The 72089-nt window shown below is 42.1% G+C and overlaps 2 protein-coding genes across 2 annotated transcripts in view; both read right to left on the minus strand.

Moving 5' to 3' along the window:
• Nucleotides 1-7913: 7913 nt before the first annotated feature.
• Nucleotides 7914-31527, minus strand: LOC137503115 (hemolymph lipopolysaccharide-binding protein-like). Its single transcript, XM_068230573.1, has 6 exons — nt 31513-31527; nt 27267-27392; nt 25107-25242; nt 22473-22712; nt 18316-18540; nt 7914-8093 (listed from the first exon to the last, which is right to left on the minus strand). The coding sequence occupies exons 1-6, from the start codon at nt 31525-31527 to the stop codon at nt 7948-7950; spliced, it is 888 nt and encodes a 295-aa protein (XP_068086674.1). The 3' UTR covers nt 7914-7947.
• Nucleotides 31528-57227: 25700 nt separating this feature from the next.
• The window catches only part of LOC137503086 (mannose-binding protein-like), a 15401-nt gene continuing 539 nt past the window's right edge, over nt 57228-72089 (minus strand). Inside the window, exons 2-3 of the mRNA XM_068230536.1 lie at nt 68106-68330; nt 57228-57373 (exon numbers count right to left, since the gene is read on the minus strand). Of these exons, the coding sequence (XP_068086637.1) occupies nt 57228-57373; nt 68106-68229 (270 nt within the window). The 5' untranslated portion in view covers nt 68230-68330. The remainder of the gene's footprint in view (nt 57374-68105; nt 68331-72089) is intronic.

Genomic DNA, 72089 nt, shown 5'->3' on the forward strand with positions numbered 1-72089 from the left:
TGGTCGCGTGAATCACAATGGTGATCCAGCCGTTTAGTTTCTTCGCTACTGTTTGTTGCTATCACTGTTGACCTTGAGCATCTGTGTACCTTCCTCACACCTCGACCCCTCTCTGACACGCAGGAGTCTGCTAACCCTTGACTGATGGCCGTTGCGTTATAAAACAATTTATTCTTGTGGATCACAACTGTGATCATTGCGACCACTAGAGTGACTTCTTTTGACTTTGTTCGTTTCTTATTACGGTGTCTAATCTCAGTTCCTGTGCTTATATAAGCACCGTGTCATGAGTTTATTGGTATATAGGAGCAAATTGGATGACTGTGAGAAAATAAATCTATGAACCAGACATTGAGGGAGATAATGGAGGGAGTGAGTGAGACAAATCACAATGCCAGTAATTTTTCAGGTGTCTCTTATAAATGCACACATAATAATATTACACTGTACAGAAAATAGAGTTCTTTTCACAATGCACAATCATATCCATTGAATAAGTAGCACAGAACAGCCTCATATCACACAGAAAGTATTGATCGCAATTGTGATCCGCGCGACCACCGGAGAATTAATTCCAAGTATTAATAATAAAGATGATAATAATAAACATATGTATCGTGTTAGCTCAAGATGGAGTTGTTTAACTTTAAAAATTATATTCGTACTTCCTTTGGACATAAAAGTCTTATGGCCGGAGATCGTCAGAAATAATTCGACAAATGCGTAACTCTAGCAACTGTACAGGCTGTGATGTGAAGTATTGATGGATGACCGGGAAATGTTTCCAGGAAGCAGTACAGGCTGTAATGTGAAGTACGGATGGATTATAAGAAAATGTTACCTAGCAAACTTGCAGGCTGTGATGTGGGGTATGGATTGATGGCATAAAGTGTTACCTAGTAACCGTGCAGACTGTGATGTAAGGTATGGATGGAGGGCCGCAAAATGTCACCTGGCAAATAATAAGGATGTGATTTTAACTATGGGTTGATGGCCAGACATAGTTATCAGTAACTGCGCAGGCTGTGATATGAAGTATATTTCGATGGCCAGATGATTTTACCCAGTAACAATTCTGGCTGTGATGTAAGGTATGGATGCATGGCCAGGAAGTATTACCTACAAAATTGAAGGTTGTGATGTGAAGTATGCGTTGATGGCCCGAGAATGTAACGTGGTAACCGTGGAAGCTATGGTATGAAGGATGGACGAATGGCCAGAAATTGTTACCTACAAGACATGAAAGCTGTGATATGAAGTATGGATGGATACTCAGAATATTTTACCAAGGAACAGCGCAGACTGTAATGTGAAGTGTGGATGGATGGCCATCCAATATTACATGGTAAACTTGCAGGCTGTGATGCAAGGTATGGATGGATGGCCAGACAATATGCAGTAGTAACTGTGCAGGCTGTGTTGTGAAGTATGAATGCATGACCAGACAATGTTACCCAGAAACCGTACAGGCTGTGTTGTGAAGTATGAATGAATGGACAGACAATGTTACCCAGAAATTGTACGGGCTTTGTTGTGAACTATGGTGGATGGCCGGACAATGTTTCCAAACAACCGTGCACGCTGTGGTATTACGATGAATGGATGGCCAGAAAATGTTACGTAGCAAATATTAAGGACGTGATGTGAAGGGGATGGCCAGACAATAATATCTAGCCACCCTGCTGGATGTGATGTGAAGTATGGGTGGTTGGCCAGAAAAGGTTACCAAGAATCTCTACAGGCAGTGATGTGAAGTATGGATGAATGGATGGCCAGACAATGTTGTCTACTAACGGTGCAGGCTGTGATGTTAGTTATGGAAGTGTGGCCAGAAAATATTACCTACCAAACGTGAAGGCTGTGATGTGGAGTATCGATGGATGGCCAGAAAATATTACCTACCAAACTCGAAGGCTATAATGTGAATTATGGTTGGTTTGCCAGACAATGTTACATAGTACCTTTGCAGGCTGCGATGTGAACTATGGATAGATGGTCAGGAAATGTTACATAGTAACAGTACAGGGTGTGAGGTAAACTACGGATAGACGGCCAGGAAATGTTACCTAGTGTAATACAGGCTGTGTTATGAAATATGGATGGATGGCTGGACAACGTTGCCTAACAAACGTGCAGGCTGAGAATTGATGAGCAGAAGATGTTACCTACCAAGCATTAAATCTGTGATGTGAAGTATGGGTTGATCGCCCGTAACTGTGCAGGCTCTGATCTGAAGTATGTGTGGATGACCGGACAAGGTTGCCCAGTAACCGTTTAGTCTGTGATGTAAATTGTGGATGGCCTGAAAATGTTATCAAGAAAATGTAAAGTCCGTGTTGTGAAGTATGGGTGGATGGCCAGACAATGTTGCCAAGATACTGTACAGGCTGTGATGTGAAGTATGGGTGGATGGCCAGACAATGTCACATAGCAACCACGCAGGATTTGATGTGAAGTATGGATGCATGGCCAGATAATGTTACCAAGAAATTGTACAGCCTGTGGTATGGAGTATGGATGGATGGCCTGAAAATGTCATCTGGCAACAGTGCAGTCTGTGATATAAGGTATGGATGGATGGTCACAAAATGTTACCTAGCCACCGTACAGGCTGTGATGTGAAGTATGGTTTGATGGCAGGAATATGCTACCAAGGAAATGTACAAGCTCTGATATGAAGTTTGAATGGACGGCCACATATTGTTACCTCGCAATCGCGCAGGCTCTGATGTAAGATGTGGATGGACGGCCAGACAATATTACCTAGAAACTGTGCGGACTCATAAATGTGAAGTATGTTTGGATGGCCAGAAAGTTTTCCAGAGGAACTGTACAAGCTCTGATATGGAGTATGGTGGATGGTCAGTCAATGTTACCTACTAAGTGTACAGGCTTTGATACGAAGTATGGATTGATGGCCGGAAAATGTAACGTAGTAACCATGCAGGCTCTTATGTTCAGTATGGATAGATGGCCAGAAAATTTTACCCAGTAAACATGAGGCTGTGACGAGTAGAACTGGTGGATGGCTATAAATAGTTATCTGGTTACTTTAAACGCTCTGTTGTAATGTGCGGATGGATGCCACAAAGTTCCATCTATTAATCTTTCAGGATGTGATGTGAAGTATGAATGGATGGCCAGAGAGTGTTACAAAGAAACTGTACCGCCTGTAATGTAGAGTATGGTGGATGACCAAAAATTCTCACCTAGCAATTGTGCCGGCAGTGACATGAAGTTCGGATGGATGGCCAGAAGATGTCACGTAGTAACCGTGCAGGTTGTGATGTGAAGTATGGGTGGATGCCAGCCAGCTTTACATAGTAATTGTACAGGCTATGATGTAAGATGTGGATGGACGGCCAGGCGATGTTACCTGGCCAACATGAAGGCTGTGATGTGAATAATTGGTGGATAGTCAGACAATGTTACAAAGAAAATGTACAGGCTGTGATGTGGAGATAAGATGGATCGCCAGACAATGTTTACATACAACCGTGCAGTCTGCGATGTAAGATTAGAATGGATGGTCAGACAATGTTACCTATCCACAGTGCAGGTTTCAATGTCAATACTGGTAAGTATGGGTTTTAAGGACCACTCTATCGCCCACACGTCGCACAATACACAGACACCTTACACACCACACCTCAATACGGTAGCATAACAGCCTTCCTCTCAGGCCTGCGAGCAAGTGTTCAACGCCTCACCGCTAGAACATTGATCTCAGTCAGTCACGAGACCGATGATGGGCGGCCGTGACTGAGAGACGTACAGAGCGAAACTTTGATTCTCCTACATAGAAACGTGACACTAGTTTTAAACAATTTGTAGGCGGAAAGCTCAAGACATGTGTACTTCATTACAAACTGAGCTGTTATTAGTTCGGAGGAGATGTGTTGCTTGCAGAGGAATCTCGCAGAAAGTACCGTTTGCTATTTAGCGAAAAAGCAACTTTGAATGTATTTAGGACATGTCTGCTGTTTATACATTCTCTGTTACTGCGGCGGATAAGGTTGGATTCATAAAAATTACTTGTTTCCCTTTAAATAGAAATATGTAACAATTCATCACAGCGACACAAAGACCCCAGATGTCAGAGATTATCTTGTGAAAAACGAAAATGAATTCTAAAGATCGAGACCGCAGCCCTGAGGAGCTGCTCTGTTATCCGGCTCACCAGACCGCCACCAAGAGTCGCACAGTAGATCCATGCAATTTTCCTCTCTTCAGAATATCGGAGTTGTTTCTGGTGTCGCTGTTTGCTCTTGGCCGGAAGTTGATCCTGTTGCTCCGCAAACCAAGATCATCTGCTTGTCTTCAACCAGGAGGTGTGTCTAGACCTACAATATTATAGACGATCACGCTAGAAAACAGCTGTGTTCCACTGAGAGTAATAAAATCCTCGGTTTCCAAGAGACTAATGGTTCAGGGCGTAGTGCTAATATCACCACCTGTGTCATGTGATGTGTCGTCTTTGCTGGGAATGCTGAAAACTGTACACTCGGACAAAATCGGACATTCCAGAAACTGAAAAGCCACGACGTGACTGTAAATACATTAGAAACTGCTTCCGAAAACAATGATGCTTCAGATAGAAGTCACTGCCTTCGGACTCGTTAAGCAGAAGTTAAAGTGAAATATCCGTCAGAACCGAGTTTTCGGGCTGGTTAAACCTCTGTCCGAAATGTGTCTCTGATCACAGTTCCCCAAAAACCACCGTAAAGGTCTACTTCGGCATCTGCTCAAGATGAACCATTTTAAGAAGAGCAAAGTAACATTTGGCTGTACGTTCAGGTTCACTAATTCTTCAGTGACAATCCGACAGAAAGTCAGTGCTGAAGTAGAAGACGTTGGTTTTACTTTTGTTACAATAACGACACACAACAATCCTCCATCTGTACTAACCGTGGAAACTGTGCTTCATGGGGTGGTGGTGGTGGTGGTGGTGGTGGTGGTGGTGGTGGTGGTGGTGGTGGTGGTTGTGGTGGTGGTTGTGGTTGTGGTTGTCGTGGTGGTGGTGGAGGTGGTTTTAATTTAACCACCCTCTATTAACACTAAACAGAAGTTAAATTGATAATGTGGAAAAATGAAGGTATCAGCGAAAGAAAGACACGGGCCACGAAGCCTTGAAAATGAAAGACACCGCAGGCCCCGATACCAAATACCTAAGGGGTCAGAAAAGAACTAGTGTTGGCCAAGGAAGGTCGGGTAAGACAGACGAAAGTGAGGAGACTTCCTATAGTAAGTTGAAGCAGTGCTAGAACTTAGCTAAGTGTGCAATGGTCGTCAACCAGCGATCCCAAATCAAGAACCTCTAGGGCTCCTTTTAGTCGTCTCTTACGAAAGGTAGGATTAACTTGGTTGTTATCAATCGCTTCCAGCCACAGGGGGTGTGAACCAACCAGGCCGTTAATTCTGCAATTTGACTATTGCTATGCCAATAAAAATTGAAGAGTGTCCTTTTAGTGTCAGACGTACATTGCCTCACAGAAGCTCAAGAGGCTGTACGAAAGCTGCAGAGTGGAAGTCTGTTAGCTTACTGATAGAGAACCATCCTAAACGTAGCAATGTTCAATGTCACAAAGACGGTCCAAAATTCCTCTAACGAGAACATTGCGAGAGTTCGGTCAGTGGAACTGTGAATCTCAGCACCGGCTTACTCAAGCCTAACCACATCAACCCAAAAAGGAAATATAATTCTCCCGCCTGACCACTGTCTACCTGAAGGTCAAGGAAAGGCTTCCTCAGGTTCCTCAAGGCTCCATGGAACCAACTGAGTCAGTAAGTGGCAGGAAAACGGAACGACAAGACCAACAGTTCTAACTTCGTTTTAAGTAGAAAAGTAGAATTATTTCATCTCTTTCATCATTGAACAGCACCAGCCCTCACTTTGGGAGTCCTGCAGATTTCAGTGATGCAGGCAATTTGCTGAATTTAGGTTGTGCTACTTTTGACTTGAAACCTGAAGTACGTAAGTCTTCTTGGATCCCCCGTAGTTACACTGGAGTACTTTCCAGTTGCGTTCCTTCTCTAGCTCTTCAATGTAACGCAAACTCAGATAACATCACCATAGCAAATGGATGGCGATAACAAAGACAGTCCGAAGTGCCGAAACACGGCCTACCTCATGGGAAAACTGGCCGTAATTTTCCAAACGCCAAGTGACTGCGGGTCTGTTGAAAACCACGCTGGGAATTGCGACTGCGGCAGAACAAACAAGTGTTTCCTCCTCCGGCATCTCTCGCAATGAGTCAGATGACCAGACATATAGTAATTAAACACCTACGGCGTAAAGGATTCGAGATGGCAGGTATAGTATGTGTCTTCCGTGACGGCACATACTCCATCATCGCAAGTGTGGGCAGAACTCCCGCGTATTATCGGAGTACACAATTCACCTACTCATCTCCATCTCCCGTCACTTTTGGCAGGTATGTTCAGTTTTGGCCATAAAGCGCGAGGTTGTGGCACACCATCTCAGGCGCCCCTCATGGAGATGGACTTGGGGAGTGCAGCAAAGCGTCTCCTGGGCCGTACAAAATCCAAAACCATTTGAGTGACTGATCAACAGCATATGGCGTAAGGGCACTGGGATTCCAGTTCCCAAGCCAGGTAAAGATTATGCCTCTGAAAGCTGCCTGTAGGGATGGATAATGGAAGACTTTTGCGGGCCTTCGATGAGCGAGGTTTCTTGACGTGTGTGACGGTCTGCCGTGGATCACAATTCAGGAAGCTGCTCCTCGGCAGTAGCACTTAGTCGCCGTGTTTTATTTTTACCTGGGAATGTCTTAGAACGGTACCTGGTGGTATTTTCACCATAAAACAGAGGGGATTGCGGCGACTTCATGTCCCTCAAGCGTTTTCCGGTTCGTGTATCACGTTCAAAATCATGGAGATCTTTACTGAATGCCGCTCTGTTCGCAGTCGTTCCATCGCTGTACGTAGACTATCAGCTCCACATTTGAGCTCCAGAATGATGACGGTCCCTGAGTAAAGTGTCGAACGAGTCGAGAGACAGTAGAGAAAACCACAGTTGCACACTTCTATCAACAATGGCGTGAAACCTCAATGCCCACTACATATGCCAGATGGCCTTGTATTTTATAAAAGAAGGTAACTCATTGCATGTCTCATAGCTTTGTTGTTTTTAAGGGAAAGCTGAACATAACGGGTCTGATGACCTTGCTGATTTTCAGGGAAGGTAGAACATCATGTGTCTGGTGACCATGTTGGTTTTAAAGGTTGGTAGAGCACTACTTTTCTGATGACCTTGTTGTTTTTAAGGGAAGGTAGAACATTACAAGACCGATGACCTTGTTGTTTTTAAGGGAAGGCTGAAAATTACGTGTCTAGTGACCTTGTTGTTTTAAAGGGAGGAAGAACATTATGTGTGTGATGACCTTGTTGTTTTTAAGGGACGTAGATAATTGCATGCCTGATGACATTGTTGTATTTAAGGGATGGTTGAACTTTAGATGTCCCATGACCTTGTTGTTTCTAACAGAATATAGAATATCACATGTCTAATGACCTTGTTGTTTAAGGGAAGGTAGAACATTACATGTCTCATGACATTGTTGTTTCTAACGGAATATAGAACATGACATGTCTGGTGACCTTGTTGTTTCTGAGGGAGGGTAGAAAATGACATGTCTGCTGACCTTATTGTTTTTAAAGGAAGGTAGAACATTATATATCTGGTGACCTTGTTACTTTTGAGGGAATGTAGAACATTACATGTCCGATGACCTTGATGTTTTAAAGAAAGGTAGAATATTATATGTCTGATTACCTTGTTGTTTTTAGGGAAGGTAGAACATACACGACTGATGACCTCGCTGTTCTGAATAGTTTCCCTGTAGTTAGTGTTGAAACAGGAGAAAGAACGTCACATCTTATTTACAAGTATCTTTATTATATATCAACACTGTACATGAGATCTGTTCACAGCGGGATCTCGCAGATGAAGGACCGGCGTTCTGCACAATTGTAGTTCAACAGCAGACCTGTCCTGACAGCAAGGGCGCACTTTTTACCAGCGTTGTTATTCGGGTAACGAGGCCTCCACCAACTGCTGAGAGCAGGCTCACCTGAAACACAGGACACAAGTGTCGTACACTCGATCCATAACACTTTATCTTTCTTCAGATTATCCCATTTATTTCCGAGGTCACTGGAACACCCCAGGCTCATTTTGGTTTTCGCCTCAGATTTACCGCCAGATGGACTTCCTGACAACACGCGCATTTCTGGATGAAACCATCAACCCAGTATACAGCGGGATTCGAACCTCAGCCTTCAGGACCCCCAATGGATTTGGGAGTTAGAAGATCATCCACGTTTTCCCCTGTTTGTCGTAAGAGGACACTAAAAGGTCAACCACTGGATCTCACTTGAGACCGTGGTTTGACGACCACGGTTCCTCTAGCTGAGCCTGGCATTTTCCCCACTAAATTCTTGTCAGGCTCCTCTCTCTTATCTTCCTTGTGCGACCTCTCTGGGTCAACACTTGTTCTAGTCCGACACCGACGGCCTTGGGAGTCTTTCATAATCACGACCGTCGTGGGGCTTCTCTGACTTTCCGGTACCTTCAACTTTTAGAAGTGCCGGACCGCTTCCGATTGGTGTTAATAGAGGATGGTCTCCCAGTGGTATTCCTATTAAAACAATATTCACGGATGTTCTACTTGACTGCACTGTTAAGCCACCAGTAATCTTATTCTAAAAATAATTTCTATTGATGGCAACAACTTACCACGTGAGCGGTTCGTCAAACTGGTATTACATATTGCTATCATGAAGTCAACCAGGTCCGTGTAAATGAGATCGGAATATGTTCACAGATCCACGAATTGGAGCGATGTCAATTTTATCTACGCCTTTAACAGGCAGCTGAAGCACTTTGTGGAAATTTATAAAGAAGTCTTGGATGTTATCTCGTGCTCCAGTTTTCAATCCGATAACTTTGATGTTACGAAGCTGGTACTTCATATCGATACGCCGTGTGCTGCCAGTTGTACTCTATTACGTGCATTTCCACATTCTGTTCCGCTCTTCTGTATTGATTGTATTCCCTATCATTACGCACCGCGTTATTTCTATTCTGATTTTATGTACTTATTCTTACAATTCTATTAATAAATAGTCTGTCCCTTATAAGACACAGTCATCGCTTTCGGTATATTTTCAACATTTTCAAGTTTCGTAATTCTTATCCGTGTGTTTTGAGGTTGCGACAACATTGTTGTTTTATTTTCCCGATAAGTACGACCCCGTGGCTAGGGACCATAGAATACATCTATGGTATTCCCTGCCAATCGTAAGAGGATAACAAAATGCGCCCAAGGAGCTCGTCATTTTGGAGCGCGACGTAGTGACCGTGGGGAAGTTAGCTGAGTCCTGGCATTACTTCCACATAATTTTGTCAGGCTCCTCACTTTCATCTATCCTTGGTTAACTCTCGTTCTTGTCCGACCACGGCGATATTACATTTTCGATACCTGAGGAGACTTTCATCTTCCCCTTCCCTTTCTTTAGCCGACACCTTCATCTCTCGAAGTGTCGACCCTTTTCATTCTTTTGCTTCATTAGTGGATGGCTGCCCAATTTTAGTTCCTCATGAAATACAAATACCACCATACCACCAACAAACATTGAAAATAGTAATAAGTAACAAACGTCATAAAATATTGACCGAGCTGCCTCAGAGGCGATGAAGTCTTGTCGCCATAACGTACCACAGTGGTTCGAGTGATTGAATAGGCCAGAGAAGAAGTTGAAGTACATGCTGATGCTCCTCAAACCAAGATCAAATCCACTATGCCTGGAGCACTGTCGTCTGAAGAAGTTGTGGCACTGCCTTGTTATACATCAGTTGACCTAAAATGTCCACTTAGTAAGAATCGCGCCGTGCTGTCAGAAACTCACAACATTATAAACGACTAGTGCTGTACGACAAGTAATTGGAAATAAGAACCACACATGTTAATGTATTTATGAAACAAAAGACAGATAGTCGTTACCCCTGGAAGTACTGAACGCTGAAAGGCATAACAGTCTATAATGATTTTGTATGTATGTTAATAGCCTTTAATACATACTATGGAGATAACATGGTTTGCATAGTGCAAATGATCCATTCACTGAGAGATAGTATTTAACACTTAACAGTTCGAGATCTTGAAATGTGTAACTGGTGCCAATGATTCCCGTTTCCTCAGAAACTTTGTGTAAGGCAACAGAAGTGCCGTTGTAGCTATGTACATCATCACACGAGGCAATCACTTCGTAGAAATGAGCGTCTGTATAGACGATATAACAGTCTATAAATGTGGAAACATTCTCATTATTTCAATATCATCCTGAAAGACAAACAAAATAGGGATTTAATACATGAAAGATCTGGCCAAGGTATCCTCACAGCCACCGATCTCTAGCACTTGGCGTGCTGGTAGCACCTGGATATCGTAACGTGCCATGCTGTGTTCCACTGAGTAACATCAGAGATAAACAAGACTCCTTCATGCGATGGTTTTCTAAGAGGTTCCTTCCCATCTGTAATTTTTCTACTTTCATTGAGCACGCCCACTGACGAAACTATGCCCATCCCGATCTGTCACCCGCAGTGCACATTTTATAACAGACACAAACATATCTAAAGTCAATACAAACCAGTGAACCACCCAAAAGCCAGCCAAAGTGAAGCGATGAGAATCATAATTGCGATGAACGAAATACAAAAAGGCAGAGTGCAAATATCACCCCAGTGGAGTGATAGTGTTAGACCGTACTTGTTAGTGGCTGCAGGGAATACAGTGATGCGAAACGTGCAAGTCGCAGACTCAAAGAGAAACGGAAATTGTAGTAGCTGCAATAAGGAAGCTGAAAAGGGAGCACAGTGACATTCACAACAAATTCGAGCACTTCCTTTTATTATAACTGAGAAGAAACGGGAAGGAGATGGCTTCAAATATCACAAAAATATGAAAATTCAAGCGCACCAGGAAGTAGAAACTGCTTCAGGAGTCGATGATGTGAAGGTGAAGAGAGCAAGTACATATGTATCGATTAGTTAACCTGAGGTCAGGTGAAGACACCGCGGTTCACGGCTAGACGTCATCTGTTCAGAAGAAAACATTCCGGGATCAAATCGCAGAGACTATTAGAACAGCGAAGTTGGCTTTGGTCATCTTACTATCGACGATGTCACTACTTGGTCTGAGGTTCAGCAGGTTCCGTAGTCGTTAGCAAGGATATGGATGATATTGCCACACAACTTTCATTCTACGTCTCTGAAGTGTTAGCATCTCAATTTGTAAATTACTGTTCACGTGCGAGTAGAGAGAGACACCATTGAGTTCTTGGCGATTACGACGAAGTTAGGAACACTACGTATCTATTATACTTTCACGACGAGACATGCTGGCAATTTTAATTAATTAATTAATAAGGGCATACAAATGCACATAGGGAAGTGTGGGTGTTTATTCTCTGGTATAATATAGTAGTGTTCTCTTGCGATTCTTGCAGCAGGAGAAGTAGTATTTGTCACACAAACTACACGAAGATTCCTTGTTGGGTTCATGGTATTTTGTATTCTTGCATATTCTGTGGTGGTATCCACGTATCGCCAGGCTTGTCAGTGCAGAACGCACGTCGTGGTTTCCTTTTGTCCATCCTCTATCAATCATGGCTTGTCTCGTCGGCGGGTCAATAATTATTTTCTTGGCTGGTTGATGACATCTCAAGTCCTCATTGAAGGAGGTTAATACGCAAGCCTTGAGGGCGCTTTTTTGCAATTCCGATGGCTCATTTTAGGAAGCGGACTTTTACTTTTTCTATTGTCTCTAGAAATTCCCAGATCAGTTCCAAGTCGTACGTGATAATTGGTACTATTTTAGCGCTGAACAGAGTCATAGCTCTTATCGCTCTTTCCCTGATGTGGATCCTGTATGACGTTCCTGTTGTCTCTAGAGTTAGTCCTAAGTATTTGTTCCTAGTAACATCTTGTCTTCGGTCGGTAACCTGCCCCTCTTCGAAAAACCATATGTATACTTTTTCCAGGTTTATGACGAATTTGTTGTTTTCAGCTCAAATGTTCAGTTTGTTTAAGGCTTCTTTAAGGTCATTATCGGTCTGCGAACCTAGGACCATGTCATGAGGATACATATAGAGCGACACCGATTTCAGATTTTCAATGGATTTTCTGCGTCAGATGTGGCAATGTTAAACAGGAGGGACTAACTGGGTCACCTGGAATTACTCAATTTGTTTGAAGGATTTCTTTTGATATACTTATCCCCTCGTTTATCGCTACATGTTTTGTGACTGGGGTTTTCCTATGAGTTTTACAATTGCCTTGTCTTCTGTCATGGAGTCCATACTGTTCCTGTCCAACATGTCGAATGCCTTTGTAAAGTCTGTGAAGACTGTAAAGTATTTGCCTTTGGGGAGTCTTAAGCCGCCCAGATGTCTTCTTGTAGACATTTTCTAGCCTGTGAAGGTGATCGTTTCCTTCTTAATCTGAACTGATACTCTTATATTTGATGGTCAGTGAAGTTCGTTTGTCCTTCTGATATTATACTCCAGAGCAATCCCTCGTTATGAGATTGGTTTGTCGGCTTGTCCTTTCCTGTATATCATGTCTTTATTCTAAATTTCCTCCAGTCCTCGGAGATTTTTCCGCTTTGTAGACATTTGCTGAACAAAAAGATCCATATATTTGCAAGGTGTTGTGCACTTCTTGAGACCGAGTAATCCTAATTCCGTTGGTCTGACGATATGACTACCTTATTTAAATCAATAATTTAAAAAGCTCAAGCACAAAACGCACCAAGGAGTTTCTCAGCGGACGTTTACGAACACTTGGTCTTTGTCCACTGTGAGATGCATTCGGTACTTCTCAAAATCTGGTTTCCGTTTTGTCCTCACAAGAAAGTTTTCAGCTCACACAATAGAGAACACCTCTCCCACATCAAGGAGGCCATCCGGCTGTAAAATTGTGTGGCCCCACCAGAGAGTAGAGATGTCAGGAAGATGTGATGACCAAACAAGTGCTATTTTATCCCCACCGGAAATGTTTATCGTCTCTGAGTGCAAACAGTAAGGACAAGGCCACACATTGTACCAATCAGAAATGAGAAAGTCTGCGACAAAACACGGGAATGCGTTTCTGCATTTGAGACTGAGATAAATCAGCATCTTGGAGGAATATAAAGTTCTGGCTATGATGTAAATGAGACCTGGTAATCTGGCAATCTAGAAGTTATAGCTTGCTGCTTGTGAGAACTCTTAAAGTCTGCGAGGGCTCCTCAAACATTTTCACGTGTCAAAGTAAAGACATTCCTGCTCTGGCTCAGCTCAGTAATATCAATGACGCTGATAACGGTGATACGCGTATCCTTCTAGGTAATTCACGGCGATATATCCTGAAACAGAGACAGCAGTTACGTACGGTCTTCATCATTCAAAACCGTTCGTTATAATTATATAGAAATATTGTTTTCGAGATCATCTGAGCGAGTACCGAAAAGTACATTCTAGCCGTGAAAATGGAAATATGGATATTCTAAGCAATTTTCTGGGCCTTGCCTCACGAATTACTTCAAGTGATTCAGAGAAAATAAGGAAATGTTTAGTAATCGGTAAAACACAACGTCAACTATAAATAGAGATCAGAGTAACTGACAGCTGCTGGTCATTGGTAGTGTGCGTGAAGAAGAGAATAATAAAATATGACGACAGGCCGTACATTTAAACAGGAAGCGACACATTCTTATTCACTCGCGCTGTTTGTCTACGAGCTTTACCTGTAATACTTATCGTCGCACATGTGGGTCCTCTTCTCGCCATGAGTGTGTTGGTGATCAAGAAACACCCTGTCCCTGCTAGTTGGTAGTAACATTTATCACTACGAGAACTCCATGACGAAGAATTTTTATTAAATAGGATGTGCATCACTAAATGCCATTCCTTCTTCTACGCGATGCAGGAGCATTCGCACCCGTTTCCCAGGTGATCGACCGTCTCATGGTGAGAGATATTTCCAAGGCGTTTTTGACGGCTGCTTCGTTGTTGAACCTCTTTCGTGTCCAACCATGACCCCAGGGTACTGTTGTCGTGTGAGTGACTGCAGTCACTTCCTAGTACTTGAACTATGGGCAACGACTGAGGGGACGAGTAAATTGTACTGAGAGTCGGGAGTAGTATTGAGCATCTCGGACATATTCTGAGTCATGGCCCTCCTTGAGTCGGGAGTAGTATTGGGCACCTCGGACATATTCTGAGTCATGGCCCTCCTTGAGTCGGGAGTAGTATTGGGCACTTCGGACATATTCTGAGTCATGGCTCTCCTTGAGTCGGGAGTAGTAGTGGGCACCTTGGATATTTTCTGAGTCATGGTCCTCCTTGAGTCGGGAGTACTATTGGGCACCTCGGACATATTCTGAGGCATGGCCCTCCTTGAGTCGGGAGTAGTATTGAGCATCTCGGACATATTCTGAGTCATGGTCCTCCCTGAGTCGGGAGTAGTATTGAGCATCTCGGACATATTCTGAGTCATGGCCCTCCTTGTGTCGGGAGTAGTATTGGGCACCTTGGACATATTCTGAGTCATGGTCCTCCTTGAGTCGGGAGTAGTATTGTGAATCTCGGACATATCCTGAGTCATGGTCCTCCTTGTGTCCGGAGTAGAATTGAGCACCTCGGACATATTCTGAGTCATGGTCCTCCTTGAGTCGGGAGTAGTATTGGCACCTTGGATATATCCTGAGTCATGGTCCTCCTTGAGTCGGGAGTAGTATTGAGTATCTCGTACATATCCTGAGTCATGGTCCTCCTTGTGTCCGGAGTAGAATTGAGCACCTCGGACATATTCTGAGTCATGGCTCTCCTTGAGTCGGGAGTACTATTGGGCACCTCGGACATATTCTGAGTCATGGTCCTCCTTGAGTCGGGAGTAGTATTGGCACCTTGGATATATTCTGAGTCATGGTCCTCCTTGAGTCGGGAGTAGTATTGAGTATCTCGTACATATTCTGAGTCATGGCTCTCCTTGAGTCGGGAGTAGTATTGGGCACCTCGGACATATTCTGTGTCATGGTCCTCCTTGAGCCGAGAGTAGTATTGGCACCTTGGATATATTCTGAGTCATGGCCCTCCTTGAGTCGGGAGTAGTATTGGGCACCTCGGACATATTCTGTGTCATGGTCCTCCTTGAGCCGAGAGTAGTATTGGCACCTTGGATATATTCTGAGTCATGGCCCTCCTTGAGTCGGGAGTAGTATTGGGCACCTCGGACATATTCTGTGTCATGGTCCTCCTTGAGCCGAGAGTAGTATTGGGCACCTCGGACATATTCTGAGTCATGGCTCTCCTTGAGTCGGGAGTAGTATTGGGCACCTCGGACATATTCTGTGTCATGGTCCTCCTTGAGCCGAGAGTAGTATTGGCACCTTGGATGTATTCTGAGTCATGGCCCTCCTTGAGTCGGGAGTAGTATTGAGTATCTCGTACATATTCTGAGTCATGGCTCTCCTTGAGTCGGGAGTAGTATTGGGCACCTCGGACATATTCTGTGTCATGGTCCTCCTTGAGTCGGGAGTAGTATTGGCACCTTGGATATATTCTGAGTCATGGCCCTCCTTGAGTCGGGAGTAGTATTGGGCACCTCGGACATATTCTGTGTCATGGTCCTCCTTGAGCCGAGAGTAGTATTGGGCACCTCGGACATATTCTGAGTCATGGCCCTCATTGTGCTCAAGAGGCGAGGACTATACAATCAACCATAGGTCGCTAACCTGTCAGAGGAGAGACTCTAAGTTGGACTATGTGCAAATAGATTAGCAGCCTGCTTCACATAATTTACCGAGCTGAGAATATTTTAAGCAAGCCGCCGGGAGTAAAGGATTTCCAATTAGTTTTGACAGTGCAGGATTCTTTGGAAGCAAAGAGGTGAAGGAAATGGTATTCGATATTAATCTATCGACCCACAGTAATGGGGAAATCGTAACAATTAAAGTAGAAATGGGCGAGTTAGGAAGAGTTAGGAAATAATGATATTTCGGCAGGCGGTGATAATGAGGAAGGGATAGGAGGAAATCAAATGTTTTTAACAAGTGTTGAAAAGGGATGGGCAGTGTGTGGGGTACGGAGGGAAAAAGGAAAAAAATAATGTTTTGGATTAATGTGGTAAACTCATAGTACTTCCGAGCAAATAATGGTACAGGTGGAAGGAATATAAGAGGAAATATTCATCTTGACGCCGCGAACTACGAAGCTCACAGAGTAATAAGATGAGCCTGGAAAGTTAGTAAAGGTCCTTCTGATTTGACGAAAGCAGTAATTGCACCTATTTATAAGCAAGAGGACTGCTAGAACCATCAAGGTACTTCAACGACACTGATGATGGTGATTCATTCGTGCACCGGGCAAGGTATTCACTAGTATTTCATGAGGGAGAAACCAATAAATGTCTTATACTGAGTTGGATGAGACCAGTGTGGTTTCAGACCTCAGAGGGGTTTTCATGGTCAGGTCTTCAGTATTCGTCACATAAGTAAAAAGTGCTATGATATGAATAGCAAGTTGTGTTTATGTTTCGTAGATCTAGAGAAGGCATATGACAGAGTAATTCAGGGAAGGATGTCAGCCACACTGAGAGAATACGGGATTAAGCCTAGATTATTGGAGCAATAAAACTCACTTATGTTGACATTGAAAGTTGATGGTAGAACGAGTTCTTGATTCAAGGTACTTACAGGGGTGGGATATGGCTGCAATCTTCAATGTTGTTGTTCATAGTTTACAAGGATCATCTACTGGAAGATATAAAGCGCCAGGGATGCTGAAATGTCGTAAGGATTTTGGTGTTAATGGCAGACAGTGCTGAAAGCCTGCAGTCTTATTTCTTGGAATTTGAAATAGGTGCAGTGAGTACGACATCAGTATTGGCATTACCAAGAATAAAGGGGCTCCCTGGCGGAGGCGGTAAAGGCGTACTCGGTTCGCCCGGAAGGACGTGGGTTCGAATCCCCGTCAGAAAGTCGTAAAATTTCCACTTCGTGACGTGCATATGGCCCTGAGGTTCATTTATCCTACATCAAAAATGAGTACCAGGTTAATTCTTGGGGGAAAAGGCGGCCGGTCGTAGAGCTAACAACTCTACCCCATCAAGTGCCGAGGTTACGAATAGTGGAAGCCTTTACCTTCCACCACTCCCAGGGCCTTCATGGCCTGTACGGAGATGTCTTTGCTTTTTTTTCTATTACCAAGAATAAAGTCATGTCAGTGGAGAAGAAAGTTTCGAGAACTGAATGTCAGGTCGGAGATACAAAACTGGAACTTCTCCCAGGAAGCAAGGTGCAGCAAAATTAATGCAGTGAGCTCTGGGATGAAACGGTCTGTTTTCAGGAAACCTTCGCTGTGTGGGAGTGCAAGCTGGGTGGACTCTGGATATCTCGTCCATACGCTAGTTGTAATCTACATTGAAATAACGAGAATGAAGTCTAGAAACACTGGGTGGGAACAATGACAGAAAGGTACCCAGAATGAGAAGATAAATTTTAAGTGATATATAAGTTCGATGGATGAAGGGGTACTCCGGTGTTGGGGTCGCGTGAGGTGAATGGAGGAGGATGGTTACCTGCGAGAATAACGGAGTCAGCCATCGAGGGTAAGAGCAGCAGAGGAGACCAGGACTCAGTTTCTAATTATTTAAAGACAAGAGGTGTGTAACTAAACAAGGCACAACATTCTATAATGATGATGTCCCTACCACGACCCCAGTGTGTCCTACTCTCTATTTGACGTCCGTGATAAACCTGCACGTCTTGGTGCGGCACATAGCCTAATCCTGTCAAAGAACACCGAGAGGTCTGCTCAAGGGTTAACGTCCCCATCCTACAGATGAATGTCCTCATACCCTCACTTTGCGACTCTTTCCCTTCATTTAGACATAACTAATATTATTCACTTTATGTTCCAGTAACTACATTCGTATGGTTTGGGAGACGCCAACGTGCCGGAATTTTATCCATCAGGGTTTATTTTATGTGCCAGTAAATCTACGGACATGAGACTGACATACCACCTGACTGAGCGAGGATCGAAGTTGCCAAGTTGGGCTCAGAAAGCCTGGGCTACTGAGGGCAGGACTTCTTCATTCCTCCCCTGATTATAGGCAATACGGTGTGGTCGTCAGCCAGTGACATCGCTAACTACAGCTAAATGTCGGCTTCTGTTGTTTAATATGACCAATGTCCTCCATCCGACATTCGGTAATTCATGAGGAGAAGAGAGCTAGAGAGAACTCACCTTTCACAGACACCCAACGATCTTCACCTTCGGGCTTGTAAACTCCCATCCAGGGGCTCCGGCTCACATGCTCTTCCATTGGAGGGAACACCTCTCTTCTCTCCCGTTCACTTTCCGACACCATCAGATCACCTCCGTCTCTCTTGCACTGCTCCCTGGCGTCACTCCAACTCTTTCCTCCACGGTACGTCTTATAACAGTTGAAACCTTCAAACAGTCGGTAACCTGTGGGCAGATAGAACATCACATTTAAATAGTTAGTTCACACTTTTAGAATTTAGACTATCCTACGAGTGAAAATGATGATCCTTCATTACTTGTCGTACTCTTCGATGCATGACATGGTCAGGAGACACCGTAGCGTACAGAAGAGGAGTTAATGAGATGAAGTGAAGGACGTGAGGTACGATAGCGGAAAAGGAGAGGGTGAAACGCGGTGCCGACATGCAGCCTACTTCGGTCATAAAACAGCAAGCGATTTGCTCAAGGCTCACCTTCGCCCTCTGTCATAAATGCGACCTATGCCCTCAGTCTAAATGAGCAATGTGGTGAGGTTTGTAATGAATCCAGGCTTTTGTACGCTATCTAGCAGCACCTCTCCCACCCGGCTGGCCAACATTGTGATGGTGAAACTTGTTTCGACCAACGGGACGCCTTAAGCATCTTGCCCAGCAGGCGGACCAGTGCTTCTATCTACGTGATAAACTGATTTGTGCAGCTCATTTCCGGAGCTGGATCGTTCGGAGTATTCCGGAGATGTGAAAAATTAATAATCAAGAACATCACCGTCGTATTTCCTGTACATGGTCATGGATACTTAAATATGTGTGGCGCATCTGAAAGTACACACAGGGAACAAACATGAAACCAGAGCATGATATACGAACTGATCTTCTTTTTTCTGAGGTAAATGCTTCCTAATAAGAAAACCTTCACTTGTAATGATTCAGAGTGAAACATATTTCCTTCTTTAAGCTTTAGCTCGTGTAATATCAACGTCCATGCTCCTTCTTCCACTCAAACTTTGCACTATGGCAGCAGTAGCACGATCATTTAATTCCCTTCACTCAAATGTGCTTCGGTAGGCAAAGTGGCGGTAAGTCGTGATGATTAAGCGGTGCCGAAAACCACTGGGTGATTTTGTTTTAAAAGAAGGGAATCCAAGGCAATGCATTCCTTTCTTAACTTTCAGTTGATATTTCTTTAACATTGTATAGAATATAATTATTTCCTATTCTTGTTGTTTTATGTTCAGATTCGGAATTTTTATAGACACATCAGTCCGCGTGGAATGTCCCTTCCCTTGAGAGTTACGTTTCCTAACTGTCCTCCGGAGAAATTTCATCGATATCCGTAAATTACTTTACTTTTATCAAGAAGTAATGCTACAAATTGGTATCACAGATACAAACAAATTATGAGTCGGATGTGTGTCTTTTCCTCGGACAGCTTTCTCCCACTGCTCTAAATGGCTACCTGAAGATGATCGGTTATGTGTACGAAACATGCGGCACTGTCTTCAAGCGCAGTAAGACATAACTCAAGACGCATTATGTATTAATGACTTCCTCTTGAATTTAGTTGCATTTCCCCTGTTTTGTTGCCACCTCCATTTGCTCACTATTAATAACTCTGGAGCCGCCTAAATCTACATTAATCACTCATTAGAGGGGGCTTTTCTCCAACTGCAACGTTTCTACTATGTACAGTATTTCCAATAGTTGCGAGCAATAGAACCACTAGAATGTGGTCCACATTGGATTTCTTAAAAGTGAACGACATATTACTAACTTCATCATTTGTACAACTTTTGGTTAAATTACACGAGACATTATTTTACAATATTTTAAAAGTTAAATCTCAGCGGTTGGCAACACTGCATTTATGAGTATTTCTACCTCATTTCGCCTTGATTAGTCACAAAATGCAGCTTTTTAGTGTTGGCCTGCGAGGACCATGTTATACATTAGTGTGGAATAAACGAGCACAGGAGCACATATGACAGTCAGTGAAACTGATAACATCAGCACTGATCAACGGCATCCACACTTGGGAAGAACCGTCGTTCTCAGACCGAATTATAATAATACTGTGAAAGAAAACAAAGTCCAGGCCATGACGTCTTAGAACGTCCTGAACCCGCACATATTGTGCCACTCACCGGAAAGGCATCCGCAGTTGTACCAAGTGAAGTAATGAGAGTTACCGAGCGCAAGAGATAAATGGAGAACTTCTGCTTGACCACTGTCTGCCTCAAGGTCTATAAAGAGCTTCCACATGTTCTCCACGTGCCCAAGGAACCGCGAGGGAAGAATGGAATAACTGACAGAGGGATGACATATAATTCAAACTTCAGCAAGTTTTATATACAAAAAAATTCACAAGATTCACGTGTCTCTTGATTTAATATTTCAGAAAAATGTCTTGATAATTATTCTTTTCATACGTAATATTGATCATCTTTATGTTTGTGTAATTAAAATTGAAACATGGCGTGACATGCGTCACTGGTGTGTAACCATTCAGGGTTCTGTGAGAGGGTGCATGTGACTTTAGGGTCTTCAAAAGGACTAATTCTCTTTAGGGAGACATAAACAGTTATCCGCGTTGACGTTATGTTCACTGAAATGTATGGTGAAAGAGAAGTTGTAGCAATTACAAGTTTCGATCGAATCGTCACATACGACTTAAGTCAGAAAATGATGTTCTGAGAAAAACACGATCAAAGTTTTAGAATCTCAGCCAAACGAACACGCATATATACCGGCTATTATTTTGAAGTTGTATCACTAGTATAATTCTTTCCTAGGGTTAGTATGTATTTACTTTAACTCGAAATATTGTTTATTTAGTACATATGTTTAATCACAAAAGCAATCAATAAAGTAACTGTTATGGCACCTCACCCAATTACTCTGTCATTTTGATGAAGGCGGTGCCCTTCAGAGTTTTTCTTAATGTTAATATTATTTAGTCAGCGAATCTACCAAAAGGGCACTTAGCTACCTCCTGCCTTTGGTGTATTTATCAATGTTAAACTTTTTCTTTAATTAACTGCTATTGGCATTTTACCAGTTTTTCTCTCTCGTTATAACAGAGGCTGTGCCTCCAACTAAAATTATCAAATGTAAAATTTATGCAGCGCAGGTTTTGACAAATTGCAAGTCATTGAATTAAACTTAACCTGGCAACATTTCATGTAAAAATATTATCCTCTGTTTTTTGTCAGACATATAAAACGACTTGTTTTCAAGTGGTGTTGTAAGGCTTTCGACTTATTTACTATTCAATTATTCATGTGAAAAAAATGTCAGTGATAAAACATTTTTTGTAAACTAAGTGATAATTTTAAATCTGTGGTTCTGACATCCTTTCTCTCCAGTGGATCCCCCAGGGGTTTTGTTTCCTATTTCAGTCAAAAACACCTACAAGTTGAATTCTCCATTCGAGGAACGGTTACAATGCTAATGTGTACTGTTCGCAGCTCTCAAGGGCGCCCCGAACAAGTTGAGGAGGGAGACGAGCCTTTCTCTGAGAGTCCTGTGGAGTTCAGCAAGAACTGATAAGGATGGTTACTAAATTTTGTACGTTTGCAATTCACCTGGAAACAAAATGTAAGTATGGATTCCTGGTAGTTTTATTGAAGTAGTTTCCAGTTGCTTTCCTGCCCAAAATCGTGAATCTATCTTAGATAATGATATAATGACTGCGTGCCGTAGGAAAGAGCCATAAACGGGAAGGTGCCTTACTAAATGTGCACATCCAGATATTTGTCTCATGCAAAACTGAGAAGCCACGGAATCACCTTGAGGGATGTCGAACCCACAACCTCTACGTGATAGTATCATCGGCTCGTGTGTGGGGCCGCTGTGCTGTACGCTGCGATATGTGGAACACTCACCGGGTCCCAAGACGCTCTCATTTCTCATATTCTCTCTACTCGTGCACTCGCTCTGCAGACTGCTGCTCCAAGCAAACACCTACACAGTAACTGCAGGGTGAGTACTTTATCTGTGGAACGTGGAATACAACGATTAAGAGCTTTACTTTTCTACCTGAACAAACTAGATCAAAATCTCCAAGAAACACATGTACGTTCGTCTCAAGTACACCACTCATAGATAATCTGATTAACTTCTTGAGAGTTTATCACTCACCTGAATGAGGACAGGACCTTGGTTTCGTAGCAGTAGTAGTAGCTGTAGTAGTAGTAGTAGTAGTAGTAGTAGTTGGAGTAGTAGACGTAGTTGGAGTTCTTGTAGTAGCAGCTGTAGTAGTAGTACTAGCTGGTGTAGTAGTAGTTGGAGCAGTGGTAATAGCAGTAGTCGGTGGAGTAGTGTAAGCTGGTGTAGTAGTTGCAGGTGTGACTGGCTTCATATATTGAGACGTCGAAGTACCTGGAACAAAAATACGCATGAAATATGCAATTTCTGATAAATAATAATCCTGAAAATCTATCGCAAACTGTGCAAATAAAATCCGTATGGAATCATTTTACGGTCTCCGACAAGGCCTACTTCAGATTATGGTTATGTTCAAAAAATCGCCTGTACCAAGATTATTAAAATAGTGCGTGTGTCTCTTACTTGTAATGATTCTATTTTGTCCAGTTGAAACACTACTCATCATGATAATGCCGCTCCAGAAAGGTGTATATGGTTTGTTGTATCATTCAAGAAAGTAAAGAAAGGTTAGATTCCTTACGTAGGTCCTTTTGAACACAATCACGAGTTTAAGAAAGAGGAGGTTAATTTTGATTTGATGACAAATAAAGATAAGTTGTTTACACTTTATATTATTACATATTACTGTATTTTCAAAGCAGAGTCATACAGCAACGGACTTGATATAATTTAGATCTCCTACACACATGGCATTCATTCCAGAAGGAAACTCAGTTTGACAGCCAGATCTAAATTGCCTATTGATGCCACGCTTTCCACATCGCTGATTACCTAGTGAAATATTTCCGCGTCTGCATCAATTCATCCGTACCTGTACACCGCAAAGAGATGAGCCCTATACCTAGAACTTAATGTTTCTCATATTTAGCTTTTCTATACCATAAAAATACTTCTTCCGCCGGTATAAATACTCCCCCAGCTATCGATTTGATCCCATCTCTACAAAAACACTCCAGTTTTGGAAGAATCTTCGCCTCCATTACGTCACTTCTCAACCATGAAACAATTCCTTATACAATATCTAGTAAATATGAATCTTATAACCTCCATGTCCACGTACTTTCACTTCCGCTGCCTAGTCCGCCATATATCCTTTCTAAACAACACACGCACTCCCAGTCCCCCCAAATAAATACCCCGTAGTTTCATTTAAAGTCCCACTGAAAACAATTTCCTCTCCATTCAACTTCATAACAGATCCCACACTATGTCGTACGTTGTTCGTACCAACATAGAAAACTACCACACCCTTTCCCCATCTTCTGTCTTAACGTAATTCCTCTACCTTGGTTCCCTTTCCTCCGTGCACTTTCTCCCCGAGCCTAACTATGGAGTCCTCGATGACCAGAGTCTCGACATCACTTACTTCATTATATCCGCTTCCCTACTAGTTTCAACAGTCTTCCCTGATGTTTGCAGACGATACCTTCTCCTCCATTTCCTCCTCTTCGTGACCCTGTTCCACCCCCTCTTCCCCACCTTTTCTCTTACCCCCACACTCCTGAAACAAGTTCATTTCCCCCTATATCCCTCTGTGTTTACCAGCGGTTACTCACGGATACCCTAGTGATAACTGCTCTTGACTTTATCCCTTTGCCCTCAGTTTCCTCCCCCTTAAACTATTAGCATATCTGTCTTTCAGAACTGCTCCTCCCACCGCACCCTGTACATTGTTCCTGTTCTCCGTCAGCAGCCTAAACACTTTTTCATACTTATCCCATATCTCCCTCCCGTCACCTGCTCTTTGTTTGGGCTATGATCGTCCAATCTCACCTTAAACTCCGTAGAGTAAAGGTAGTAGTATAATTACTTGCAAAGCACGTGGTCTACGCTTTTTCCCACTACTTTGAGAAATGTAATGTTGGCAGGACTGCAGGTTAAATATGATCACCTCGATTAGGAGTGCTGCTGGAAAGAACTGCATAACCTCGGAAAAGGACACGAGTTCACATTATTACTAAAAGCATTCTTCTGTAACACCACATTTCAAAGGCCTCTACTCTATTTCTCTACTTAGCATGACTCTAACGTTACAGACAAATACTTCGGTAAACGACGGCCTGAATTGTATATTTATGCTGAGTAGAATGTTTCATTTACAAGATGGCTTCCTTTAGCAAATATTCTTCGGTAAATGAACGGATAGTTTCTCCTTTCATTCGTTATGTTACTTCCTAGCCACCCAAATTCCTCCACTTCCTTTATGAGTACATTTCTTAGTCTTATATCACTTGCTTCACCTGACCTTATCTCCTATATTCAACTGCCCTTGACATCCTCCAACAATGACGTTCCTCCATATCCAATATTGCCTGCTCTACATACACATTTAACTGAAGGAGAGGCAGACCACGCACCTGCCTCGCTCGCTGACCACTGCAGTTTGTGTTACTCTTCGTTCCCTGTAATTCCAATCCTCTCAAGCATTTCAGAACGCCTAGTCCCGTAGACAATATCGAATAGGGAGGAGACTGACGCAGGCACGTTCCCTAGCAGATTGCCCCTGGACACGAAGGAGATACCGCCCACAAACACTGCAGTCCTACTTCTTTGGGGTAAGGAACACCGAGTGTGAATGAGAGTTCTATGACAACAATCAGGTCTTACCGTGTACTGGTGGATGTACAGAAGTCACGGAAACAAGCTGCTCAACTTCACTGCTATCACATGATCTTCTTTCTTGGTGGACATTCACGGCTAATTCCCATTCGTTCTCCGTCGATGTCAATCGCCGCGTATCAACCTGTAACGAATATTGAACTCTTAAGACATAGAAAATTATAGCCCACTTTCAGTTCACAATCCACTATAATTCCAAGGTGAGTATGAAGCACCCATTTGAAACAACCCTTCCTACTCACATCCCTGTTTCCTTCCTCGCACGTCACATGAGATGCCATTATGCCCAACTACCACACCACACAACCACAACTGGTGCTTTACTCGGAGTTTCGCCGCACCATATAGTGGCAATCGGAGCCGTAACTTACGGAAAACCTATAACGTACTCCCAGAGATGCTGTTTGTTCGTTATTCTTAGATATTACTAAAACATGCCTTTGCTGGTGGGACCTAGTGTTTACAGTGCACTAAGTCTTCTGGTATGGGCTAGAGCAATTTTGTTACTTTCATTGATCTGTCTCTGTCTTAACCTTGGCTTTGACAAAATGAAAGTGACTGAGGTATGAGCGATTATAGTAATGCCATTCCTTACGCGGCCAGTCCCTGCTATGAATGGTGTGAAAATATTGCTCATAGGGTGTGTTGGTGCATGCATTTCAGTGGGCTTGGCAGACTGATATGTAATAGCAACTTCTGGCTCGGTGAGGAAAGCAACGGGAAACTAGCTCACTCCTCATTTCCCTAGTACGCCTCTTCAGTGTTGCCTAGTCCATCTATGACAGCTCATGGTGGAACTGTTGAGGATCCAACCAGCCTTCGGGCTGATGACTAAACATACATACACATTACTAAAACATCCCAGTTTCATTTAATTCGGTACAATTGTTCGTGTGTTTTAGAACTGAATGTTTAAAGCACGGAATTTCGGTATTTCTTGACATCATTCTCGTGCTGTAAAAAGAGACAATATGTCCAAAAAGAAATTCATTTATCAAACGAGACTTCTGATGTCTCCAAGCCCGGCTTCAGTGACCATAGTTTCGAGATAAAGGAAGTGGAGTGGACGAAATCACAATCACATATCAGAGTGAATATAACGGAGAGATTCAGGGATCGGTTCGGGAATACGGTACCGTAGACGTAGATGCGTTTCCAGGCGGTGTAGCAGTAGATATGACCTGACTGGACTACTTCTTACGGCTCCAGGCAGTGTAGCAGTAGACATGGCCTGGCTGGACTACTTCCCATGGCTCCAGGCATTGTAGCAGTAGATATGACCTGGCTGGACTACTTCCTATGGCTCCAGGCAGTGTAGCAGTGGACATGACCTGGCTGGACTACTTCGTACAGCTCCAGGCAGTGTAGCAGTATATGACCTGGCTGGGCTTATTCTTACTGCTCAAGGCAATATTGCACTAGATATCGATTGGCAGGACTTCTTCATTAAACCCAAGACGGCGGCAGTCTCCAATTCCACGGAGCTCTCTTTTTCCTCAGGGTCTCCATCTGGGCCGGACAAACTTTTCAGACTTCATCGTAAATCCGGGGAGGACCATTACGAGATATTTCCAGCCAGACCGATGTTCCTGGAATGATTTCTTAAAGGAAAGGTCTAGTTTCTACTTTATTTATTTTCCATAAATCCACAACCTGTGTGTTACCGTTATTATATTATTTAACAAGTTCAGGCTGTTTATCACAAAGACAAACTGTGTGAAATGTCTGTGAAGTATAAATTCAGTTAACGACTAAGTTCTAGCGCCTCCTGTGACGATCTCTCGAACTAGCTGGCTGCTTGTCTTGGGGCAAGCATATTAGCAACATGTAGATATTATTTTAAACACGGGACTTTTTTCCCAGCAATAACAACACAATCGTGAGTAATTACGTCTGCTATGAGTTACTCCACTTTCTTAAGCCGTTAGTGGTTAGCACATGCAAAGCAGGTTAGTATTTGATGCACTATGATATCAAGGACATATAAGATTACCTCCGCAAACTGTACTGTGGTTTGAAAGTTGGTTGAAATTTGAATGGTGCATGCAAATATTTATTATACACAGCACTAAGTTACGTGTATTAATCACATACAATATTATCCATCCAACACGGAAACACAACTCTGAATTTGATAATACACGGTACCGTTATTATCCAATGTCCACTGGCGTTCTTGTGGCCATGCACAGACAGGTCCAACTTCGAGCCCACAGACGATGCACAGTGGTCTCTGCTCGCCAGTGAAACTGCTAGCGTCAGGGGCAAGAGAACCTGGAACAAGTACAGAGTTCAACAGTTAACTATGAGTAAAATTACAGACAGAAAATATGGTACTTCAACGCAGAATACTGATTACAGCTTCATTCGCTATCCATCCTCAGTCAAACAAACACATTACCTTAGATCGTCAGCCCCACTTGAAAACTTTGATGGTCAGTTAAGAAAACAGCCCGCAATATTTTACTGTGTAAATTAATCGTCCGCTTCCCTTTACAATTTTAAGTATTCTGACAGGATTTATTAACATGTTCCTAAGTATTTGTTAATTATTGTGACGAGAGCTTCATGAACTTGGTTCTAAGTACATGCTAAATGATCTGACCATTTCACGGCCCTTGATACATTTTCCTCTGTCGTGGCCAATATTCCTATAACGGAGCCTTGAAAACTACAGCCCCGACTAGTCCAAGTAACGAGTGCCTTGTGCAGAGACTCACTGTAGTTAGGGACAATGGCGGAACGTGAACCAGCAAGTTGAAATGTAAAATGAGGAGCTCGAAATCTCTGATACTTTACAACATATCTGTGTCTATCACAGTCTGATGACCCGCAGGCTTGCCTTTACAAATTGGAAAGACATAATTCACAAAAAGAAGCCGTAGCTTCCAAAGCACATTACCTAGGTCGGGTCTCGAATCGAGAAGTTCACTTTACATTTGGGTTTAAAAAAGGTACTCAGAATCGGTAGGAGCAGTTGCTTCTAGTTTTACATTAGACGGGGCTTGAACCTCCAATTTTAGTTCACAATGATTTTACAATACGCCCGTTGTCGGGGCTGTAAAGTACGTTACACAGACCCTTAAAGCAGAAGGGGTGTATTACTCACATAATTAGTTATACCTGGTTATCCTCTCTGTATTAGTGGAACCAAACAGCAGAGGATGGGACCTTCATTAATTTTAGGGAAATGCGGACACACTAACTGTTACAAGCTTACTAAAATTTCTAAATCCTCCCGAGTTTCACACGCAGAATTTTCACATAATTAAATTTCTGCCATAACTTGTTAATTACCTGCTCCCCCGTCTCCTCTCCCTTATTACACACACAAGTCAATCAGTACCAGACACATTTAAATATAGTATCAGCCGATGTTTCCTGAAGGATTTACTTTCATACATTTTGAGTGAATAATCAATTTGATATTATATCATTTGATGGGCTGATTGAATTGATCGCAGTTTTGATAACTTCTGAATGATTAAAAGAATAACTTACTGCCTATAGGTTACCCAACTTCAAAATACCACTTCTCTCCCAGGCTGATAAAGTGCTTTTAACACCAGGGAACGGTCCAAAATCGATCCTAGGGACATATTGTCCCGGAAGTTAAATTACTAGAATATCTGACGGTTTAAGGCATTTCACACAGGTAACAGCATAGTCAACTTCACGAGGCCGCAATATCGAAACAGTTAACGTAAATGCCGGCAATGTCTACAAGTTTTCCTGTAGGATTCCACCATACACCTCTCTAAATGTGTCTATATTGGGCATAACAACTTATTTACTTTGGAGCACCTCCCCATTTACTGTACTTCACTGTTTGCATGAAGGAGCTATACGAAATTAGCTCAGAGTTTCTATAGTATCCCCAGTTTACAAAAGACTAAGTGACAAACATATAAAGGGGATAGTTATAGGCCAGACAGCTTGACATGTGATACACGTAAGATAAGGAAAGCATTCCTTCCTGTTACATTGCACACAATGTTTCAAACTGCTCTGATAGAAGGAAATTTGTGTTTAGGAAAAGTCATTCCACTAAGGAAGGGTTCAAGCAAGATATGGCAGATATTTGATGCTCAGGAGGCCAAATGGACTGCATCGCTATTCATCTATGCAACGTCCATTGAGAGAGCAGAACAAGGAAGAGAAGGCCGCTGGACTGGACAAGGTGTGACTGAATCGGTAGCTACATTTACAGAAAGCAAACTCAATGCCTTAGAATAGGTGGAACGCTGTCGGGTTATACTATGATTAAGAGTGGATCCCGCAAGCCATGTTAATTACTGCATGTTAATTACTGCGTCGATTCTGTGAAAGCAGCACATGGGGATAACTGCAAGTACCTAGGTGAGGTTTACAGATCTCTTCATATGGTTATGGGTGTATTTAGGGGTTGTAGTAAGAATGTGAAACAGAGGCGTATAAGTCACTGGTAAGACCCATTCAGCGTCCGAGAGACTCACCAGATTACTTGACTCAAGAACAACATGAAAATATCCAGAGGGGAACAGCGCAAATTGCTCTGGGTGGCGTCCGACAAAGAGTAGTGTTATGTTGGAAACTTCGGGCTGGGAAGACTTGAGAGTAAGGAGACAAATATTTTCAACATTATTTTGATTAGTAATACATCATCACACTTAACTCTATACCTAACAATTGTCAGGGATAGAGATTTAAGTGTTATGCCTGCATGACATAAGCGCCATCACAGTCCTGGCTCTGTGGCCTCTTAGCACACTTTGTACTCATATTCTTTGAGGAAAGAATGCTGTGGAAACAGACTGATGACGTGCAGCAGATCTTGATGAAAGTTGTGGAGACATGTGAAAACCTTGGTCTACACCTGAAGTTAAAGAAGACCCAATACATTATTGTGAGCAAGGCCCTGTGGGTCAACGGAGCTCCGATACTGAGAATATCGCCGTCAACGAGCGCTGCAGCTTCGTCTTAGGATAGCGCGGAGCTGTAGAGTCCTGGACTGTGAGGGAAGATAAGGAGCATTTGAAATGTGGGTCTGCCGTATTGACCAGGAGGTGTAAAACTGTGCTGGACTGCTAAGGTCATGAAGCTCTCCTACTCTGGCCATATCATGAGGCGCCCTCCTCCAAATAAATATACAAGGGCACATCGAGAGAAGAGGGGTCCTGCGAGACCCCGCACGTCTTGACTGGGAAACCTGCGACTGGGTTAAGCCAACGGCAAAAGTAAGATCGCCAACGTCCGATGACGGATACGGCACTAGGATTTTATCCAGTGTGATGCTAATTATTCCGGTAGACTGAGCGTCCAAAGAGACGGGAGGATAAAAGTGGACCATGCATTGAATAATGTACTCTTAATAACGGATTGTCCCTCTATTACTCGGGTGGAGAGACCGCACATAACTGTATAGCTTGGTGCCTGCTGAAAGCCTCTCTTTGCTCTCCTCCGACATATCTCCTACACTGACAGTACACTCACGTTCCCTTGTTTGAACAATCATCAATCACAAGTTATTCCACTCAAATTCTATGAAAATTCCATTACTCTAAAGAGATATTCCATCCTTAAATTACCAAGTTCCATGGCGAAATGGTTTGGTACAACGGGTACCGGGTTCGATTAGCTGCCGTGTCGAGATTAAACCTTATTCGGTTAGTCGGTGGCCGGGCGTTTGTCATGTCTTCTTAAGTAGGAGCCGCATGCCCAGAGACATGGAGATCGCTCATAAGACCAGCACAAGGCCTGCTCGGGGGACATTAGCCGTTATTATTATTATTATTATTATTATTATTATTATTATTATTATTATTATTATTATTATTATTATTATTATTATTATTATTATTTGTCCAACACTTGTCCTGTTTCACTACGAGGTCGGGTATGAGTTGAGATGAACCTGTCGTGGCGGGTTCTTTTTTCTTTTGACCGGATATCCTCTGACGTCAAACTTATCAGAGAAGTTAATGAGATGAAATGAATTACCTGATATGATAGTAAGGAAAATAGCACCAAGGTGGCTGCTTATGGCTGAACGTCTCCACCCGACGGTCGAATCAAAGGCAACAGAGTCATATGGCCTCACTCCGTATGAGCACTGCGGAGACGTTTACAATTTAATCCAGGCATTGGACACGCAATCTAGTGATTAGAAATTGCATGCCGCCAACACCTCTACCCTGCCGGCCAACATTCGTATTGTGAACATCTTATCGACCAACGGGAGTCGAACCGAATAACCGCGGTGTCACAGCCTTTATACCTCAAAGCCTCAACGATCAAGACCAAGAGGCGGGTTGTTATTATTATTAGTAGTAGTATTAAATTTCCAATCCAAGACTGACATCACTTCTCCCTTGACCCCTTGTTATCAGCTACAGAGAAATAAACAAACACTCACCAAGAGAAGCGACATCCTTACGAGTTCTGATAGTGGTATCTTTAGCTCTGGCTTGCTATTTATTTCATTGACTTGAGTTGGAAGAAAGTCCCGCATGCTGAAAGCAGCCAGCTTCTTGGTCGACTCGATGACCTCTGAGAACCTTTGCCGTCATGTTCCGATAACCGAGAGGAGGTTTACCACGTAAAAAACTCACTGTGCGAGCCTGTAACAAAAACTACGAATAATGAGCAGATTTTAACAAAACTCTTTCATTTTGTGACTAGAAAAGTTACATTTAGTCTATATTAAGTTAATAATTAGTTTAACATTAGGTTTGATTCGATTAGTAGCAAAATATGCGCGGCTCTTTAAACTGTGTAGGACTGAACACTCGGTGTCGGCATTCTTTCCTAAATTTACAACTTTGTGGCTTTGTTAGTGAGTTCTCGAGCTCGGCTCACAATATTTGTACCCTAAACCAGCAGCGTCTTTGGCTGTGAAGTAAGATGTAGGTACGAGGGCGACCGAGAAGTTTGATTTGTGAAACATTGACAGGAAGAGGTGCAAGTGTAATTTAGTAGCGAATATTCCACGCAAAATCTTCGATTACCGCTGCCATTTTTACCACCTACATTTACCTCAAAAACCAACTGAACAAATCCTGCGAGTCTTAAGATATGTCCGATCATCCTGCTTCTTCTTCTTCTGATCAAATTTTGTTCAATCGTCCTTCTCTCGGCTATCCGATTCAGTATCCCTTTATTCTTGAGTCAATCTATCCAACTCATCTTCTATAGCACCACATTTCAAAAGCTTCTATTCTCCTTCTTTATCGTCCATGTTTCACTTCCATACAATACCATGCTCCATAATTCCTATATTATTGTTAGAAGTAGGACTTCCTTGCTTGCGCTAGTCTGCTCCTTACTTATTCCTTTCCTAATCTACGCTCCATTCCTTTGTACATCTTGTACTCCTCCAAGACTCTGTCCATACCATTCACCAATTTCTCCAGATTCAGATAAAACATCATCGGCTAACCTCAGAGTTATTACTTCTTCTTCTAGGATAGCGATTTATTTCCCAAATTCCTCTTCTGTTTCCTTTATTGTCTGCTCTATGTAGACATTGAAAAGGAGACGGGACGAACTGCAGCCTTTCCTGACTCTTTTCTGGATTGCTGCTTATTTTTTTCACAGCCTACGATTCCTATCTGTACAGACTGCTTTTTGTACAGATCGTAGAATCATTCTTGGTATCCGTACGCGATCAGCTTCAGAATATCGAATAACTTGGTCCAATCAACATTAACGATTTTTTTCTACATCTGCTAATGACTTGCACGTCCTCTAAGATCATAAGTGCTATCTCTACTACAGTGGTAACACAAAACAAGGCACAAACAGAGTTTAAAGGGGAAGGAAAGAGCAAACTACACAAAATAAGAAATCACTACACACTCAGAAAATCAGTAGCTGGCATTACGCGTATCTCCAACAAAAACATGTACGTATGTAAATATCACTAGGGCCAACTAGTGGACAACAAACCGGGAAGATGAAAAATGCTGGGAACCTACCAAAGACATGGACATGGCTTAGATTGCGGATTCTGAAATAAATCGCCGTGATCCTTAGATTTGAAAAATATTATTTACAAAATAATTGTACAAATACATTCCAAATACAATTCCAAGTTACGAGCTATAAGTTAAGTGATATACATAGCTTAGAGGTTCTTTGATAATACTTTCGTAGCAGTGTAAATTCAAATTTCAGATCAACTATACATCTAGTTACCAATGCAGTTGTACAATGCAATATACAGTGAAGTGAAACAGGTTCTCCAAAATCTAGCGTACCTCAAGTGATACAGAACTACCAGAGGCAAACCCCAAGGGAAATAATATTAAACTACAACCTACATATCTTAGTGGAGGAAGAAATGGGAATGCCTCCGAAAGGAACAGGTAAGCCCAGCTGAAATACTAAGGCGTCATAGGTAACTAATTTGGCGAATCTAGGCGAGGTTAGGGCAAACTCCTGTATGAAAAGCAAATCGGAACATTACGGAAATTTAAGCAGGAACGGAATTCAAGAGTGTTTACCCGAGGAGAGTGCCATCCCAGGAACCGGGCGACGTCAACCAGATAGGCTGCTCACAGACAGATAGACCAAGACCGACAGAATTCAGAATACCGAATTTTTTCGAACACTGCCTCGCTCTCTATATATAGGAAATTCCGGCCTTGGAGCAGCCAATCAGCATGCACGAGTTCCCTATCGCCACCTAGACTCACCAATCACAACCTTACTTTCGGTCGCAAACTTTGACTAACATTCTAGAATACGCCTGATCGCTAATGTCGTATTTCCAGAACAGTCGGAAATATTTTCTAGAATACATTACCCACAAAACAGCACACCCTGTTCCATAATTCATGTAACTTTCTGGATCCTTTCAGGAAATGTAGAACAGAATTCTACTATTTACAAATGCACATGTGACCAATCTTACACAGTACAGGTTAGGTCATAATAAATAAAATATCATATTGTACTTCACAAATAAAGTCTTAAAAACACTTTCCACTTGCACTACATAGTTCACTTGTGACAATAAGTAAAGTCTGGATTGCTTCAGATGTTCCTACAACTCTTTTGAAGCCAAACTGATGTTCTGCCAACTCAGGTTCAACTTGTCTTTCCATTCTTCAGTAAATAATACGTGTTAACCTTTTGCAGGCGTGGGATACTGAACTAATGGTGCGGTAGTTTTAACACTTGTAAGCATCTGGTATAACAATATTCTGTATAAAATCGAATGGCACTTCCCCTGTATCATACATCTCCACCTTCTCCTATGGCAGAGGATGTCATCAGTTCCAGGTGCCTTGTTCCTATTTAGAACTCGCAGAGTTCTGTCCAGTCCTGACCTCAAAACTGCGTCTCCCATTTCACCAGCATCAACAGCTTCTTCTTCTGCTTGATACAATTATTCAGTTCCCGCATCTTTCTGCCCTGTCTTATTTACCCAGAAGTGGTCACGAGCTGAGTTCGTTCTTCCTTAGCTATCCTGCACTTTATATCTTCTTCGTTCTTTAATCGCTTGCATTCTTTTCTTCCCTCCTCAGTTTTTGTGTTCTTGTTCATCAATCAGGTCGAATATCTCTGATTCTTACTTGATCTTAACTTCCTTCCTAAATTATTTTAAGCTGACCTACTGATCTTCTCCTTCACGACTGTCCATTCTTCCTCTTCAGCCTTGTTATGAACGAAATCTGACTGAATCTGAGCGTTATTAGACGCGATGCTCATTCTGTTACTCGTATCCTTAATTTTCTAGATACGTCATCCACCTATCCAAGGTATGTTTCGAGGTTCATAGTATTTCAAAATCCCGGAATGGACTGGGGGTATATTGGAAAGCGAAATAGTGATTTAACTCTCCCACATTGTATACAAGACTTACCTGACTGGCAATCGACCAAAGAGGAAAAATGTTTAGAAATTTATTTCCATTAAGGCGGGCAGATTTCAATTAAGTATGGTTGTGTATATTTTGTGGGAGTGCAAAATCACGGTCTCGATTTCGTATAAACCCGCAGTGAATTCAGTGATTTAGAAACAATATGTTTGGTTCTATAACATTTTCTCCTAACTCCCACATTTATGGGTTAAATTGAGTCCGAAAATTTGAATAGGGGGAAATTTGGGTACATTTTTACGCTTTGCATAATTTTTTGTGTACTGATGTATAAGCTAGACTGATGAAATTTGGTTCACATATGGCCTTTAATCGTGCCAATGTGCGCACCAAACTTGATGACTCTATCCTCCTTATAAGTGTGTCAAACAGTGAAATGTACAGCAAAAATAACCATATTTACGAACAATCCAGAAATACAGCCAAATCTAATGTATAAGGGAGAGAGATACGACAAAAAGTCATAGGAACAAAGTTGTAGATCACTCCAAATTGTGCGGAGTTCGTGCCATCCGTTTTGTGATACGACTTATTGTTTAGCCAGCAAATAGCTCAAAAGAATGTCTGCACAGTCATTAAAATTGCGTCCACATTTCGATATTTTGGGGGGTAAAACGTGAAAATTTTTAACATCTTGGATTTTTTCCATCGGTTACAGGCTAAAAGCTATAATTTCGCCAAATTTAAATATCCTAGCTCGTCAGGCAGATTGTGCCGCGACCTTGATTTTTGGGGGGAAGGGGAAATTTAGGAAATTGAAGAAATTTTTGTAAGACGACGAAACATATAGGTTGTCGCTTTGGATAAATTATACGACTGGGTTCTTACGCTGAGCCCAAAATTTGGAGGCCTCCAACGTGCTCCCTTCAGGGAATTTTGAGAATTTTCGATTTTTCTAGGGGTCTGGGGTCGCAAGATTCTCCGGTACAAAGTTTCTAATTTCTGAGATTTCTGGAAGTGCCTCACAAATTCGCGGCAATTTTGTTTTTTTATACGTTTATATATAGATCGCTCCAGACCGACCTGCTTATATATAGATGACTAAGGGCCGTATATTTTGGTGAAATATACCTGTTGATTTCGGTGTCAAAACTGACCTATTTCGGTCGGTATTTCGTGAAATAAATTGTCATAGTGATCTGTGCTTCTTGTGATTCCTTCCTTATAGTATGCGGTAAAACTGACTGATTTTGTGATTAGGGGTTTGAAAGTGAACTCTTGTAATGTATTAAATTGTTATTGAATCATAGAACAACTAAATATACAAAATGTCATAGAAATAAGTACTGGTATATAAACCACTGATACCTCGAAATGAAGTTACTTGGTCTGCCTGTGATATGAATTTTTACATAGCCTACACATTTTGCATTACTTGTCTACAAAGTTCGAACTAAGCATGGTTTCAACGTTATGAGGATGCAGAGATGTGCGACAGTCAGAAAGTATCTTTGTGTGACCACATTAGAGACGAACACTTGGATGCTAATTCACTGTGGTCTTCTCTCAAAGCTCCTAAACTTCACTAATACTGTCTTCGTCTGTACCAGATGTGCTTTCACTGCCCTTGAAGATGTTCGTGGATAGGCTGGTGCTGCCCGACCAGGGATGTGTAGCTCAGACGGTTAAGGCGCTGTTCAGTCCGGTGGTATTTGAAGGTGCTCATATACGTCAGCCCTGTCAAGTACGGGACAGCATTTCGGCATCTCGGCGCCTCCGAGGACAAAAACAATAACATTATTACTATTAATACCGTCGTATTTTACGAGAAAGACAGTATGATTTATCTTTCCTTTTATAATCATCCATGTCCTCATGCCAGGATTAACCAGTTTCTCTATAGGAATGCTGGCTTGCATGAATGCTTTTGTTTGGTCTATTACAAACTGCTGGATATCACTTTTCAACTTCCTTGCGATGTGTAAAGTATCGCCGAATATTATTTGTCGCTTATTTGCTTCATTCGCCTTTTTTTGTGTGTTTCTGATTCTCTGTTTATCGCACCTGTCTTCTCGTTTCGACTTAATACGAACATTACAGTACTTATACATTGGAATCTTTCTTGCAGCACCAAACACATAGAACGCCTCAGTGCTGTATTCATCGGGCCTCGGAAAAAAAACTGTTGTGATTTTAGTTTTCGGCATATTCTTAAATGGTGGACATTTTCCAGTAGCGAACTCTCACTGCCAAAGAGTATAATACGCACTGCTGTATCTACAACCGCAACGCCATTTGCCGTAATCGATAATATATGCCGATTTTGATTGATTGCCTTAGAGACCGCGGAACTGAATACACAGTCCTCATCGCTTTGTGTGGAGAATATACAGCCTATCAAGCAACAGACAGGAAACTAAAATATTCAAGTTGTCAGAAGCACTTCAACATTTATTGGAGAGCTTTTCCAGAACTATTTAGCACTTTTCTTAACAGGTGGGGTATATTTCGTGATTATTTGCGTAATTCGCGCAGTAGATCATATTTAATTTTGCTGAAATACGGTACTTTAGTACCTATAAAGTCATATATAGGAAAGAAAGAAGATATGAAAAGATTCGTGCTTAAAAACGTCAGCTCCGTTTCGGTAGATTTACTGGCAGAACTCCTACATTCCGGCACCTCGGCGTCTCCGAAAACAGCAGGTTCAATGCTGGCTTAGTCTAGTAGTGCTTAAATACGTCAGCCTCGTGTCGGTAGATTTACTGGAAGAAGTCCTAAATTCTGACAACTCCGCGCCTTGTGTTGTTAACAAGGCAGGTTCAATCCTAGCTTAGTCTAGTAGTGCTTAAATACGTCAGCCTCGTGTCGGTAGATTTACTGGAAGAAGTCCTGAATTCTCCGAATGAGACCGCATTGATGCGCTGCATTTGCCACTTATGTGGGTTTCTTCTTGTGCTTTCGCAATCCATAGTAATGATAGATGTCACCGAAGCGACAGTTTTGAGTGAGAACAAGTCTCAGGTAGACCCCAAGGCACCGGACTCCCCTGACACCTCAGCGTTTCCGGAAACAGCAGGTTCGATCCTGGCTCAGTCCGATGGTGCTCAAATACATCAGCTTTGTGTCGGTAGATTTACTGGCAGAACACCTACATTCCGGCACCTCGGCGTCTCGTGTTGTTCTCGGCCCAGCACAACGGCCCTAAGAGGTTACAGGCAGGGGATATCGTAGATGATACCCCTTTTCCTTACGGTCTCTGAGCCAGGATCGAACCTGCTGTTTGACTGCTTCTTTGAGGAAGAAAGTCAGTGCATAAACTTTGGTTACAACTGTACTGCAAACGTATGCAACTTGCTTTGCTGCATAGTAACAAGCCACAGTCAACCGGATGTAGTCTGTGTGAAACCCACGGCAGTTGCAGTCCACCCGTGTGTGTGTGTGTAAGCGTGTGTGCATATAGGCAATATACTGGATACCCTCACCTTCAACGAAGCTGACTATCGAGATTCATATCGGCTAAAAATGTAAGTTTAATTCTTTGAATTATTATTATTATTATTATTATTATTATTATTATTATTATTATTATTATTATTATTATTATTATTATTATTATTATTATTATTTTACGAATTTTTACAACATTTTTCTTTTTTGAATATCATCGTCTGCCGTCAACATTATTCCAGTGAGCATTGTTCAGTTTGCAGTGTTCAACTTAAGGTAAGCCAAAGCTGTTGGTTGGTGCCAGGCAGTTCTGTTAACAATCCAACTAACTTTCGAGCGCTTCCATTACTGTGTGCGATGCAAGTGCTGTGCTACTCTCAGGCAGTATCAACAGGCTACCTGTTAACAAGCTAGTGCCCTTTCCTATCCTATGATCGCTATGTGCGATGCAAGTGCTGTGCTACTCTCAGGCAGTAACAACAGGCTACCTGTTGACAAGCTCGTGCCCTTTCCTATCCTATGATCGCTATGTGCGATGCAAGTGCTGTGCTACACTCAGGCAGTAACAACAGGCTACCTGTTAACAAGCTCGTGCCCTTTCCTATCCTATGATCGCTATGTGCGATGCAAGTGCTGGGCTACTCTCAGGCAGTAATAACAGGCTACCTGTTAAGGAGCTCGTGCCCTTTCCTATCCTATGATCGCTATGTCCGATGCAAGTGCTGGGCTAATCTCAGGCAGTAACAACAGGCTACCTGTTAACAAGCTCGAGCCCCTTCCTGTCCTATGATCGCTATGTGCGATGCAAGTGCTGTGCTACTCTCAGGCAGTAATAACAGGCTACCTGTTAACAAGCTCGTGCCCTTTCCTATCCTATGATCGCTATGTGCGATGCAAGTGCTGGGCTAATGTCAGGCAGTAGTAACAGGCTACCTGTTAACAAGCTCGAGCCCTTTCCTATCCTATGATCGCTATGTGCGATGCAAGTGCTGGGCTACTCTCAGGCAGTAATAACAGGCTGTCTGTTAAGGAGCTTGTGCCCTTTCCTATCCTATGATCGCTATGTGCGATGCAAGTGCTGTGCTACTCTCAGGCAGTAATAACAGGCTACCTGTCAACGAGCTTGTGCCCTTTCCTATCCTATGATCGCTATGGGCGATACATGTGCTGGGCTACTCTCAGGCAGTAATAACAGGCTACCTGTTAACAAGCTCAAGCCCTTTCCTATCCTATTATCGCTATGTGCGACGCAAGTGCTAAGTTTACCTTTCTAGGATATCTTTCAGACATACATTAATATTTTTTTTGTTTTCTTCTAGGTACATCAAGAATTATTGTTGTCATTCATCCGAGTTGCAGTTCGCAGTCTTTAATCGTCCCTCATCTGGGTCGCAGTCTTGAAACGAGCACGTCTTAAGGTATGTTTTAATCTTTTTTAACGATCTCATATGTTTACATGGTTTTTAAAAAATCTAAAAAATAGAATTCCACTTTTATTGTAGAAAAATCAAACGGATTAAGCAGACGGCTCAGCATACTTCAGCGATTTAAAAATGGGAGGAAAGATTTTTCCGTGCCTGTGACGACTTCTACTCAGTGTGCTAACAGATTTTAGAACTAAATCTTGTGTCATTAGTTTTGTTGGTGCGTAATTATGACCATGAATTCGAAAACTGTACATACAGGTTTTTCATCGCGTATTCTAAGCGGCATGATACGAAATTCATTAAATATTTTAGATCCAAATTCATTTTTACTCTCTTGCTATAATGTTTTCGAAGAAAAAGTCAGTTTTTGCTGTCTATGTATACGGCGCTTAAACTAAATGCTAATCTTGCATGTTCTTTTATTCTTTTCAAAGATAATCATGAAAATCATGAAACATTTTACATTTCTTCTAAAATGACGAAACTCTTATGTTCAGACGATATTTCGATATGGTTTCGCAAACACATCGTTGACAGACTGCTAGCTAAATTTCAAACATTTGAAGAAGGAGCGAGGAATAAGGCACTTGAAAGTATTTTACATCTTCAAATTAATGTGTGCAAATTTGACCCTTTCAATTCAGGTAGGCGACACATTAAACTTCCTCCAGCGATTGTAAATAAAAGTGCAGTCATCAATATTCAGATTAACGATGATTATTGCTTCTTATGGCGCATTGCCAGCAACACGTCATCATTCAAGAACTTCTCAGTATATGGATATGTTTATCCAGTTACAACAGACATTAAATTTTGAAGGTGTTTCTTTTCCTATGGATTTAGTAAACACATCTACGTTTGAAAAAAACCGAATTTTTCCTTTCCTGTATACGGTGTTGACGGAGACCGTATTGTAGTGCCACTTTAGTCCGCTTCTTCTCCCAAACAACATCATCTTCATCTTTTATACGTTTGCAATGAAACCACAAGGCACTACTGCTTTCCCGTCTGTTAAACTCTCATCTTTCAATACACCATGGGAAAAATTTTATTTGTGAGCGATGTTTGCAATACTTTACGACAGATAGTTTGTTAGCTACACATGTCAATAATTGTACAACACATCCTGCCGTAAAACTTGTTCTGCCAACCACGGAAAGTGCAGAAATAATGCTTGAGAATTATTATCGACAGGAACCTGTTCCCTTCACGGTATATGGAGATTTTGAATGTCTTACTGTTCCTTTTCAATGTTGCCAACCCGACTTGAGCGAACCTTACACGGATTATGTGCAAAAGCACACTCCGTTTTCAGTAGCTTACAAAGTCGTTTGTTCGTACGATGCATCTCTATCCTTTTTTAAGATGTATCGAGGCGAAAACTGTACGGCATGGTTTTTCAATGAATTGAAGGAGTTGGCGGAACGCGTTCATACGCTTATTTCGCAACCAGTGCCCATTCAAATGACGCTAGAATAAATGATTTTGCATGATGAAAGTGATAAATGTCACATCTGTAAACAGCCCATTATTTCCCCACAGATTAAGGTTAGAGACCACTGTCACTTCACCGGGAAATATCGTGGACCTGCACATGATTCGTGCAATCTTTTACATCGTGTACCTAAATTTATTCCATGCTTTTACCATTACTTGTCAGGTTACAACAGTCACTACATCGTTCGTGAATTTGGGCAATTAAATTGTACAAAGTTCACTGTGATTGTGCAAAATCATGAACGGTTTGTTTCATTCAGTTATCGTCTAGGCGATATTAGCATTCGCTTTCGAGATTCCTACAAATTTATGAACTTTTACTTGATACACTTGTAAATGGGATTTCCAGCGACGACTTGAGTACATTCGTGAGTATTTTCCAGATCCTGAGGAAAGGGGCTCTGCCCTATGACTACATTCAGAGCTTTCAAACATTAGAAGAAACAAAATTACCTCCTCAGTCTGCATTTACAAGTGTGTTAAGTGAATGTAGCACGCTGTCACTCAGCTCATCGTCATACGATAAGCACACGGTATCTATTTCTGATGAAGACTATTTGCATGCCTGCCAGCTGTGGTCAACGTTTCAGCTACAGATCTTAGGTCAATATGCTGACTTGTATTTGAAGATAGATACACTTTTACTCTGTGATGTGTTTGAGAAGTTTCGTAAAAGGTGTTTATCCATTTACGGATTAGACCCTTGCTATTACTACACAGCACCAGGTCGGTCGTGGGATGCGATGCTCAAGTTGATCTTCTAACGGATGTCGACATGCTTTTGTTTTTTGAACGCGGCATTCGCGGCGGACTCGTTTCGCTTGTCAACAGGCATGCTATCGCGAATAATCCCTACCTCGACAACTATAATCCAGAGAAAGAAGATTCTTACCTGATGTATTTCGATGTCAATAATCTGTATGGGTGGGCCATGTCACAGCCATTACCGTGTAAAGATTTTGTATGACTAACAGAAACTGAAATTCAACATTTAAATGTTTTTGAGGCTGCAAAAGATCCTCATCGCGGCTACGTGCTGGAAGCTTCTCTTGCATACCCTTCTCATCTGCATGATTCACATTCTGATCTATGGCAAAAGCATGGAAAATGTGCGCAAACTTCGCGACATTCATTTAATTAATCAGTGGGATGGCCGGTATGGCGCGCGCAAGTACATCTCAAAACCAAATTTCAAAGACTATCATGTTATTGATATTTCTGTTGAAATGAATACAACAGAGATCGTCTATGCCAAGCCAATTTATTTGGGAATGGCTATACTTGATTTTTCAAAATTAAAAATGTATGATTTTCATTATGGATTTGCAAAGCAACAGTTCAGTGATCTTACACTTTTGTATACGGATACAGATAGTTTCATTTATCATATTCGGAAGACAGACGTCTACGATGTGATGCGAAATCATTCGCAATACTTTGACACTTCTTCCTTTTCCCCTAGTAATCCGTTTAACATTCGACCGCAAAACAAGAAAGTCATAGGGCTTATGAAAGATGCATGCGACATGAATATCATGACTGAGTTTATTGGTTTAGCACCAAAAATGTATGCCTATGACACTCAAAATTCGCAGTCTGTTAAGAAAGCCAAAGGCGTCGTTAGCTGTTTACACCTTCAACACTATGGCGATGTACTCACCTCTAGATATGCCGCTTTCTGTATGCAAAAAAAGGATTCAATCACGTAAACATCATGTGTATACGATCGCACAAAATAAATGTTCATTGCTTCCTTGCGATGACAAACGTGTATGGGATAGCGATTCCCTTACCAGTGTTCCATGGGGGTACAGCATCAACTAAAACTTGTACATACAAAAAGTACAGGAACATTGTAAGATAAATCTTGTACACATAAGAATTGCTTCGAGAAGCGAAGAAGTACACAAACATCACCACGACAAATGATTCAAGATAAAACTTGTACATACAAGATGTAAATAAGTAATGAAGAAGAGGCTGTACGTCAAGAAAGAATGTGTTTAGCAGATTCGTAAGTATGTTATCTTCTCAGAGAGGCAGCTTAGTAAGTATGTTGAGAATTATTTTTTCTACACAGTGTTTGATTCTAGTCTCACAATGCAGTGTTCTGAACATCATCTATAGTATGTAATTCTAGTTATGTTATGTTTTGAACAGGAGTATGTGTACAAGTCTAAACATGCACAATGACGTCATCGCTGCAGCACGTGCACACTCTTACCTTGACGTCGTTACAGTAATGCATGTTTAAACTTGTTCGATAAAGCTATGCCTTGACGAAAAAGGAGAAAGAGCAGCTTAGTAAGTAGTATGAGAAAGGTTTTTTTTCTGAACAGGGTTTGATTCTAGTCTTGCAATGCAGTGTTCTACAACATCGAACTACAGTATGCGATTTTTTATTCTCAGCATTTGTTGTAGTATGTTTGAACAGTAGTATGTAGTCAAGTCTAATCATGCACAATGATGTTATCGCAGCACACACTTGCCTTCGCTATGCATGTTCGATAAAGCTATGCCTTGAGAGAGGAGGTAGAAGGGGCGGAGGAGGTAGGGGAGGAGGAGGAGGTGGAGGAGGTAGCTATAACAGCCACCGCTATCTTGCGCTAATTAGCATTGGGAAGGGCATCTTGTCGTAAACTAAGGATAGTCTCCTTCAAGATGGTAGATGAGAGGTTAGGTTCGCGTATGCCACTAATGTTTAATGTTGATAGCAAACGGAGGTTTTTTTTTTAAATTACCCGCTACTACATTTTTTAAATGTATGTACCTAAACATAGCAGCACGGTGCTCTGTTGATTAAAGATGGCAGCTTGTCAAATTGTATTTTTCAAATTGTCCGACACCACATGTTAAAGGTATGTGGCTGAAGAGGGCAGCACGGTGCTCTGTTGATTAATGATAGCAGCTTGTCAAATAGAATTTTTCAAATGGTCCGCCACCACATGTTAAAGGTATGTAGTTAAAGAGTGCAGCACGGTGCTCTCTTGATTAAATATGGCAGCTTGTTAAATATAATTTTTAAAATTGTCCGCCACCACATTTCAAAGGTAAGTAGCTAAAGAGTGCAGCACTCAGGTTAGCGATGCAAGATGGCTGGTAGCAGCTATCAAGAAAAGTCGCGTAGCTTTGTTTACAAATTCAGCTAGTAGTTAAAGAGTGCAGCACTGTGGTCTGTGATGCAAGATGGCGGATGACAGCTGTCAAAAAAGCACGTGGCTTTGTAAAGCACGTGGAATTTATCGCCACCACATTTCAAAAGTAAGAAGCTAAAGAGTGCAGCACTGAATTTCGTGATGCAAGATGGCTGATGACAGCTAACGGAACTTTCCAAATTGCCCGCAGTGCCGTAAAGAAGGCAGCACGGTGTTCTGTTGATTAAAGATGGCCGATGACAGCTGACGAAATTGCTCCCTACTACGATAAAGATAGTAGCACGGTGCTCTGTTGATTAAAGATGGCGTATGACAGCCGTCGAAAAAAAGCACGTGGCTTTGTTTACCGATTCAAATCACGCGCTAGTAAGGGTTAGTGCCGTAAAGAGGGCAGCACTAAAGTTACCGATGCAAGATGGCGGATGACAGCTGTCAAAAAAGCACGTGGATTTGTTTACCGATTCAAATCTTGCGCTAGTAAGGTTAAGTTGGCAGCACTGAGGTTTAGGCCCGTTATGATGGCAGCACTGAGGTTAGCGATGTGTTGTTGTCGAAGACAGCTATCAAAACGCACGTGGCTGTCAAAAAAGCACATGGCTTTGTTTACCGATTCAAATCTCGCGCTAGTGAGATTTAGTTGACAGCACTAAGGTTTAAGCCTGTCAGGATGGCAGCAGTGAGGTTAGCGATGCGTTGTTGTTTGAAGATAGATGTCAAAAAGCACGTGGCTGTCAAAAAAGCACGTGGCTTTGATTACAAACAAGAGCACGTGGCCTTGTTTACAAACAATAGCACGTGGTGATGACGTCATAGTCACGTGACCGGGGTCAATGATCTCGGAGTCAATGACCTCGGGTGCTGACTCAGCAAAAAAATGCTGACGAGGTGGATTGGGACGCCCACAGTTCACCTACTTCTACTGAATGATAAAATACAATATAAACATAGACTATCAAGCTGGAAAAGTGTTGAAATCTTGTTCTAATGCCAGCCTGGAAGATTTCCAGAAGTTTAATATTATTCTAAATGATTATGAACTTTTATAAAATTAATTAATTAATTAAATATCACATTACTAATTCATCTTACATTTGACAATGCCTTAATTGTTATTTCGATCATCACTGATGTCAAGTGCATTACAATAGTTTAATAACCACCATTTAAATGTTTATTACTGACACTTAGTGTCACCAATTATTGCATTATAATAAATTATAATTTTACATCATGGGTTATTAACTTTTCATTTTCCTGGAACATTCCAATATAGCGGTTCCATTATTGTATCGTGGTTGCAAAGTTGATCACTGAATTTGAAATAATTCTGACGGCTTGGGTTGGAATATTTCGGACTGAGTGACGAGGTTGAGAAATGGCGGCAATACTGATTGTCCCGTGTTTCACTCTATTAACTGTCGGCCACACATCTGATAAGTTTTCTTCCTCCACTATTTACGCTTTATAAATCGGAGTATTATTGCCACAAAATCATCTGTAACTTCTGTTAGATAGCGTGTAGTGACTAATAATACAGAGCGCTAACACTGAAATACTTAGAATGACGAATTTTCATTGGCTGAGGTGTTTTGATGCTTGTCTGTCTGAACGATTTCACTTCATTTTTAGGGGTTTCAGGAAGGTATTTCCAACTTCTCTCTTCGTTGCTCCGTGGTTCCTTGTCTCGCAACCAGCGGAAAATTCCCACACGTCTGGGTGGGTTGTCCTACTTTCTACGCTATCTAGTGCGCACTGGTGAGCTGTTTTTCGCCGAGATAATTGTTTTATTGCTCCCAACAGAACGTGATTTTAAGAAACTTGAGTGGCTTAAGGATATTCTTTGGCGGTGTTTGTCAAAATACTGCTGTAAGAGCACTGAATTTCTATGTATGAAAAAATTCACATTTTTATATTAAATAAAGTTTTATTATGATCAAATGAGGCTCAATTCGATGGGAGCAGAAGGTTAACATTTACCTAAATTAATCTGTGGTTTCGTATATAATGACAAACTACGATGGTGTGAGAGGATTATATGCTTTATAAAGTCGTTGTCAGGTGTCTGTACAATACGAAAAATCACGTGTAATTTATTTTTTCGGTTACAGTTTCAGTTTCCCGGGTGCTGTAATTATGAATATTGTGCTTTAATTGATTTCAGTTTTCAAGCTAATGAAGCAAGGAAGAATATGGGTAATTGCATTAAGAAGGGAAAATTTCTTGCCTGGCAACCATTCAACATTATGCTCGAAGCATTTCTCACCGGAATGTTTTCATAACGAAGCTCTTGATGTGGGAATTAAAATGAAGCCAAATTCAGTACCAACAATTCTTAATTTCCCACACCACATTTTACCAGCAGGATGTTTCTTTTCTTCAGCGGTTCCTATTTATAGGCCTATTTCAAATGTGGCATGCGCATTAGTTATAATGTGCTTTACCAAGCCGAAATTAGTAGGTGGAGTGTAATTTCACCTGTGTTGCTTCTTATGTATCCCTTTATTATTATGATCATTATTGTTGAAGCAGCATATTATAAAAGACTCATATACAACCAGTGCCAATTGAACTGCTGTTGACCCTAGTGTATTGTGTATTTTCCGACTGATGATAAGTGAACATTTCTTGTTACCTGTTTATCTTTTGCTCCTGAGAGTTCATCTGGTGGCGCTGTACGCTACTCGTGTAGCTGTGTTTGCGCATTGCTTGGTGTAGATATATTTCAGTACACCAAGAATGGTAAATACAGTTTCTACAGCTGTTTGTGAAAGTTATGAAGTGTTTATTTCAGATGTCATTCTCATTAATATTTAAAATTAGGCTACATTTCCTTATGAAGAACTTTCAAATGTTACCCTCAACCATTAATCCGAATAATATGATGCGGTAATAGGAAAAAATAAATGTCCCTTATATTATAATAAATAATTGACATTAAACAACAAATACTTACAAAAATACGATCATAATGAGATTGTAATCTATGGTAGGTCACCTTCAGGAAGGACTTCCGCTGTAAATATCCATTTATGTCCACGGTTTTCATTGTAATTTACGGTTAACCAGAGCAGCTAAGTAAGTACCTCCCATGTTCCGAATTCATGACCTTTTCGAATGCCACTGTTTGACAATTAACCATATATCCCCTCAGAACCTATTTCGAATCCCCCATGATCTGATAATGATATTGGCCTCACGCTGCAACATTCACTCTGTGTATTAATGCTCTGAAGGTAGCATTGAAGTATAATTCTAGGTGATTCACCGATGATTGAAGTTTAAGAATAATATCGCCTTGTCCACAAAGTGAAATAACGTTCAATTTACAATATTTTATACAAAAATCATGAAATATGAGTACCGGTGGGTACACCTGCCCCGCTCATTTAAATCAGGCGCATTGTAGAATGACATCTTAAATTGTAGATGGCAACAATTAGTGCAAGAAATTTGGACTTCTCCCAATAGATGTCTCTATTAAAAAGGAACTACAAAAAATCTGAAGATATTTGTTTTCCCTAGGTTTCTAAAACTGAGTTGATTACGTTTTGTGTTGTTTTGTTCAATGGTTTACTACACTTCTGTCTCTGACCGCCGACTTCCAATATTGACCAATAGGAAATGTATATATTTATTTCAACCAGTAGGGATTTTCATGTATCTATGAAAATTATCCAATAAGAATTGGGGTGGGGGGTGTCGGGCTTTACCCCAGTGTTATCGGGAACCTTCTTCTTGAGTGTATAAGCTACCCATTTTTCGAGCCACTTTGTCTTCCTAATCGCTCTGGTCTAGCGCGCGCGCGTGTGTGTGTGTGTGTACAAAGGAGGCGGGGCCTCGCCAGTCGTCGAGCATCTACAGGTAATGACAGTCCACCCGTATTAAGTGAAAGCTTACTCGAGGGGAAGGTTTCCGAATTGAACCATGTAACATAAATTGTTAAGTTCTACTTCTAAAGGAAATTTCTAACAGCTGTATATAACTTAAACTTCATTAGGGCATAGAGAATGAGTTACTCTCTCGACTTCCCTCTCATGTTGATTTTGAGGTGACTAGTATTATGTAACCTTTTCAATCTTTATATTCTGTGACGTAAAGATTTTCTACAGCTAGTCACTTCAGTAGTTAGCCTGTGTATCGTCGGGCCACGAGCTCAGCTAGTGTTTTCAAGGAGTTCGATTGTTCGCCTACAGTTCACTTTGATTTTGGGCTCATAACGTTAACCTGTTGTGTAACTCAAGCAACTGTACAGGCTGTGATGTGAAGTATGTATTGAATGCCAGACAAAGTTAGTAGGTAAACGAGCGTGCACTGACGTAAGGTATGGATCGATGGCCAGAAAATATTACTTATTAACTATTAAGCGTGAATGTAGGCATTTTGCTATATCATTCAAATAACATACTGTATTTCATTTGAGATGAATGTTCGAAGGTTACGGGTAGCAGTTTGTTATGACTGTTGACCTTGAGCATCTGTGTACCTCCCTCACGCCTCGACCCCTCTCTGACACGCAGGAGTCTGCTAACCCTTGACTGATGGCTGTTGCGTTATAAAACAATTTATTCTTGTGGATCACAACTGTGATCAGTGCGACCACTAGCGTGACTTCTTTTGACTTTGTTCGTTTCTTATTACGGTGTCTAATCTCAGTTCCTGTGTCATGAGTTTATTGGTATATAGGAGCAAATTGGATGACTGTGAGAAAATAAATCTATGAACCAGACATTGAGGAAGGTAATGGAGGGAGTGAGTGAGACAAATCACAATGCCAGAAATTTTTCAGGTGTCTCTTATAAATGCACACATAATAATATTACACTGTACAGAAAATAGAGTTCTTTTCACAATGCACAATCATATTCATTGAATAAGTAGCACAGAACTGCCTCATATCACAAAGAAAGTATGGATCGCAATTGTGATCCGCGCGACCACTGACGTTACTTTCCTTCGCGCTACCACCGGAGAGTTAATTCCAAGTATTAATAATAAAGATGATAATAATAAACACATGTATCGTGTTAGCTCAAGATGGATTTGTTTACCTTTAAAAATTTTATTCGTACTTTCTTTGGACATAAAAGTCTTATGGCCGGAGATCATCAGAAATAAGTCGACAAATGCGTAACTCTAGCAACTGTACAGGCTGTGATGTGAAGTATTGATGGATGGCCGGGAAATGCTTCCAGGAAACAGTACAGGCTGTAACGTGAAGTACGGATGGATTGCAGGACAATGTTACCTAGCAAACTTGCAGGCTGTGATGTGGGGTATGGATTGATGGCATAAACTGTTACCTAGTAACCGTGTAGACTGTGATGTAAGGTATGGATGGAGGGCCGTAAAATGTCACCTGGCAAACAATAAGGATGTGATTTTAACTATGGTTTGATGGCCAGACATAGTTATCAGTAACTGCGCAGGCTGTGATGTGAAGTATGTTTGGATGGCCAGGTGATTTTACCCAGTAACAATTCATGCTGTGATGTAAGGTATGGATGCATGGCCAGGAAGTATTACCTACAAAATTGAAGGTTGTGATGTGAAGTATGCGTTGATGGCCCGAGAATGTAACGTGGTAACCGCGGAAGCTATGGTATGAAGGATGGACGAATGGCCAGAAATTGTTACCTACAAGACATGAAAGCTGTGATATGAAGTATGGATGGATGCTCAGACAATTTTACCTAGGAACAGCGCAGATTGTAATGTGATGTGTGGATGGATGGCCATCCAATATTACATGGCAAACTTGCAGGCTGTGATGCAAGGTATGGATGGATGGCCAGACAATATGCAGTAGTAACTGTGCAGGCTGTGTTGTGAAGTATGAATGCATGACCATACAATGTTACCTAGAAATTGTTCAGGCTGTGTTGTGAAGTATGAATGCATGACCAGATAATGTTACCCAGAAACTGTACTGGCTGTGTTGGAAAGTATGAATGAATGGACAGACAATGTTACGTAGAAATAGTTCAGGCTGTGTTGTGAAATATGAATGAATGGACAGACAATGTTACCCAGAAATTGTTCACCACAAGAGGTGTGACCCAACCAGGCCGTTAATTCTGCTATTTGACTACTGCTATGCCAATGAATGGGCAGAACATTTTACAGAGAAACTGTGCAGGTTGTGTTGTGAAGTATGAATGAATGGACAGACAAGGTTACCTAGAAATTATACAGGCTGTGTTGTGAAGTATGAATGCATGGCCAGACGATGTTACAGAGAAAGTGTACAGGCTGTGATGTGGAGTATGGTGGATGACCGGACAATGTTTCCAAACAACCGTGCACGCTGTGGTATTACGATGAATGGATGGCCAGAAAGTGTTACGTAGCAAATATTAAGGCCGTGATGTGAAGTACAGGGGATGGCCAGACAATAATACCTAGCCACCATGCTGGATGTGATGTGAAGTATGGGTGGTTGGCCAGAAAAGGTTACCAAGAATCTCTACAGGCAGTGATGTGAAGTATGGATGGATGACCAGACAATGTTGTCTACTAACGGTGCAGGCTGTGATGTTAGTTATGGAAGTATGGCCAGAAAATATTACCTACCAAACGTGAAGGCTGTGATGTGGAGTATCGATGGATGGCCAGAAAATATTACCTACCAAACTCGGAGGCTATAATGTGAATTATGGTTGGTTTGCCAGACAATGTTACATAGTACTTTTGCGGGCTGCAATGTGAACTATGTATAGATGGTCAGGAAATGTTACATAGTAACAGTACAGGCTGTGAGGTAAACTACGGATAGACGGACAGAAAATGTTACCTAGTGCAATACAGGCTGTGTTATGAAGTATGGATGGATGGCTGGCTGGACAACGTGCAGGCTGAGAATTGATGAGCAGAAGATGTTACCTACCAAGCATAAAATCTGTGATATGAAGTATGGGTTGATCGCCCGTAACTGTGCAGGCTCTGATCTGAAGTATGGGTGGATGGCCGGACAAGGTTGCCCAGTAACCGTTTAGTCTGTGATGTAAATTGTGGATGGCCTGAAAATGTTATCAAGAAAATGTAAAGTCCGTGTTGTGAAGTATGGGTGGATGGCCAGACAATGTTGCCAAGATACTGTACAGGCTGTGATGTGAAGTATGGATGGATGGCCAGACAATGTCACCTAGCAACCACGCAGGATTTGATGTGAAGTATGGATGCATGGCCATATAATGTTACCAAGAAATTGTACAGCCTGTGGTATGGAGTATGGATGGATGGCCTGAAAATATTACCTGGCAAGAGTGCAGTCTGTGATATAAGGTATGGATGGATGGTCACAAAATGTTACCTAGCCACCGTACAGGCTGTGATGTGAAGTATGGTTTGATGGCAGGAATATGCTACCAAGAAAAATGTACAAGCTCTGATATGAAGTTTGAATGGATGGCCACAAATTGTTACCTCGCAATCGCGCAGGCTCTGATGTAAGATGTGGATGGACGGCCAGACAATATTACCTAGAAACTGTGCGGACTCATAAATGTGAAGTATGTTTGGATGGCCAGAAAGTTTTACAGAGGAACTGTACAAGCTCTGATATGGAGTATGGTGGATGGTCGGTCAATGTTACCTACTAAGTGTACAGGCTTTGATACGAAGTATGGATTGATGGCCGGAAAATGTTACGTAGTAACCATGCAGGCTCTTATGTTCAGTATGGATGGATGGCCAGAAAATTTTGCCCAGTAAACATGAGGCTGTGACGAGTAGAACTGGTGGATGGCTATAAATAGTTATCTGGTTACTTTAAATGCTCTGTTGTAATGTGCGGATGGATGCCACAAAGTTCCATCTATTAATCTTTCAGGATGTGATGTGAAGTATGAATGGATGGCCAGAGAGTGTTACAAAGAAACTGTACCGCCTGTAATGTAGAGTATGGTGGATGACCAAAAATTCTCACCTAGCAAATGTGCCGGCAGTGACATGAAGTTCGGATGGATGGCCAGAAATGTCACGTAGTAACCGTGCAGGTTGTGATGTGAAATATGGGTGGATAGTCAGTGAATGTTTCCAAGATACCGTGCAGACTGTATTGTGATATATGTAAGGACGGCCAGACATTGTTACCAAGAAATTGTACAGGCTGTGATGTGGAGATAAGATGGATCGCCAGACAATGTTTACATACTACCACGCAGTCTGCGATGTAAGATTAGAATGGATGGTCGGACAAAGTTACCTATCCACAGTGTAGGTTTCAATGTCAATACTGGTAAGTATGGGTTTTAAGGACCACTCTACCGCCCACACGTCGCACAATACACGGGCACCTTACACACCACACCTCAATACGGTAGCATAACAGCCTTCCTCTGAGGCCTGCGAGCAAGTGTTCAACGCCTCACCGCTAGAACATTGATCTTAGTCAGTCACGAGACCGATGATGGGCGGCCGTGACTGAGAGACGTACTGAGCGAAACTTTGATTTTCCTACATAGAAACGTGACACCAGTTTTAAACAATTTATAGGCGGAAAGCTCAGGACATGTGTACTTCATTACAAACTGATCTATTATTAGTTCTGAGGAGATGTGTTGCTTGCAGAGGAATCTCGCAGAAAGTACCGTTTGCTATTTAGCGAAAAAGCAACTTTGAAAGTATTTAGGACCTGTCTGCTGTGAATACATTCTCTGTTACTGCGGCGGACAGGGTTGGATTCATGAAAAATAATTGTTTCCCTTTAAATAGAATTATGTAACAATTCATCACAGCGACAAAAAGGCCCCAGATGTCAGAGATTATCTTGTGAAAAACGAAAATGAGGGCTAAAGATGGAGACCGCAGCCGTGAGGAGCTGCTCTGTTATCCGGCTCTCCAGACCGCCACCAAGTGTCGCACAGTAGATCCATGCAATTTTCCTCTTTTCAGAATATCACAGTTGTTTCTGGGGTCGCTGTTTGGTCTTGGCCGGAAGATGATCCTGTTGCTCCGCAAAGCAAGATCATCTGCTTGTCTTCAACTAGGAGGTGGGTCTAGACCTACAATATTATAGACGATCCCGCTAGAAAACAGCTGTGTTCCACTGAGAGTAATAAAATCCTTGGTTTCCAAGAGACTAATGGTTCAGGGCGTAGTGCTAATATCACCACCTGTGTCATGTGATGTGTCGTCTTTGCTGGGAATGCTGAAAACTGTACACTCGGACAAAATCGGACATTCCAGAAACTGAAAAGCCACGACGTGACTGTAAATACATTAGAAACTGCTTCCGAAAACAATGATGTGCTTCAGATAGAATTCACTGCCTTCAGACACGTTAAGCAGAAGTTAAAGTGAAATATCCGTCAGATACCGAGTTTAGTGGCTGGTTAAACCTCTGTCCGAAATGTGTCTCTGATCACAGTTCCCCGCAAAACCACCGTAAAGCTCTACTTCGGCATCTGCTCAAGATGAACCATTTTCAGAAGAGGAAAGTAACATTTGGCTGTAAATTCAGGTTCACTAATTCTTCAGTGACAATCCGACAGAGAACTCACACTGAAAGTCAGTGCTGAAGTAGAAGACGCTGGTTTTACCTTTGTTACAATAACGACACACAACAATCCTCCATCTGTACTAAGCGTGGAAACTCTGCTTCATGGGGTGGTAGTGGTGGTGGTGGTGGTGGTGGTGGTGGTGGTGGTGGTGGTGGTAGATTTGGTGGTGTTGGAGGTGGTGGTGGAGGTGGAGGTGGTTATAATTTAACCAACCTCTAATAATAATAATAATAATCGTATGGCCTCAGCTACCGTGTGCAGACATTTCAATTTGAAGCCATCTGGCTGTCTGCTCGTCAATTTCGACGTTCCGTTTTACTCTAGGCCCCCACTAGATGGCAGACCGAGTAAACCGAAACTCTCTTGGGCGTCTATGGCTGAGATTTAATTAATTTTGTCGGGTAAACACCAAATGTGTCACCAGAGATCTTTTACATGCAGACATCGTACGACATGGAGTGTCGAATGGACTTTTTTCCGCCCTTCAAAAATGCGGCTACCTCTGTCGGGTTTGAACCCACTATCTTGGGATCCGGAGGCCGAAACTCTACCGCTGATCCACAGAGGCAACCTCTATTAACACCAAACAGAAGTTAAACTGATAATGTCGAAAAATGAAGGTATCAGCCAAAGAAAGACACGGGCCACGAAGCCTTTGAAAATGAAAGACCCCCAGGGCAAGTTACCTAATACCTGAGGGGTCAGAAAAGAACTAGTGTTGGCCAAGGATGGTCGGGTAAGACAGAGGAAAGTGAGGAGCGTTACTCAAGTAAGTTGAAGCTAAATGTGCAGTGGTCGTCAACCAGCGATCCCAAATCAAGAACCTCTAGGGCTCCTTTTAGTCGCCTCTTACGAAAGGCAGGACTTAACTTCGTTGTTATCAATCGCCTCCACCCACAGGGGGTGTGACCCAACCAGGCCGTTAATTCTGCCATTTGACTATTGCTATGCCAATGAAAATTGAAGAGTGTCCTTTTAGTGTCAGACGTACATTGCACCGCAGAATCTCAAGAGGCTGTTGGAAAGCTACAGAGTGGAAGTCTATTAGCTTACTGATAGAGAACCATCCTAAACCTAGCAATGTTCAATGTCAAAAAGACGGTACAAAATTCCTCTAACGGGAACATTCCGAGAGTTCGGTCAGCGCAACTGTGCATCTCAGCACCGGCTTACTCAAGCCTAACACGATCAATCCAAAGAGGAAACATAATTCTCCCGCATGACCACTATCTACCTGAAGGTCAAGGAAAGGCTTCCTCAGGTTCCTCAAGGCTCCATGGAACCAACTGAGTCAGTAAGTGGCAGGAAAACGGAACGACAAGACCAACAGTTCTAACTTCGTTTTAAGTAGAAAAGTAGAATTATTTCATCTTTTTTCATCATTGAACAGCACCAGCCCTCACTTTGGGAGTCCTGCAGATTTCAGTGATGCAAGCAAATGATTAGGCAATTTGCTGAATTTAGGTTGTGCTACTTTTGACTTGAAACCTGAAGTACGTAATTCGTCTTGGATCCCCCGCAGTTACACTGTAGTACTTTCCAGTTGCATTCCTTGCCTAGCTCTTCAATGTAACGCAAACGCGGATAACATCCCCATAGCAAATGGATGGCGGTAACAAAGACAGTCCGAAGTGCCGGAACACTGCCTACCTCATGGGAAAACTGGCCGTAATTTTCCAAACGCCAAGTGATTGCGGGTCTGTTGAAAACCACGCTGGGAATTGCGACTGCGGCAGAACAACAAGTGTTTCCTCCTCCGGCATCTCTCGCAATTAGTCAGATGACCAAACATATAGTAATTAAATACCTACGGCCTAAAGCCCATTTATGGATTCGAGATGGCAGGTATAGTATGTGTCTTCCGTGACGGCACATACTCCATCATCGCAAGTGTGGGCAGAACTCCCGCGTATCGTCGGAGTACACAATTCACCTACTCATCTCCATCTCCCGTCACTTTCGGCAGGTATGTTCAGTTCTGGCCATAAAGCGCGAGGTTGTGGCACACCATCTCAGGCGCCCTTCATGGAGATGGACTTGAGGCGTGCAGCAAAGCGGCTCCTGGGCCGTACAAAATCCATAACCATTTGAGTGACTGATCAACAGCATATGGCGTAAGGGCACTGGGATTCCAATTGCCGAGCCAGGTAAAGATTATGCCCAACAAATGACCTCTGAAAGCTGCCTGTAGGGATGGATAATGGAAGACTTTTGCGGGCCTTCGATGAGCGAGGTTTCTTGACGTGTGTGACGGTCTGCCGTGGATCACAATTCAGGAGGCTGCTCCTCGGCAGTAGCACTTAGTCGCCGTGTTTTATTTTTACCTGGGAATGTCTCAGAACGGTACCTGGTGGTATTTTCACCATAAAACAGAGGGGATTGCGGGGACTTCATGTCCCTCATGCGTTTTCCGGTTCGTGTATTACGTTCAAAATCATGGAGATCTTTACTGAATGCCGCTCTGTTCGCAGTCGTTCCATCGCTGTACGTAGACTGTCAGCTCTACATTTGAGCACCAGAATGAAGACGGTCCCTGAGTAAAGTGTCGAACGAGTCGAGAGACAGTAGAGAAAACCACAGTTGCACACTTCTATCAACAATGGCGTGAAACCTCAATGCCCACTACATATGCCAGATGGCCTTGTATTTTATAAAAGAAGGTAACCCATTACATGTCTCATAACTTTGTTGTTTTTGAGGGAAAGCTGAACATTACGTGTCTGATGACCTTGCTGAATTTCAGGGAAGGTAGAACATCATGTGTCTGGTGACCATGTTGTTTTTAAAGGAAGGTAGAACATTACATATCTGATGACCTTGTTGTTTGTGAGGGAAGGTAGGACATTACATGTCTGATGACCTTGTTGTTTTTAAAGGAAGGTAGAACATTACATATCTGATGACCTTGTTGTTTTTGAGGGAAGGTAGGACATTACATGTCTGATGACCTTGTTGTTTTTAAAGGAAGGTAGAACATTACCTATCTGATGACCTTGTTGTTTTTAAGGGAAGGTAGAACATTACATATCTGATGACCTTGTTGTTTTTGAGGGAAGGTAGGACATTACATGTCTGATGACCTTGTTGTTTTTAAACGGACGTAGAACATTATATGTCTGATGACCTTGCTGTTTTTAAGGGAAGGTAGAACATCACACGTCTGATGACCTCGTTGTTCTGTAAACTTTCCCTGCAGTGAGTGTTGAAACCAGAGAAAAAACGTCACGACTAATTTACAAGTATCTTTATTATATATCAACACTGTACATGAGATCTGTTCACAGCGGGATCTCGCAGATGAAGGGCGGGCGTTCTGCACAATCGATGTTCCACAGCAGACCTGTCTCGTCAGCAAGGGCGCACTTCCTACCAGCACTGTTATTCGGGTAACCAGGCCACCACCAACTGCTGAGTGCAGGCTCACCTGAAACACAGGACACAAGTGTCGTACAGTAGATCCATAACACTTTATCTTTCTTCAGATTATTCCAGTTATTTCCGAGGTCACTGGAACACCCCAGGCTCATTTTGGTTTTCGCCTCAGATTTACGGCCACATGGACTTCCTGACAACACGCGCATTTCTGGATGAAAATATCAACCCAGTATAGAGCGGGATTGGAACATCAGCCTTCAGGACCCCCAGAGGGTTTGGGAGTTAGAAGAGCATCCACGGTATCCCCTGTTTCTCGTAAGAGGACACTAAAAGGTCAACCACTGACTCTCACTTGAGAACGTGGTTTGACGACCACGGGTCCTCTAGCTGTGCCTGGCATTTTCCCCACTAAATTCTTGTCAGGCTTCTCTCTCTTATCTTCCTTGTGCGACCTCTCTGGGTCAACACTTGTTCTAATCCGACACCGACGTCCTTGGGAGTCTTTCGTAATCACGACCGTCGTGGGGCTTCTCTATCTTTCCGGTACTTTCAATTTTTTGAAATGTCGGACCGCTTCTGATTTGTTTTAATAGAGGATGGTTTCCCAGTGGCATTCCTATTAAAACAATATTCACTGATGTTCTACTTGACTGCACTGTTAAGCCACCAGTAATCTTATTCTAAAAATAATTTCTATTGATGGCAACAACTTACCACGTGAGTGATTCGTCAGACTGGTATTACATATTGCTATCATGAAGTCAACAAGGTCCGTGTAAATGAGATCGGAATATGTTCACAGATCCACGAATTGGAGCGATGTCAATTTTATCTACGCTTTTCACAGGCAGCTGAAGCACTTTGTGGAAATTTATAAAGAAGTCTTGGATGTTATCTCGTGCTTCAGTTTTCAATCCGATAACTTTGATGTTACGAAGCTGGTACTTCATGTCGATACGCCGTGTGCTGCCAGTTGTACTCTATTACGTGCATTTCCACATTCTGTTCCGCTCTTCTGTATTGAATTGTATTCCCTATCATTACGCACCGCGGTATTTCTATTCTGATTTGATGTACTTATTCTTACAATTCTATTAATAAATAGTCCGTCCCTTATAGGACACATTCATCGCTTTCGGTATATTTTCAACATTTTCAAGTATCGTAATTCTTATCCGTGTGTTTTGAGGTTGCGACAACATTGTTGTTTTATTTTCCCGATAAGTACGACCCCGTGGGTAGGGACCATAGAATACATCCATGGTATTCCCTGCCAATCGTAAGAGGATAATAAAATGCGCCCCAAGAGCTCTTCATTTTGGAGCGTGACTTAGTGACCGTGCTGAAGTTAGCTGAGTCCTGGCATTACTTCCACATAATTTTGTCAGGCTCCTCACGTTCATCTATCTTTGGTTAACTCTCGTTCTTGTCCGACCACGGCGATATTACATTTTTGATACCTGAGGAGACTTTCATCTCCCCCTTCCCTTTCTTAGGCCGATACCTTCATCTCTCGAAGTGTCAGACATTTTCATTCTTTTGCTCCATTAGTGGATGGCTGCCCAATTTTAGTTCCTCATCAAATACAAACACCACCATACCACCACCCAATAACTGAAAATAGTAATAAGTAACAAATGCCGACATGAAATAATGAACGAGCTGCCTCAGAAACGATGAAGCCTTGTCGGTATAACGTACCACAGTGGTTCGAGTGATTGAATAGGCCAGAGAAGAAGTTGAAGTACATGCTGATGCTCCTCAAACCAAGATCAAATCCACTATGCCTGGAGCACTGTCGTCTGAAAAAGATGTGGCACTGCCTTTTTATCCATCTGTTGACCTAAAATGTCCACTTAGTAAGAATCGCGCCGTGCTGTCAGAAACTCACAACATTATAAACGACTAGTGTTGTATGACAAGTAATTGGAAATAAGAACCACACATGTTAACGTATTTATGAAACAAAAGACAGATAGTCGTTACCCCTGGAAGTACTGAACGCTGAAAGGCATAACAGTCTATAATGATAATGTATGTATGTTAATAGTCTTTAATACATACTATGGAGATAACATGGCTTGCATAGTGCAAATGATCCATTCACTGAGAGATAGTATTTAACACTTAACAGTTCGAGATCTTGTAATGTGTAACTGGTGCCAATGATTGCCGTTTCCTCAGTAACTTTGTGTAAGGCAACAGAAGTGCCGTTGTAGCTGTGCACATCATCACACGAGGCAATCACTTCGCAGAAATGAGCGTCTGTCTATAACTGTGGAAACATTCTCATTATTTCAATATCGCCCTGAATGACAAACAAAATAGGGATTTAATACATGAAAGATCTGGCCAAGGTATCCTCACAGCCACCGATCTCTAGCACTCGGCGTGCTGGTAGCACCTGGATATCGTAACGTGCCATGCTGTGTTCCACTGAGTAACATCAGAGATAAACAAGACTCCTTCATGCGATGGTTTCCTAGGAGGTTGCTTCCCATCTGTAATTTTTCTACTTTCATTGCGCACGCCCACTGACGAAACTATGCCCATCGCGATCTGTCACCCGTAGTACACATTTTATAACAGACACGAACATATCTAAAGTCAATACAAACCAGTGAACCACCCAAAATTCAGCCAAAGTGAAGCGATGAGAATCATAATTGCGATGAACGAAATACTCAAAGGCACAGTGCCAATATCACCCCCAGTGGAGTGATAGTGTCAGACTGCACTTGTTGGTGGCTGCAGGGAATAAAGTGATGCGAAACGTGCAAGTCGAAGACTCAAAGAGCAACGGAGATTGTAGTAGCTGCAATAAGGAAGCTGAAAAGGGAGCACAGTGAGATTCATAACAAATTCGAGCACTTTCTTTTATTATAACTGAGAAGAAACGGGAAGGAGATGGCTTCAAATATCACAAAAATATGAAAATTCAAGCGCACCAGAAAGTAGAAACTGCTTCGGGAGTCGATGATGTGAAGGTGAAGAGAGCAAGTACATATGTATCGATTAGTTAACCTGAGGTCAACTGAAGACACCGCGGTTCACTTCTAGACGTCATCTGTTCAGAAGAAAACATTTCCGGGATAAAATCGCAGAGACTATTAGAACAGCGAAGTTGGCTTTGGTCGTCTTACTATCGACGATGTCACTACTTGGTCTGAGGTTCAGGAGGTTCCGTAGTCGTTATCAAGGATATGGATGTTATTGCCACACAACTTTCATTCAATGTCTCTGAAGTGTTAGCATCTCAATTTGTAAATTACTGTTCACGTGCGAGTAGAGAGAGACACCATTGAGTTCTTGGCGATTACGACGAAGTTAGGAACACTACGTATCTATTACACTTTCACGACGAGACATGTGGGCACTTTTAATTAATTAATTAATAAGAGCATAGAAATGCACATGGGGAAGTGTGGGTGTTTATTCTCTGGTATAATGTAGTAGGGTTCTCTTGCGATTCTTGCAACAGGAGGAGTATTATTTGTCACACAAACTACACGAAGAGTCCTTGTTGGGTTCATGGTATTTCGTATTCTTGCATATTCTGTGGTGGTATCCACGTATCGCCAGGCTTGTCAGTGCAGAACGCACGTCGTGGTTTCCTTTTGTCTATCCTCTATCAATCATGGCATCTGTAGAGTAGAAATTCTCTTCTATATTCATCCGCTTGTCTCGTCGGAGGGTCAATAATTATTTTCTTGGCTGGTTAAGTGACATCTCAAGTCCTCATTGAAGGAAGTTTCTCTTGCAAGCCTTGAAGGCGCTTTTTTGATATTGCGAGGGCTCATTTTAGGAAGCGGACTTTTACTTTTTCTGTTGTCTCTAGAAATTCCCAGATCAGTTCCAAGTCGTACGTGATAATTGGTACTATTTTAGCGCTGAACAGAGTCATAGCTCTTATCGCTCTTTCCCTGATGTGGATCCTGTATGACGTTCCTGATGTCTCTAGAGTTAGTCCTAAGTACTTGTTCTTAGTAACATCTTGTCTTCGGTCGGTAACCTGCCCCTCTTCGAAAAACCATATGTATACTTTTTCCTGGTTTATGACGATATTTGTTGTTTTCAGCTCAAATGTTCAGTTTGTTTAAGGCTTCTTTAAGGTCATTATCGGTCTGCGAACCTAGGACCATATCATGAGGATACATACAGAGCGTCACCGATTTCATATTTTCAATGGATTTTCTGCGTCAGATGTAGCAATGTTAAACAGGGGGGGACTAACTGGGTCGCCTTGAATTACTCAATTTGTTTGAAGGATTTCTTTTGATATACTTATCCCGTCGTTTATAGCTACATTGCTTTGTGATAGGAGTTTCCTATGAGTTTTACAATTGCCTTGTCTTCTGTCATGGGGTCCATACTGTTCCTGTCCAACATGTCGAACGTGAAGACTATACAGTATTTGCCTTTGGGGTGTCTTAAGCCGCCCAGATGTCTTCTTGTAGACATTTTATAGCCTGTGAAGGTGATCGTTTCTTTCTTAATCTGAACTGATACTCTTATATTTTATGGTCAGTGAAGTTCGTTAGTCTTTCTGATATTATAATCTAGAGCAATCGCTCAGTATGAGATTCAGTTGTTGCCTTGTCCTTTCCTTTATATAATGTCTTTACTCACGATTTCCTCCAGTCCTCGGAGATTTTCCGCTTTGTAGACATTTGCTGAACAATAAGATCCATATATTTACAAGGTCTGATTGCGATGGTCTGAAGATGTGATTACATTATTTAGATCAATAATTTGAAAATCTCAAGTACAAAACACACCAAGTAGTTTTTCAACGGAGCTTTACGGACACTGGAGGAGCATCGTTTCAAAACGTATTATGTTCACGATAATGTTTCCCAGCCTGTATTTATCCCGCTCTTTTGTTGCTTGTTCCCGCTATTTTTATATCGTACTTTACAGTGTGGTATTGCTTGCATGCCCGTTCACTTTCGATCACCATGGAGGGCTACTTACCCGCAGGTGAGTGTTTCCGCGGACCTGAAAGTGAAAAAGTGATTCTTTCTGAATATTTTGCGTACGCAGTTCAACATTGGTTTTGGGACACCATCCATGGAAGTTCGAAATTACTGCGCTGGAATGCTGTTTCAGATTAAAAAAGATAGTGATAAAAAGAATCGTTTGCTAGCTGATATGGGAGCAGATAAAATTCGCTCACAGGCTTTTCACAAACTTATGAGAGAACGACCTGCTAACACAACGTTCTTCTGCTTTGATGTGCAACAGGTTCAACCGCTTCCTAAATTATCAATTGGCGAAGCGTTCTATTCGCTCCAAATATCATTTTGCGCACGGTGTGTTAGCGATGTCAGTATTCAGAATCCGAAATTTTGTCTATGGAATAAGACTGAGGCTGAAAGAGGGCAAAACGAGGTGTCATCAGCTGTCACTTCGTTTTTAGATGAGGTACATTTCGATAAATCGATCACCTGTATCAGGCTCTTCGCAGACGGATGTGGAGACCAAAACAAGAACGCATATTATCCATGCTCTAATTTATGGCTACAAACCAAAGCACCCGCTAACATTTCCATGATTGTTGTCATCTTTCCTGTCATATAGCATTCCTTTTTAGACGCAGACAAGGTTTTTCGTGTTGTAGAAAAGTTTCTTCGTAAGTGCTCTGACATCGTTACTCTCGAGGAATACCCAGAGATGTAAAACATCGAGGAAAAGAATGGTTAGAAGGGACTACAAGATCCTCGCCAAGCATTTTAACAAGACGGTGATTCTGAAGAAAAGCGAGAATAGTGGTCAGTACCACGTTACATAAAGATGGAACCGACGTACAGGTTTGATGACCCCTCAGGTACATGAACCGCCCGTAATCGATAAACCGAGAGCAGAACCTCACGCTAAAAACTGGACGTCGAGAACCTGCTGGAAACCAGATTTGAAGACAACTGGAAGGAGTTCGACAGTTTACAATTTTCTGTTTCAACGTCAGATACTGGTAGACCGACTGTAAACATCCATATGGCATTAACAATGTGTTGATGATAACTTAATTTACTGTACATGATGCGCTGTAGCTAACAATAAATTCAATAACAATAACAATCTGAACGTTTCAAATCGTATTATCTGAATAAAAGGTTGTATCAAAACGTATTTTGTTCAGCGAATTGGTTCAAAACGTATTAAGTGAAATTTTATAATTGGAGTGACGCCTTCATGTATTGGGAAATGATTCCAATCATGACTGATTCGGGAACATAACCTCAATACCCAGATTTTGCTGTTTAGAATGTTGACATGTCTTCTTTGGTTACGAAGTAAAACGTTTTTTTAACTTCCTGTAAAATTATAATCTGTGTACTTAATACGATGCTCCTCACTCGGTCTGTGTCCACTGTGAGATGCATTCGGTACTTCTAAAAATCTGGTTTCCGTTTTGTCCTAACAAGAAAGTTCTCAGCTCACACAATAGAGAACACCTCTCCCCACGTCAGGAAGGCCATCCGGCTGTGTATCTCAGCAGGATGTGATGACCAGACAAGTGCTGTTTTATCACCAACGGAACTGATCATCATTCTATGAGTGCAAACGGTAAGAACAAGGCCACACATTCTACTGATCAGAAATGAGAAAGTCTGCGACAAAACACGGGACTGCGTTTCTGCACTTGAGACTGAGATAAATCAATATCTTGGAGGAATATGAAGTTCTGGCTCTGATGTAAATGAGACCTGGTAATCTGGTAATCTAAAAAGTTGTAGCCTGCTGCCTGTTAGAACTCTTAAAGTCTGTGAGGGATCCTCCAACATTTTCACGTGTCAAAGTAAAGACATTCCCGCTCTGGCTCTGCTCAGTAATATCAATCAAGGTGATAACGGTGGTACGCGTATCCTTCTAGCTAATTCACGGCGATATAAATCCTGAAACAGAGACAGCATTTACGTACGGTCGTCATCTTTCAAAACCGTTTGTTATATATAAAAATATTGTGTTCGAGACCATCTGAACGAGTAGCGAAAAGTACATTTTAGTAGTGAAAATTGAAATGTGGATATTGTAAGCATGTTTCTGGGCCCTGCCTCACGAATTACTTCAAGTGATTCGCAGAAAATAAGGAAATGTTTAGTAAGAAATCGGTAAAACACGACGTCAGCTATAAATAGAGATCGGAGTAGCTGACAGCTGCTGGTGATTGGTAGTGTGTGTGAAAAGAAAGGTTATAAAGAGAATAATGAAATATTACGACAGGCAGTACATTTAAACAGGAAGCGACACATTCTTATTCACTCGGGCTGTTTGTCTACGAGCTTTACAAGTAATACTTATCGTCGCACATGAGTGTGTTGGTGATCAAGAAACACCCTGTACCTACTAGTTGGTAGTAACAATTCTCACAACGGTAACTCCATGACGAGGATTTCTTATTAATTAGGATGTGCATCATTAAATGCAATTCACTTCCCCTACGCGATGCAGGAGCATTCGCACCCGTTTCCCACCTGATCGACCGTCTCATGGTGAGAAACATTTCGAAGGCGTTTTTGACGGCTGCTTCGTTGTTGAACCTGTTTCGTGTCCAACATGAGCCCAGGGTACTGTTGTTGTGTGAGTGACTGCAGTCCCGTCCGAGTACTTGGACTATGGGCAACGACTGAGGGGACGAGTAAGTGGTACTGAGAGTCGGGAGTAGTATTGGGCACCTCGGACTCATGACCCTCCTTGAGTCGGGAGTAGTATTGAGCACCTCGGACATATTCTGAGTCATGGCCCTCCTTGAGTCGGGAGTAGTATTGGGCACCTCGGACATATTCTGAGTCATGGCCCTCCTTGAGTCAGGAGTAGTATTGGGCACCTCGGACATATTCTGATTCATGGCCCTCCTTAAGTCGAGTGTAGTATTGGGCACCTCGGACATATTCTGAATCATGGCCCTCCTTTAGTCGGGTGTAGTATTGGGCACCTCGGACATATTCTGAGTCATGGCCCTCCTTGAGTCGGGAGTAGTATTGGGCACCTCGGACATATTCTGAGTCATGGCCCTCCTTGAGCCGGGAGTAGTATTGGGCACTTCGGACATATTCTGAGTCATGGCCCTTCTTGAGTCGGGAGTAGTATTGGGCACCTCGGACATATTCTGAGTCATGGACCTCCTTGAGTCGGGAGTAGTATTGGGCGCCTCGGACATATTCTGAGTCATGGCCCTCCTTGAGTCGGGAGTAGTATTGGGCACCTCGGACATATTCTGAGTCATGGCCCTCCTTGAGTCAGGAGTAGTATTGGGCACCTCGGACATATTCTGAGTCATGGCCCTCCTTGAGTCAGGGGTAGTATTGGGCACCTGGGACATATTCTGAGTCATGGCCCTCCTTGTGCTCAAGAGGCGAGGACTATAGAACCAACCGTAGGTCGCTAACCTGTCAAAGGAGAGACTTTCACTTGGATTATGTGTAAGTAGATTAGCAGCCTGTCTCACAAAATTACCGAGCTGAGAATATTTTAAGCAAGCCTCCGGGAGTGAAGGATTTCCAATTCGTTTTGACAGTGCAGGATTCTTTGGAAGCAAAGAGGTGACAGAAAAGGTATTCGATATTAATCTATCGACCCACAGTAATGGGGAAAAATAACAAGTAAAGTAGAAATGGGCGAGTTAGGAAGAGTTAGGAAATAATGATATTTCGGTAAGCGGAGATTATGAGGAAGGGATAGGAGAAAATCAAATGCTTTTAACAAGTGTTGAAAAGGGATGGGCGGTGTGTGGGGTACAGAGGGAAAAAGGGAAAAAATAATGTTCTGACTTAATCTGGTGAACTCATAGCACGGTACAGGTGGAAGGAATAGAAGAGGAAATATTCATCTTGACGTCGCGAACAACCAAGCTGACAGAGTAATAAGATGAGCCTGGAAAGTTAGTAAAGGTCCTTCTGATTTGACTAAAGCAGTAATTGCACCTATTTGTAAGCAAGAGGACTGCTATAACCATCAGGGTACTTAAACGACACTGATGATGGTGATTCCTTCGTGCACCGGGCAAGGTATTCACTAGTATTTTTGGAGGGAGAAACCAATAAATGTCTTATACTCTGTTGGATGAGACCAGTGTGGTTTCAGACCTCAGAGGGGTTTTCATGGTCAGGTCTTCAGTATTCGTCACATAAGTAAAAAGTGCTATGATATGAATAGCAAGTTGTGTTTATGTTTCGTAGATCTAGAGAAGGTATATGACAGAGTACTTCAGGGAAGGATGTCACCCACACTGGGAGGATATAGGATTAAGCCTAGATTATTGGGAGCAATAACACTCACTTATGTTGGCATTGAAAGTTGAAGGTAGAACGAGTTCTTGATTCAAGGTACTTACACGGGTGGGATATGGCTGTAATCTTCAATGTTGTTGTTCGTAGTTTACAAGGATCATCTACTGGAAGGTAGGTGCAGTGAGTCCAACATTAATATTGGCATTACCAAGAATAAAGGGGCTCCCTGGCCGAGGCGATAAAGGCGTACTCGGTTCACCCGGAAGGACTTGGGTTCGAATTCCCGTCAGAAAGTCTTAAATTTTAGGAAATTAGATTTCCACTTCCGGAGGTGCTTATGGCCCTGAGGTTCACTCATCCTACACCAAAAATGAGTACCAGGTTAATTCTTGGGGGCAAAGGCGGCCGGGCGTAGAGCTAACAACTCTACCCCATCAAGTGCCGAGGTTACGAATAGTGGAAGCCTTTACCTTCCACCACTCCCAGGGCCTTCGTGGCCTGTACGGAGATGTCTTTGCTTTTTTTTATTACCAAGAATAAAGTCATGTCAGTGGGGAAGAAAGTTCCGAGAACTGAATGGCAGGTCGGAGATACAAAACTGGAACTTCTGCCAGGAAGCAAAGTGCAGCAAAATTAATGCAGTGAGCTCTTGTATGGAACGGTCTGTTTTCAGGATATCTCGTCCATACGTTAGTTGTAATATACATTGCAATAGCGAGAATGAAGTCTAGAAACACCGGGTGGTAACAATGACAGGAAGGTACCCAGAATGAGAAGATAAATGCTAAGTGATGCATAAGCTCCATTGATGAAGCGGTACTCCGGTGTTGGGGTCGCGTGAGGTGAATGGAGGATGATGGGTTACCTGCGAGAATAACGGAGTCAGCCATCGAGGGTAAGAGCAGTAGAGGAGATCAGGACTCAGTTTCTAATTATTTAAAGACAAGAGGTGTGGAACCAAACGAGGGAACAGCAGTCTATAATGATGATGTCCCTACCACGACCCCAGCGTGTCCTACTCTCTAGTTGACGTCCGTGATAAACCTGCACTCCTTGATGCAGCACATAGCCTACTCCTGTCAAAGAACACCGAGAGGTCTGCTCAAGGATTAACGTCTTCCTCCTACAGATGAATGTCCTCATACCCTCACTTTACGACTCTTTCCCTTCATTTAGACATAAGTAATATTATTCACTTTATGTTCCAGTAACTACATTCGTATGGTTTGGGAGACGCCAACGTGCCGGAATTTTATCCATCAGGGTTTATTTTATGTTTCAGTAAATCTACGGACATGAGACTGACATACCACCGAACTGAGCGAGGATCGAACCTGCCAAGTTGGGCTCAGAACTCCAGCGGCCTACAGCTTGGGCTATTGGGGGCAGGACTTCTTCATTCCTCCCCTGATTATAGGCAATACGGTGTGGTCGTCAGCCAGTGACATCACTAACTATAGCTAAATGTCGGCTTCTGTTGTTTAATATGACAAATGTCTTCCGTCCGACATTCGGTAATTCATGAGGAGAAGAGAGCTAGAGAGAACTCACCTTTCACAGACACCCAACGATCTTCACCTTCGGGCTTGTAAACTCCCATCCAGGGGATCCAGATCACACTCTCGTACATTGTAGGGAACACCTCGCTTCTCTCCCGTTCACTTTCCAACACCATGAGATCGCCTCCGTCTCTCTTGCACTGCTCCCTGGCGTCACTCCAACTCCTTGATTCAATGTACGTCTTATAACAGTTCAAACCTTCAAACAGTCGGTAACCTGTGGGCAGATAGAACATCACATTTAAATAGTTAGTTCACACTTTCAGATTTTAGATCATCCTACGAGTGAAAATGACGATCCTTCTTTACTTGTCGTACTCTTCGATGCATGACATGGTCAGGAGACACCTTAGCGTACAGAAGAGGACATAATGAACCGAAGTGAAGGACGTGAGGTACGATAGCGGAAAAGGAGAGGGTGAAACGCGGTGCCGACATGCAGCCTACTTCGCTCATAAAGCAGCAAGCGATTTGCTCAAGCCTCAACTTCGCCCTCACTCTAAATGAGCAATGTGGTGAGGTTCGGAATGAATCCAAGATTTTGCAATCTACCAGCACCTCTCCCACCCGGCTGGCCAACAATGTGATGGTGAAAATTGTTTCGACCAACGGGACGCCTTAAGCATCTTGCCCAGCAGGCGGACCAGTGCTTCTGTCTACGTGATAAACTGATTTGTGCAGCTCATTTCCGGAGCTGGTCCGTTCGGAGTATTTTCAAGATGATTTAGCTCTCTTCGTATTCCGGAGATGTGAAAAATGAATAATCAACAACATCACTGTCGTATTTTCTGTACTTGATCATGGATACTTAAATATGTGTGGCGCGTCTGAAAGTGCCCAGTTTTCAGCTGAGTAACTTGGACTGGAAATTGGACATATTAGATTCTTTATGTTGCCGGATATTCCTAACGATTTCCATAACGTTTTATTCTACGGCTACCATGTGACTTGAAACCAATGATTCCTACACCCGCCTGCTCTAATTGTATGATGATATGAATTACAATGTTTTCAATTATATCAACAGGGGTGAAGTTCAGTCCAGCATGCATTGCCTTGGGCTGGATCCAGCTGTACAGACAAGGAATGAACGTGAAACCAGGCCATGATATGCCAACTGATCTTCATTTTTCTGAGATAAATGCTTTCTAATAAGAAAACCTTCACTTGTAATGATTCACAGTTAAACATACTTCCTTCTGTAACCTTTAGCTCGTGTAATATCAACGTCCATGCTCCTTCTTCCACTCAAGCATTGCACTATGGCAGCAGTAGCACGATCATTTAAGGCCCTTCACTCAAATGAGAGGCAAAGTGGCGGTAAGTCGTGATGATTAAGCGGTGCCGAAAACCACTGGGAGATTTTGTTTTAAAAGAAGAGAATCCGAGGCAATGCATTCCATTCTTAACTTTCAGTTGATATTTCTTTAACATTGTATAGAATATAATTATTTCCTATTCTTGTTGACTTATGTTCAGATTCGGGATTTTTATAGAGATATCTGTCCGCGTGGATTGCCCCTTCTCTGGAGAGTTACGTTTCCTAACTGTCCTCGGGAGAAATTTCATCGATCTCCGTAAATTACTTTATTTTTATCAAGAAGTAATGCTAAAAATTGGTATCACACAAAAAAGCAAATTATGAGTCGGATGTGTGTCCTTTCCTCGGACAGCCTTCTCCCACTGCTCTAAATGGCTACCGGAAGATGATCGGTTATGTGTACGAAACATGCGGCACTGTCTTCAAGCGCAGTAAGACACAACGCAAGACGCACTATGTATTAATGACTTCCTCTTGAATTTAGTTGCATTTCCCCTGTTTTGTTGCCACCTCCATTTGCTCACTATTAATAACTGTGGAGCCGCCTAAATCTACATTAATCACTCATTAGAGGGGGCTTTTCTCCAACTGAAAAGTTTCTACTATGTACAGTATTTCCAATAGTTGCGAGCAATAGAACCACTAGAATGTGGTTCACATTGGATTTCTTAAAAGTGGACGACATATTACTAACTTCATCAATTGTACAACTTTTGGTTAAATTACACGAGACATTATTTTACAATATTTTAAAAGTTAAATCTCAGCGGTTGGCAACACTGCATTTATCAGTATTTCTACCTCATTACGTCTTGATTAGTCACAAAATGCAGCTGTTTTGTGTTGGCCTGCGAGGCCCTTGTTATACATTAGTGTAGAATAAACGAGCACTCACACAAAACAGGAGCACATATGACAGTCAGTAAAACTGAGAACATCAGCACTGATCAACGGCATCCACACTTGGGAAGAACCGTCGTTCTCAGACCGAATTATAATCATATTGTGAAAGAAAACAAAGTCCAGGTCATGTCGTCTTAGAACGTCCTGAACCCGCACATATTGTGCCACTCATCGGAAAGGCATCTGCAGTTGTACCAAGTAAAGTAATGAGAGTTACCGAGCGCAAGAGATAAATGGAGAACTTCTGCTTGACCACTGTCTACCTCAAGGTCTATAAAGTGCTCCCACATGTTCTCCACGTGCCCAGGGAACCGCGAGGGAAGAATGGAATAACTGACAGAGGGATGACCTATAATTCAAACTTCAGCAAGTTTTATATATAAAAAAATTCACATGATTCACGTGTCTCTTGATTTAATATTTCAGAAAAATTTCTTGATAATTATTCTTTTCATACGTAATATTGATCATCTTTATGTTTGTGTCCTTCAAATTGAAACATGGCGGGATATGCGTCACTGGTGTGTAACCATTCAGGGTTCTGTGATAGGGTGCATGTGACTTTAGGGTCTTCAAAAGGAGTAATTCTCTTTAGGGAGACATAAACAGTTATCCGCCTTAACGTTATGTTCACAGAAAAGTATGGTGAAAGAGAAGTTGTAGCAATTACAAGTTTTGATCGAATCGTTCACATACGACTTAAGTCAGAAAATGATGTTCTGAGAAAAACACGATCAAAGTTTTAGAATCTCTGCCAAACGAACACGCATATATACCGGCTATTATTTTGAAGTTATATCACTAGTATAATTCTTTCCCAGGGTTAGTACGTATTTACTTTAACTCGAAATATTGTTTATTTAGTACATATGTTTAATCACAAAAGCAACCAATAAAGTAACTGTTATGGCACCTCGCCCAATTTTATAGTCTTACTCTGTCATTTTGATGAAGGCGGTGCCCTTCAGAGTTTTTCTTAATGTTAATATTATTTAGTCAGCGAATCTACCAAAAGGGCACTTTGCAACCTCCTTCAATTTTAAAGGCTCTGCCTTTGGTGTATTTATCAATGTTTAACTTCTTCTTTAATTAATTGCTATTGGCATTTTACCAGTTTTTCTCTCTCGTTATAACGAAGGCTGTGCCTCCAACTAAAATTATCAAATGTAAAATTTATGCAGCGCAGGTTTTGACAAATTGCAAGTCATTGAATTAAACTTAACCTGGCAACGTTTAATGTAAAAATATTATCCTCTGTTTGTTGTCAGACATATAAGACGACTTGCTTCCAGGTGGTGTTGTAAGGCTTTCGACGTATTTGCTATTCAATTATTCATGTGAAAAAATATCAATGATAAAACTTTTTTTGTAAACTAAGTGATAATTTTAAATCTGTGGTTCTCACATCCTTTCTCTCCAGTGGATCCCCCAGGGGTTTTGTTTCCTATTTCAGTCAAAAACCCCTACAAGTGGAATTCTCCATTCGAGGAACGGTTACAATCCTAATGTGTACTGTTCGCAGTTCTCAAGAGCGCCCCGAATAAATTGAGGAGGGAGACGAGCCTTTCTCTGAGAGTCCTGCGGAGTTCAGCAAGAACTGATAAGGATGGTTGCTAAATTTTGTACGTATTGCAATTCACCTGGAAACAAAAGGTAAGTATGGATTCCTGGTAGTTTTATTGAAGTAGTTTCCAGTTGCTTTCCTGCCCAAAATCCTGAATCAATCTTAGATAATAATATTATGACTGCGTG

This window comes from Anabrus simplex, chromosome X (genome assembly GCF_040414725.1).
Source record: "Anabrus simplex isolate iqAnaSimp1 chromosome X, ASM4041472v1, whole genome shotgun sequence".
Lineage (NCBI taxonomy): Eukaryota > Metazoa > Arthropoda > Insecta > Orthoptera > Tettigoniidae > Anabrus > Anabrus simplex.

What these genes read in the sequence shown, in the direction of transcription:
- LOC137503115 (XM_068230573.1), bottom strand. An exon ending in GTGGACATTGGATAATAACG is followed by an intron (nt 25,243 to 27,266) that starts GTACCGTGTATT and finishes TATTCGTTACAG; the next exon opens with GTTGATACGCGGCGATTGAC. An exon ending in TGTACATCCACCAGTACACG is followed by an intron (nt 22,713 to 25,106) that starts GTAAGACCTGAT and finishes TTTTTGTTCCAG; the next exon opens with GTACTTCGACGTCTCAATAT.